General features: G+C 41.6%; 1 protein-coding gene across 2 annotated transcripts; it reads right to left on the bottom strand.

Moving 5' to 3' along the window:
• Nucleotides 1-7,932: 7,932 nt before the first annotated feature.
• On the bottom strand, nt 7,933-54,531 carry MORC3 (MORC family CW-type zinc finger 3). 2 transcript variants are annotated; one of them, XM_050929165.1, is made up of 17 exons: nt 54,407-54,531; nt 43,645-43,717; nt 40,827-40,959; nt 39,548-39,760; nt 39,092-39,238; nt 36,451-36,601; nt 35,074-35,205; nt 34,726-34,845; nt 32,658-32,755; nt 26,866-26,970; nt 26,604-26,726; nt 26,435-26,509; nt 25,533-25,575; nt 19,897-20,084; nt 16,002-16,833; nt 10,876-11,039; nt 7,933-8,376 (listed from the first exon to the last, which is right to left on the bottom strand). In XM_050929165.1, exons 1-17 carry the CDS (start codon nt 54,443-54,445, stop codon nt 8,223-8,225), a joined length of 2,790 nt encoding a protein of 929 aa, XP_050785122.1. In that variant the 5' UTR covers nt 54,446-54,531; the 3' UTR covers nt 7,933-8,222. The 2 variants fall into 2 exon arrangements, with proteins under 2 accessions (XP_050785122.1, XP_050785131.1); XM_050929174.1 differs by lacking the exons at nt 7,933-8,376; nt 10,876-11,039 and adding an exon at nt 11,057-11,737.
• Between the last annotated feature and the right edge of the window lie 5,472 nt (nt 54,532-60,003).

Raw genomic sequence — 60,003 nt, 5'->3', positions numbered from 1 at the left:
TAACAATATCAAATGATGATTTGTAAGCAAAGTCTAAATGAGCTCTCCCTGACAGCTAGTGATGAGCTGGGGCTGTGGGACCAGATTATATTTACATTCACACCTAATCTACCTAGGTATCCAGCAAACAGCTGTGTTGTCCAAGTGATAGATTTTGGCTGGGGTTGGGTTACAAACCACTTGAATGTGGGGGCGGGCGGAGGGATGAAATGTTGTTCTTATTCTATGAGTAAAGGGCAGTAGAACTGTACTTAGCCTGTAATGATTTGAAGGCATCAAGCGAGAGGGTGGGGATCTGTCCCTCGCCAGTGTTTAAAGACAGAGCTGATTAGGCTCCATAGATAGTCTTTTGTTCTGTTAAGTGACCACTGCAGCTGAAATCACTGACAATCAGGTCTAAGTGCTTAGTCCTGTTGTGGGGACAGTGTTCCTGTGGGACAGCGTTTTTGTGGAAGAGACAGCCCAGACTGCACTAGCAGCGAGGTTCCCCCAATGAGAGCTCAGCTGAAATAACTGAGAGCTGGTGGAACCTCAAGAGACCAACTCGCAGAGGTCACAAGGGCAGGTGGCAGCAGAAGGTGACTGTGCAGGGCCAATGGCAACACAGCAGTGGCGTGTACGGTGGCACAACGAACAGACGTGGCCAGAGCGAACATTGAGCAGCTGGAGGAACAAGCAAGGTGCCTTCTTGTCCCCCACCTGGGAGGTGTACTCACGTGAAAGCACCTCTGAACTCTGAGTTTCCACTGACCACAGACAACACCGGTGAGTGGAGTGCGGTGGAGGGGAAAGTGAGGGGCATGTTAAATAAACATTTGTTTGTTGGACTATATTTTAGTCACTTTGCTCCAGAATGCTAGATTTGTGACTGAGGGCTTGACTACACTTGGAACTTCAAAGTGCTGCCATGTGAGCACGCAGCGCTTTGAAGTGCAAGTGTGGTCGCAGCACCAGTGCTGGGAGAGAGCTCTCCCAGCACTGCATGTACTCCACCTCCCTGCGGGGATTAGCTTACAGCGCTGGGAGCCGCGCTCCCAGCGCTGCGGCACTGTTTACACTGGCGCTTTACAGCGCTGTATCTTACAGCGCTCAGGGGTGTGTGTTTTTTCACATCTCTGAGCGAGAAAGTTGCAGCTCTGTAAAGCGCCAGTGTAGCCAAGGCCTGGGAATGGAAACTTATATAAACATGTTTCCTAGTAGGCCAAGATTTTTAAAATGCATTATTTGCCAAGGTTATTATCTCACATTGTTGCTATCTTGAGAGGTCATTATGTTGGGGAGTTTCTGAACTAAACATTTTTATTATTATAATTAATTTTTACATAAGAATGGTCATACTAGGTCAGACCAATGGTCCACATAGCCCAGTACCCTGTCTTACAACAGTGGTCAAGGCCAGGTGCTTCAGAGGTAATGAACAGAACAGGTAATCATCAAGTGACCATCCCCTGTTGCCCATTCCCAGCTTCTGGCAAACATGCTAGGGACACTCAGAGCATGGTGTTGCATCCCTCCCCATCCTGGCTAATAGCCACTGATGGACCTACTCTCCAGGAATTTATCTAGTTCTTTTTAAAATCCTGTTATAGTTTTGGTCTTCACAGCATCCCCTGGCAAAGAGTTCCCTGGGCTGACTTTATATTGTGTGAAGAAGTACTTCCTTTTCTTTTTTTAAAACCTGCTGCCTATTAATTTCATTGGGTGACTGCTAGTTCTTCTGTTATGTGAAGGATTAAATAAAATTTCCTTATTCACTTTCTTTGCACCAGTCAAGATTTTGTAGACCTCTATCATATCCCCATTAGTCATCTCTTTTCTAAGCTGAAAATTCCCAGTCATTTTAATCTCTCCTCCTGTTTCATACCCCTGATTATTTTAGTTGCCTATCTCTGTACCTTTTCCAATTCCAATATATATTTTTTAGGATGGGTGACCAGATCTGCACATAGTATTCAAGGTGTACATGTACCATGGATTTATATAGAGGCAATATGATATTTTCTGTCTTATTATCTATTCCTTTCTTAATGATTCCCAACATTGCTTGCTTTTGTGACTGCTGTTGCACATTGAGTGGATGTTTTCAGAGAACTATCCACAATGACTCCAAGATCTCTTTCATGAGTGATAACAGCTAATTCAGATGCCATCATTTTGTATGTATAGTTGAGATTGCTTTCCAATGTGCATTACTTTGCATTTATCAACATTGAATTTCATTTGCCATTTTGTTGCCCAGTCACCCAGTTTTGTGAGATCCCTTTGTAGCTCTTTGCAGTCTGCCTGGGACTTAACTATCTTGAATAGTTCTGTATCTGCAAATTTTGCCACCTCACTGTTTACCCATTTTTCCAGATCATTTATGAATATGTTGAACAGTATTAGTCCCAGTACCAACCCCTCAGGGATACCACTATTTATCTCTCTCCATTCTGACAACTGATAATTTATTCCTACCCTTTGTTTCCCATCTTTTAACCAGTTACTGATCCATGAGAGGACTTTCCTCTTATCCCATGATGGCTTGCTTTTCAAAAGTCAATTTAAATTAAATATTTTTTTAGAACTCTAGACCTGTTATGTGTTTTGGTGTAACTTGCATTATTCTTATGTTAAATTTGCATAATCTTAACAAAACATTTACTTTATTCATATCTCTTTTATTTATCTCATTGGTCCTGACCCCCCTCCCCCTCCTAATTTCACTTCCTGGGGAAACCACTGATGGAGATTCAAGTGTATTTTCCTCTGTTCATTCAGTCCCCTCCCGTAGCAAAGTGAAACTTTCTCGAGTTCAGTCGTTCCACTAGAGTGGGTCAGATAAGAAGAGGCAGTTCCCCACGCCTGCTCCAGCTGTCTGCTCCATTCTTTGAGGCTCCTGTAAGCCATACCAGGTAAGTGGGCGCTGACAGAGCCATGCGGTTAGCACAGCCATAGGGATCCTACCCTCTATAGAACAGCAGGGGTCTTTTTTGTTAGGAAAATGTGCTGTAAGCAATTGTCTCTATGTAAGTATTAAGGGAGTGGGGGCATTAGAGAAATGGTAACAGAATTGAAACGGCTGCACTGCTCTTATAATTTAAATTAATTGTACCTAACCCAACATGGACTCCTCATCCATAGATCACAAAGCACTTTATAAAGCTGAGTATTGTCCCCATATTACAGGGCAGCAGAGGGGTTACAGCACTGGATCTCAACTTTGTTTTTGGAATTTACACCATTTCCTATAGTTGCCAAATTTTGTTAAGTTGCCCTAGTGACATTTTATGCAAATTATGTCAATCTAATTTGCATTCTTCCAAGTTTCCATAGGACCATAAGCTCCATCTGATGGCCAATGCATTCTGCCCAGAGCAGTAGCAGGATGTCAGGTGACATGAAATTGCTCAAAACTTGACAATTAGCCCCAGGGCTGCTAGACTATGAGTGAGTGGAGGAGGGTGCTTGGTGTGTGTAAAGGGTGGATGCTAGGCTGTCAAGGTGGATGACTGCTAAAACTGTGGGGAGAGGGGTGCTGGAGTGAGTCAAATTGCTAACAGGTGCTGGGGGGCAGCAGCTAGCTGTTTGGGAAGGAAACTGGGGGAGCTAGGGGTACAGTCCTGTGGTTGGGAGCTGGCTGAGGGAATGGCTTGAGCCATCCTGGCACCTGTTCCTCACCTCTTCCCCTGGGTCTGCTGTTGGTGCCATCTGTAGTTGTAAAACAGGGAATATGGTGCGAGGAGAGACAGAGGCTGGGTGTAGACTCCACAGCAACCTCCACTGTACTCAATTAACAGTTACAGCCTTTTCTGTAGCCCATCTGAATGCATGATGTGAGTTCAGTATTCACAACCCCAAAAGTTCAAAAATAAAATTATTCAAACCCTAAAACTATAAGATTTTTACGAAAGCCCATGATTATGTGCCAAAGATTAAATGGTGTTTTGGTCCATCTTCTGACTTCTGAATTCCTTTTGCCCACCCTCAAATATGTGTATCTTAATTACAAAATGGCCAACCCTTGCAAATTTAGCTCTCGCTATACTTAACCTCATACCAAACATATTATATGGGAACAATTTTTAATCCTTGCGGAGCTGGGCAGTTCAACTGAGTGACCTAGTGCTGAAATGCTCTGGAGCAGTGCTTCTCAAAGAGCGGTAGGAGTACCTGTAGGTGTATACAGCAGTCTTCCCAGGGTACATTAATTCATCTAGGTATTTGCCTAGTTTTATAACAGGCTACGTAAAAAGCACTAGCAGAGTTAGTACAAACTAAAATTTCATGTGTTTATTCTACTCTATATTCTATATACTGAAATGTAAGTACAATATTTATATTCTTTATATTATACATTAAAAATGAGAGAGTAAGACACTATCTCCAATAAGTGCCAATGTTACACCTTTCAGGAGGAGGATTGCTTTCTGGAAAGATAAGTTGTTAAACTTAGTTCTGGCCTTTTTGGAGATTACACAGCAAGCATCTACTCTTTGGTTACTCAGGGAAAATCTTCCATGGATTACTCTGAACCAAACATAAATAAAAATAGAGCAGTAAAGTATATATTAGTACAACATCCAATTTCACATCTAAATATATTTTGTAATATAAAATCATTCCAACAAATGCTTCAGGGCTCTTAAACTGAGTTTTTACATATAATGTATTTTTTTCACTCCATCTGGGTCATCTGCAAGGTTGGAACCCACTGCCTTCCAATGCACAGCACAGACCTCTTCCATGTCAAGTTATAACTGGTGGTGGTGCTGGTGTGCGCGCGCAGGGGTGGAGTGGGGGGTGAAGCATGATGATAATCTTTACATGGGCTAGCCTTTACAGGGAGGGATAGCACATTGCCAGTGGGTTACACAAGCTTTTGTGGACTGCTGGGCATTGGGAATCTTGGTTTCCATTGCTGGCTTTGGGAGCAGTGTGTGGTCTAGGGCAGGGGTAGGCAACCTATGACACGTGTGCCAAAGGCAGCACGTGAGCTGATTTTCAGTGGTACTCACACTGCCTGGGTCCTGGCCACCAGTCGGGGGGGGGGGGGGGTGTCTGCATTTTAATTTAATTTTAAATGAAGCTTCTTAAATAATTTAACATTATTTACTTTACATACAAGAGTTTAGTTATATATTATAGACTTATAGAAAGAGACCTAAAAACATTAAAATGTATTACTGGCATGCGAAACCTTAAGTTGTAAGTCAATAAATGAAGATTCAGCACACCACTTCTGAAAGGTTGCCGACCCCTAGTCTAGTGGTTACAGAATGGATAAACAAATGTACCTGTGACAGATTTGTCCAGGGTATTGCAGGACACTGCCCAACCTTCTTGAAGTAGGTTTGTTTCGTAGGCTATGGATTGTATGCAATTCCATGTGGGGAAGGAGATCACAGTCTTCCAGGAACTAAGCTGAGTGGAGGGGTAGGGTTAGGCAAATTCACTCCAGTTGTAACACTTCCAGAGAGCTAGCACTGACTGGAGTCTTGCATATACTTGTTCAAACTGAACTATCCTGGGACCAAAAAAGAAGGAATGTTGTTTAAAGAGTTAAAACTAATGGAGAGCTTTCCTTCTAATCCAGCAAGCAGAGAGCCCCAATCCTCAGGGAAGTGTTAAAGGACTGACAGACTAGAGCCCTTGTGGAAGATGGGGTGTGATCTCGAGTAAATTTAGTGTATGTGTACATTTTTATTAAGAATAAATGTGCTTGCTTAGAAAGAGCTGTGTGGTAATTTAAATTGTGGCACTGTTTATGGTCCCTGACAAGAAAAGTAAAACAGGTCTGCTTGGGCAGTCTGACTACTGGGGAATTCACAGTATAGGCAGGGAACTGTGCAGCCTGGAAATAACCTGATTAGGAGGGAGAGAGATCTGACAGCTGGGAGCTTAGAATGGGTGCCCTTGCTGGACCACAGCATGGGAGTAGATGCAGTTGCTCTGAACTGTGACAGTACCAACAGCCTTTGTTTAGGAAATCTGGCACTGAAACTGGGACTTCAGAACATGAACACACTAACCTCCAGCACTTGAGTTAAAGAATCAGGTCTCTTAGCATGGAAGTAAAGTCAAACATCTATATGTGGTCTAACCGCTGAAGAGAGTGACAGAACTACACTAATAGTGCAGATTACAGAAGCAAGCAATTTGACATTCTTCTGAAAGGCTGCATGGTAAAGTGGAGGCCAGATTCCTCTTAAGGATGAATGTTAAAATAAAGCCAGAGAGCGCTAGTGTGCATATTATTTAAAACAAAATTAATTTTTTATTGACCAGTTAAAAGTTTTGATCTGACAGAAAACCAGAATGTTTTTTTACAAAAAAAATACATCTATGTACTTTAACAAGTAAACTTACTTCCATTTACCCGCTGTTCCTCAAAATTTAAATGTACAGTATAAATTTTTAATTCAGTATAGACATTTTACCAGTCATCTATAATAAATTCAACTACAGAAGTATCTGGACAAAACACTGAGAAAATAAATAAACAAACTGACAGACAGTGAAAAATTGCACACCAATTTATCAAAAAATAATGTTCGCATACCTAAGCCATATTTCAGCTACCTGTTCAAAATTAAACATTAAATTTAGCCATTATAAGCACAATAGTATTTCTTTATCCCTACTAGCATAATACTAGATCAGGTATTCAAGATACTCTTATGCTAAACAGACTAGCATAGTACAACTAAGGGAATGCAACCTAATTTAAACAGGATAGTAAGGTTGCTTAAGCCAAAAAACGTAGGTTTTGTAGAAACATGTTTCACATTAATATGTTTAAAATTAAAGGGATGTTTTCATGACTGTTTTAAAGGTTTTAATTGAAACAATTTTTGTTTCTCACTAGTCAAATGAGGAGGACACCTCTCTTGGCTGGGGAAAAAAGATGGTTTAAAGGAGCATCACTATCCCCATATTTGTCCTCAGCACTTAAATTTAAACATTCACCTGTTTTGCAGATACTGCAGCACTGTGCTGGTACATGAGAACCAGGAAAAGAGACTAGAAACAAAAGGACTAGCCCATTTTTTGTCCATAAAAAAATGTGCAAAATTTAAACAGCATAAACGGTGAAAGCAAATTAGATTTAAGTTTTCAGCTTTAATAAACTCATTGGTCATTACCACCATAAATAAGGTAATTAATTTGCTTTTAAAAGTATCTAACTTAAATGCCCTTTTAATTACTTAATTCCTCTAAAACTGAGTAGCCCATTGTAATCATACAGCATGCTGCATTACAGGTATTTTCATGGGAAGCTAAATTAGGAGACAGTGATTACAGTGGTGTCATTTCAATAAAGCTAACAAAGGGGGGTTTCTATGCCAGAGTCAGTAATCAATATTGCAACAATTCAATGTTCTGAGGTTTTTTATTTTAGGACATCTTGTCCCTATTATGTATTTGCCAACATCACAAAACCACTATTCAATTTAACATGATTCGCAGTCTTTGCTCAAGGGCAGAGTATTAAAATGGTAGCAGTTCAGGTCAGTATTGAGATACATGAATAAGCTTACACAGCACATACCAAAACTATGCCTACTTGTGGTTAGTACCACAGCAGTATGCATCTGAGTGGTATGAGCATCTGCAATTCCCACTGGCTTTGGTGGGAACTGCAGGTATTAGCACTTGTCAGAATCAGACCCTTGTACAAAAAAAACCCAACAACCCATACTGCTACCAGGGACCATAGCCCAAACTATATTTGATCATAAGTAAAGGCAAATGCACAAAACTTGCCTGTTCCATTATTGTTTACAAGCAGAATACTGATATTTACAACAATGCTTTTGTGGTTTGTTTTCAGAGGGGGATCAGAGAGGGTAAGTTTAGTTTTGGGGGAACAAATACATTTAAGGATCACTGAGAATACAAAAGTTAAAAGCAAAATGAAAAGCTCGGTAAAAACTGCTTAAGATTCCAAAGTAATAGAAAATATTTGCAAGTTTAATTACATTTATTTTTAAAACAAAATTCTTAATAAGTTAGGTACATCCACGGCCTGTCAATGTTGACTGTTCCTTTAAGGAGAAAGTTAAAGGTACGTGAAAAGTACCCACAGTATTTGTGACACCTGAGTGCACACAGTATATATATTTTACACTGGATTTATATCTAAATTACTCCAACAAAAACAAAACCAGTCTTTACAATTTGGAAACCATACAATATAGTGGAAAATTCAGCAAGTATCTTAATGTCTTCAGTAAAGGATATTAAGTAGTGGTGATTTCATGCATTTGTTCCACAACTTGTCCTAAAATTTCATCAACTATATCAACATCATAATTAACTTGCTGCAAATCTAAATCAGGCATAATTATGGCCAGTAGCTGTCCAACGTTAACTCGTAGGGATCGCAGTTTCAGGCTGTAAGGAGATAATGTTGATCATATTAAGGAAGATTTTCTATAGAGAGTGCAGATAAATTCTGAAATTACACTCCCTAACATTTTATATTGAACTTTATAAACAATGTGACTGCCTTACTGAGAAGAGAAGGTTCTGCAAATCTGAGTTTTACAAAGAAAAATATCGGCTAACATAAGACATGATGAAATTTAATTTAAAGTAATCTATGAAGTAACTCAAGGCAAGGATCTAGCTGGACCAGTTTTTCCAAGGAGATTACATGCTCATTCCGTTTTAAACAAACACTAAGGGCAGAACTTGGTTCCATCCTCCTCGCCACAAAATAGGGGCTCTTTTGAAGCAAAATGAAAGGGATTGTGTTTGTTTGGGTAGCACAAACTCAAATACTGACCCAGATACCTTACTTCAGTCTCCATTTTGCTTTCTCTAAACAATTCCAAAGTATTAAAAATTGGAAGTACATGCAGAAACATGATAGGGCGTGGCATATCTGGCCCAAGTGTGAGGCACACACTGAAAGCCACCTCTAGAGACAGACAAAAGGAGGAGGGGAAGTAACGAGCTGGAAAGAGAAATTAATTTGTCCAAGAACTACCTTAAAAATAAAGCTACAATAGGTATGTAAAGCTATGTTTTAGCTATATTTCTCTGTTACACTCTACAGGTTTTTTCTGCTTCAGCCTCTTTCCTTTCCTTCTCCTGTTTATTTTGTGTGTTCCTTCTCTTATTCTTGCTTTCCTGTGTTCATTTTCTCACCCCATGCCTCTTTGCTGCTCCAAGTTACTTCCAACTCAACCATCCTTTTTATCTTTCTTCCTTCTGCCTGCATTTCCTTCCAGGTTAGGCTGGGACTTATCAGCAAAATGGATGCTGATTTGTGGGTGGCTACTAGTGCAACAAATTCAAATAATCCGCAAATTCTTCCAGGGAGTACAAGACATTAAAGTTGGAGGCCAACAGCAAAGAAAATGCTGGCAGACAGAGGAACGATCACAACTCATGCAGCTATAGCTCAAACTTAACACTAGAGATCTGGCTAGCAGTGACAACTCTGAACAGACTTGTATGGATTGGTAACTCAATCTATTACTACAATTTGCAATAACATTTGAGGAAGGGTGTCAGTAATCCATAAAGAACATTTAAGGCCTAGTCTACACTACAGAGTTAGGTCAACATAAGGAAGCTTACGCTGACCTAATTTTGTTACACATCTATACTACAGTAACTCATCCACTACGCTGACCTAATAACTTCACCTCTGTATGCAAAAGAGTGCACTTCGGTTGATGTAGTTAAGTTGCTTACATCACATGTTGCTTCTTTTGACAGCCTGAACCCTGTTGACCTTGCATGGAGCCAGCCAGCGCCATCAGCCCCAGCTTCGCTGCCCCCACATGGAGCCAGCCGCTCCAGCCCCAAGTAGGGGCAGCAGGACTGAGGCTGATGGCACTGGCCCCATGCAGGAGTGGTGGGGCTGATGGCGCTGGCCGCCAGCTGGTGCCAGCACCACAGCCGCTCCCTCACGGGGCAGAACAAGCCAGCTCATGCCAACAGCCCCAGCACTGCCCCTCCTGCACAGGGCCAACCACTAGCTGACTACCATTAGCGTCAGACTGGCCAGCCTCCCCAGCCCTCCCGTCGCCTCCAAATGGGGCATGCTGGTGGCATCAGTCTTGCCCCATCACCTCTGTATAGGGCAGGCAGCCTACCATAATCCCCTTCACGTGAGGCCAGCCAGTGCCATCAGCGCCAGCCCCACTGACTGGCTGGCTGCCATCAGCACCAGCCCCGTCGCCCCTGCCTGGGGCAGGTCAGTGCCCTCAGGACCCACCGCCATCAGCACCAGCCCCACCGAAACATATAGCCCTAGGGCAGAGGGTTCCCACAGTCAGCCCTGCACCAACTGTCAACGTTGCAGTGGTGGGGCTCTGCCTGTCAGCCCCTGCAATGCCCCCACTTAAGTCAATGCAGGCACTCCTGGTGAGGACGCAAACCATTGGCACAAGGAGGGTGGTGTTGACATGAACAGCTGATTTAATTAGTGCGCTGGCTGTAGGTCAACATAAATTACGTTGACTTAATTTTGTAGTCTAGATCTGTGCTAATATACATTTGGAGTAAAAATGCCTCAGAAAATGGACAATGTCTTCTGTGTGTTGTATAGCGGTAAGTAAGCAAGCTGTTAACACCAATAAAAAGCCATTGTTCTACCTGAATAAAGAGAAACCTTATTTTATTTTTTTAGGATTTTAAGACAAACTACACATTTAGATTCTTTTAACATTTGCAATCTGGACCATATTATACAAACTAATCTGAAATTTTTTTTGGAAGATAAATTGTGAACATTAGCGGGGAAAGAAAGGGGCAGTGAAGATTCAGAAAGTCACAAAACATTACAGAATGAATCATGAACTTTGACAGGGTTTTAAGGTACAAGCCTGACAGGCTATTCCAGGCAAATTTCTGGTCTAAAAGAAAAAAAAGCGATACCTTTCTTCATCAGAATAACTGACAGGATCTTCAATGTTACTGGCTGTAGAATCATTTGCACATGCTACCACTTGAGGAATTGTAGCTTTTAACTGTGCAACTTCTCTTTTAAGCTCTTCGCACTGAAAACCAATTTGAGTTTTTTCCATTTCCAGCAGTTCAATCTGAGACAGGTAAATCAAAGTAAGTTAATTTTATATGTCTGAAGTCAAGGTAGAGTAATTTAAAAATAAGGTGATTTAAATCATTGGCTTAACTAATGATCAAATCACTTGATTTTTAAAAGTTTACTGATGCTTTAAAAAACTAATCTGAAAATGTGTTTTACGGCAATGAATTAAAATTAAGTTATGCTTTCTAAAAACATCACTACTGGTTGGGTATCAGCTGTATTTTACAAAATTGCTGCAGGAAAACAAAATATTGAAAATTAAAACCATGATCCTGCAAACACTTAAGCAGGTATGCAATTCTGCTCACATTAATATCATCAGATTTTCTTCAATGTAACTGCTCATCTGCTTGAAACCAACATGAGTGTACACAAGTTTTTGTCGTATCAGAGGTTAAAATTGTAGTTATTAAAAAGTCTTAGTGCCATAAAATCTTTCCATTCAAAACAAATTGCTTCAATATTAACAATCAGAAGTTAAGACTTTCAATACATTAGTGAACATACTTTTCATGCGCCAAAATTTTCAAAAACAGAAGCCTAAAGTTAGGCACTTAAAGCTAATTTAGACACCTAACAGTTGGATTTTCAAAAGCACTTAACTTATTTAGGAGCATAAGTTCCATTGATTTCACACTGCAAACCCTGATGGTTGAGTATAGACTGGTCAAAGCAATTCAGCTTTCTTGACTTGTGGAAGTTCAATATATCAAAAAGTAGAGTTGAGTACAAACAGCATGGGCAATTTACTTATCAATTCTGTATCTGTGTGTTTTCAGATTAAGGCTATTAATGAGGCTCTTGACTTCAGCATAGATGAGCATTTTAAATCTGAAACTTGGAAGGGCGCAATCTATAAAATCTGAAATTCTATGAACAATTAGAAAGCTAAAGAAACATTACACATTAGCACATTACACATTAGCAATTTAATACTATAAGATAGGGAAATAACTACCAACATTTAAAGAATTGATCTTTTAAAAACTAATTTATCCATCCTGTGTGAATTCCAAAAAAACCCTGTTAGCTAATTTTAGAAACTGTCATTTTCTTGGTGAGCAAAAAATGGCAGAGTATAGATACTCTCCTCTAAAAAATATTTTGAAAAAGATGGAGACAAATTACCAAAACTGATCAATTTCCATAACACGTGCATACAGCAATTTTGTTTAGACTAGTTTTTTTTTAATATTAATGGTTTCTCTCCAAAATGAAAATTTTATTTCTCACAACGATGCCAGATTGGGTGTCAGATGCTTTGGATGGCAGCTGATCTAGGAGAAGGTCAACTCCAAATTAAATCCACAGCAGGGTCAGCCATGAGTGGGCTACTTAGCTCCTGGGTTCCTGGTGTGTTCTTTGAATGCAAGTATTTAAAACATGTAACCGACACTCTTTTCCAGGCAACAGCAACAAATTGACCAAGTCCTGAGAACAGCAACTTGGAATGTAGGTTCACATAGGGGTAGGTCAGGAGAGCTGGTGGAGGCAATGGCTAGAAAGAAAATCCACATGGTGTAGAGGCAGAAGTATAATTTTGAAAGATGGATTTAAAGCTTTTTTGGTTTGGAGAAAAAAAGGAAATGAATGGGGTAATGAGCTTAGATCACTGATGTCATGAGTGCAGAAAGAAGAGGGAAATGATTGATGATAGTACAGTTGATGATAGAGAACAGGGTTGTTTGATATCAAAGTTTGCTCCACAAATCAGGCAGACCTATGGAAGAGAGGAAGAACTTTAGAAATGAGCTGGAAAGTTGGTGGTTATGGTTGAAAGTGACACCTTGTTAGCAACCAGCAATCATGTTGGTGAAGGGAGCCCAACAGAAGAAGTGGTGGGTAAATTTGGCTTTGGTAAAATAATTGAGAAGGAGAGAACTGGGTTAAGTGGTGTTTAATGGGAGTTTAGTGGTGAATACTGTTTTGTTTTTTAAAAAAGAATCCCATATGAGGATATATTACAGTGGAAAAAGCAAAGCCCAGATAAACTATATTTTGGTAAGAGAACATATGAAAATGGTGAACGACAAAGGTCGTTCTGCCACATATTCACTCAGTATAACAAGTATTAATAGCTAAAATGTATAACCTGAGAACACAGGAAAGAATGAAACTGAGGAAGAAATTGCACTAGTAGTTAGGTAAGGGGGCAGAAAGGAAGTTTGCTAAACAGTAAAGGAAGGTTTTCATGCATTGCCAAAGACAGTGAAGTGAGTGGAGGGAGACTTAAGAAAGTTTAAGAACATAAGAACAGCCATACTGGGTCAGAGCAAAGGTCCATTTAGCCCAGTATCCTGCCCTCAGACAGTGGCCAAATTCAGGTGCCCCAGAGGGAATGAATAGAACAGGTAATCATCAAGTGATCCATCCCCTGTTGCCCATTCCCAGCTTCTGGCAAACAGAGGCTACAGACACCATCCCTGCCCATTTCATTAAAGGCAGTGAAGGTAATGTGGCAGAACGAGTGGTAAGATAGGGTACTTTTGGATAGCAAGTAATTAAAAACAAAGAATTAAAGAGTCTGAGAAAGCAGGTTGGGATGAGAATAACAAGCACACAACATACAAAAAAGGCAGTTGCTAAGGTGAGAATGGAAGCTGAAGAGGAATTATACAGAAAGCTGGAGGAAGATGTCAAGAAAGTATCAGAGGGGTAGCCGTGTTTTGTTGCTTTTTACAGATCCAGATTAAGAGTCCTGTGGTACCTTATAGACTAACAGATGTATTGGAGCATAAGCTTTCGTGGGTGAATACCCACTTCGTCAGACGGGTTGGCAAAAAAGATGAACAAATGAAACACAAGATAGAGCTTTCTGCATGAAGGATGGGAACTGTGTGATGACTAACCCTAAAGGTGTGGTAGAGATATGGAAAAAATATTTCCAAAGGCTGTTAAACAAGAAGAGAATTGCAACAGCAAGCACCCCCAGCAATTATGGAAAAGCCTCAAAGAGGTATTGATCTCTGTAGAGGAGGTAAAAGTTCTGAATAAGAAGAAGAAAAGTGAGGCAGCAAGTGAAGATGAGATAACCGTTGATATGATCAAGGCAGATACTCACTTCATACATAACTGTTTGCTGGGATCCTATTTAACTGGAGAATGGGATAAATTATGCCTCTCTGGGAGGGCACGGGTGATGCAAATAATCCAAATACTTACTGGGCATCGCTCCGTTAAATCAGACTCAAAGTCCTTGAAAAAGTTTTGGAGGTAAGGTTTTGGTGCAAGGTGGAGGAAAATATAGGAGAAGGGAAGGAATACTACAGACATATTTACAAGACAGAAGTTTGAAAGAATTATAAATGGAGGGTGTAACTGCTATATAGCATTTATTGATCTTGACAAAGCATATGACTTGATTCTGCATTGTTTACAGTATTGAAATCGATGGGACGGGGACTTCAGAAATGGATATGATAGAGAAACTTTGAGGGGCAAGAGCTAAGGTGGTAACAATACATGGAATTTCAGAGAGTTCTGAGGCAGCAGTGGGAGTCAGACAAAGCAGTGTGCTGAGTCCTCTTTTCTTCACCCTAATTATGGAGTTAAGTAATAGGAGTACCAAACCTATGGAAATAGAGAAAGGTAATCTATGTTGACCATCTGGCCCTTTTGGCTGACAGCAAAGAGGAACTGGTAAATATGATATCAGAGTAGGCATTTGTGTTTGAAGATCATCGTTTGAAGGTAAACACAAAAGACCAATTATGCAAGTAAGGAAGAGTGACAGAAGAGCTGCTGACTGAAGTTTCTGGAGAGAAGAAAGAATCTCTATGCTTGGGAAGTATATTTCATGCCACTGGACCAAGATCTGGAGAACTGAAAAGAACCCCACAGTGAGCATGGATGGCAGTGAAAAAGGCAGGAGTACTGTGGAACTTGCAATTAATTCACAAACTGAAAGGAAGAGTGTTCACTGCATTTGTCTGTCCCTGCCTGCTCTGATTTGGCAGTGGATAATATAAAATAATATAGTGAAGAGAATGGCAGGCAAGTGGAGAGTAAACAGAGTGCACATGGAATAAATTAGGGGGAAGATGAATTTGAGACTCTCAGTGATAGCAAAGAAAGGATGGGAGAAAGAGGACAGCAAGAAAGGACATGGAAGATAGAGGACACAATGGAAAGACTGTCAAGAGAAGTTTGAAGAGAAAAGGACTGGAACTCCAAAACCTAAGAACCTGTGCCATGGACTGCAAGGAGTAGTGAAGAATCATAGGCACCTCCGACCTCATGTAAATGGGAAAAGGAGTTGAAAAGTGAAGTTAAAAGATGGCAGACAGTCTCCAGTGGTATCTAACAGAAACAAATAATAAACTACCCAAAAGCAACGAGAACTCTATATTTGTATATCAGGGTGTCTCAAGCTTACTCTGGAGGGATCACTTCAAAAGAAAAGTTAAGAGTAAATCTATGCCAATTCAATGCTTGGTATCTTTTCTAGCCGTTTTTATTAGTTGTGTTACTTGAACACACAGTACATGATAAATGTATTTACTAGACTTGTTATGTTAATTTTTTTAATTGTACTATTTGAAAAAAATATTCGTACTTGAATTTTTGAAATAGAGGCTACAGTTTACTAAAAAAACAACAAAGGTATTCACATCTCTAGCAATTTACAACAAATCAAGATCTAGTATATACACAGGAGATGTCAGCTAATGAGATAATCCTAATTTATTTCCAATTAACTGGATTTGCATCTGAATAATTATGATGATTTGTATGTGCAATTGCCTCCACAAATTTTGACCCTGATCCTGCAGTGTATTCAATGTGGCTGTTCTCTTTGCTCATAAGGAGCCCCACTGATGCCATAGGGAGTTTTGTGGATGGAGCTCATTACAAGATCAAGGCCTTGGTGAATAATTTTATAGCTAGCTTTAAAAAAAAGGACAGGTCCTGTATATTCACTTTACCTTGCCATAAACCATATTAACATACCTACCTCACTTTTATATTGATCTCTCTCAGTATTGCATTTGTCCAGTTGTCTGAAGACATCATCAAGCTGCACAGCAATTTCATCCACGTCATTTTTATTTTCATTGTTAGAACATTTGCTGCATTCTGTTTTTAAGTTTAGCAAAGTACTACACTGTTCCTTTAGCTTTTCCATTTCTTTTAAGGCCTGCTCATATAAAATAGCCACTTCTTCTGGACTTTTCTCTTTAAAATTTTCTAGTTTGTCATCTGGGAATATAATAGTCTCAGTTGACTGATGACACATTTCCTTTTTCACATAGTTATCATTCATTTCTAGTATCTTCTGCTCTAGTATTTTCATCTGGTTGGTTAACATTTCACACTGTTTTCGGTAATTTTCTTTTTCTTGGTTTGCTACTTGCAGCTGATTTCTTAGTTCGTTTAATTTGATGCAAAAATCCACAGAAGACGTCTCAGAAGCATTGATGATTTCTTCTTGGCTTGTTTCCAAAGTTGATCTGGTTAACTGCATATCTATATTATCTTCTACTTCTTCCTTTTTAACAACTAAACTTGGGATCTCAGTTTGGGTTGATGCAGTCCACTGCTCATATTTATCTTCTGAACTAGCTGCACCACAAGGCTCCTCTTGCATGCTGCCTTGTTCCATGTTAATATGCTCAGTTTTTATTATTGTAACATCATAGTCTGCTGCAGGCTTTGGAGTACTGCTCTCCTCTAAGATGATGACGTCCTCATCATCGTCATCTTCAGTGTGATTGTCAAATGTGTGGTTATTTAATCGTGGTGTCTTTAAAGTAACAGGTGAACAACCAGAAATCTTCCGTTTAAGGCTGGGGAGAGAAGAAATGAAATAAATCAGCTAGTGCAAAGTACTATATTATTCAAAATAATTCCTATTTTCCCAACTGTATAATTCCAAGTTTGTGTGAACAGTGCTTATGAAAATAAAGTACACTTTTTGGAGTGACCTGGTGATTCTAGACAATCTGCACTTTTTAATTTCTAAATTTTGACGTCAACTTTAGGAGTTGTAAATCCTACCATTTTGGAGGGCTCCTGAAAATTGGACATTGACACTCCTGATCTGACACTATACACAGTGAATGAGGCCTGGTCTACACTACGCGTTTAAAATGAATTTAGCCCTGCACCTGTCCACATAACGAGGCTCTTTATATCAATATAAAGGGCTCTTTAAACCGGTTTCTGTACTCCTCCCCAACGAGAGGAGCAGCGCTGAAATTGGTATTGCCATGTCGGATTAGGATTAGTGTGGCTGCAAATTGACGGTATTGGCCTCTGGGCGGTATCCCACAGTGCACCACTGTGACCGCTCTGGAAAGCAATCTGAACTCGGATGCACTGGCCAGGTAGACAGGAAAAGTCCCGCGAACTTTTGAATTTCATTTCCTGTTTGCCCAGGAGCTCTGCTCAGCACGGGTGGCGATGCAGTCACAAATCCAAAAAGAGCTCCAGCATGGACCGTATGGGAAATACTGGATCTGATCGCTGTATGAGGAGACAAATCTGTTCTATCAGAGTTCTGTTACAGAAGACGAAATGACAAAGCATTTGAAAAAACCTCCAGGCTATGGTAGACAGAGGCCACAGCAGGGACTCAGCACAGTGCTGCGTGACAAGCGTAATGGAAAGCCAAAGAATCAAATGGATGCTCATGGAGGGAGGGAGTGGGTACTGAGGACTCTAGCTATCCCACAGTCCCTGCAGTCTCCGAAAAACATTTGCATTCTTGGCTGAGCTCCCTATGCCTGAAGGGTCAAAAACATTGTCCGGGATGGTTCAGGGTATATCTCGTCAATTTATCTCCCTCCCTCCATGGAAAAAAAGGGGAAAAAATCGTTTCTTGCCATTTTTCAATGTCACCGTATGTCTACTGCATGCTGCTGGTAGACGCGGTGCTGCAGCACTGAACAGCAGCATCCCCTCCCCTTCCTTTCCTGATGGCAGATGGTACAAAATGGTGGAAAACTGTCATCAGCCCATGAACGTTCCTGGCTGGCCTTGGTGAGGTCGGCCGGGGGCACCTGGATAAAAATGGGAATGACTCCCTGTCATTCCTGGCAGACGGTACAAACTGCTGGGTAACCGTCCTCATCATAGCAGCTGGAGCCTGAGCTCCATCAGCTCCCCCTCCCCCCCTTTCGTGTCTAAAGAAAAGATTCTATACTCCCTGGACTATCACAGCAGCGGGAGGCTGCCTCCCCCTCATTTTATCTCACTAAAAAGTCAGTGTTTCTTATTCCTGCATTCTTTATTACTTCATCACACAAACGGGGGGACACTGCCACAGTAGCCCAGGAGGGGTGTGGGAGGAGGGAAGCAACGGGTGTGGTTGTTGCAGGGGCACCCCCTAGAATGGCATGCAGCTCATCATTTCTGCAGGATCTCTGGGGCTCTGACCCGGAGTGGCTGTGCTCTCTGGCTCTCTAGTAGACTTGCCCCATATTCTAGGCAGGACTATTTTTAGACAAAACAAAGACGGGAATGACCTGGGGAGTCATTCCCATTTTTGGTCCATGCGCCCCCGGCTGACCTCAGCGAGGCCAGCCAGGAGCACCCATGACAGCAGCAGACGGTACAAAATTATTGATAACCGTCATCTCATCGCCAATTTACAATGGCAGATGGTGCAATAGGGATGGTAACCATCTCTGCTACCTTGCAAAGGCAAATGAATGCTGCTGTGTAACACTGCAATACCGCCTCTGTCAGCAGCATCCAGTACACATACGGTGACAGTGACAAAAGGCAAAGTAGGCTCCATGGTTGCCATGCTATGGCGTGTGCCAGGGCAATCCAGGGAAAAAGGGCGCAAAATGATTGTCTGCCGTTGCTTTCACGGAGGAAGGATTGAGTGACAGCATTTACCCAGAATCACCTGCGACACTGTTTTTGCACCATCATGCATTGGGATCTCAACCCAGAATTCCAATGGGTGGGGGAGACTGGTGAGAACTATGGGATAGCTACGGAATAGCTACCCACAGTGCAACGTTCCAGAAATCGATTCTAGCCTCGGTACATGAACGCACACCACCGAATTAATGTGCTTAGTGTGGCTGCGTGCACTCAACTTTATACCATCTGTTTTACAAAACCAGTTTCCGTAAAATTGGAATAATCCCATAGTGTTGACATACCCTGAGAGGATCTTTCTGCTTATCTATTATAGTGAGACTGTTGGTTGTGCTTGGTATAGTTAAGAACATTAGGAGAGATCAGGTTTCATGGCTGGACTGAATCAAAAGGATTCATCCAAGGCTATCTGGGACAATGGAAGCAACAACAACATCTTTAGTTAACTAATTCAGAATTACAAGTAATTAGCAGAAAGACAGGCCAAGTCAAGAGAAAGATGTTCTTGAATAGAACAGATGTCAGCAGAGAGAGGTTCTGACTAGAAAGAGTGTTATGCTAAGAAAAAACTACATATCACTAGTCAGTCAGGGTACATATCAAGCATTATTTTTATAGTAACTTAGCAATTGACTTGTTTTCACACTATATCATGAAACAGACTAATAAACTTGGACCAAGAAGTGACAATATAATAAAAGGTTACCAGCAACGGAAGCTTCTTTGGAAAAATATACTGGAAAGACAACTAACACAAAGCAGTCTTTCCTGACTAAGAGAAATAAGTAATCAATCAATCTTCCTCCTTGTTAGCAAAATGCTTCCTACATTTGCTTTCACTCTTCAGAAAGCATTTGATCTAATATCTGACAGCTATCATACTAGCTCAGATAACATCAGTCATTATGGCTGTCACAACCTGGCAATTGACATATTACCGACACCATAATTACTTTCATCTGCAAATTATTTATTCCTGAGATGAAGGAAAAGCTACTTTGCACTTATTCACTCACCTGTTTTCAGGATCCAAATGAGGTGAAGATACTAATCTATTGTTTGAAGTGTTTATAGATCTTGTAACAGAAGTGTTTAAGGCTTCTGTTAAGTGTGATCTTAGAGCACCCTCCTTTCTACTCATAGATGACAATGCATTTTTGATTGAAGAGACAGAAGGTGTTTTAAAATACAGTTCATTATTAGCCTGTAGAAAAAGCAGTATTTAATTAGACTAAGCACAGAAGTTATAGACACATTGAAGGTAGGAAAGGTACTTGAAATCTAAATTTGGAGGAACTATGTACCTTATTACATAAGTTCACAACATGTCCTTGGGTACTTGGGTCACCTTCACATACAGCTGAAAACCTGCCTTGCATTTACCAATATGAGAAGGGCAGGATGGTCATGAGCCTCTGGTTGAAAACCCCTGTTCCCATTAGAATAAACAACCCCAAGCTGACTGTTGTAGCCCAACCATCAAATCTTATTCAAAAGTGCCATTTATATTCTGTTTTCTTTTAATACATTATATTTATGGATGATGGAACTACTTTGAATGGCGCAGTGCCCATTCAAAAACACTATAAAACATCCAACCACTGAAATCCTATCCAAAAGTTCTGTTTAACTGTGATGTAAAAATACATGTCACTAAGGGAGTAAACACAAAAACCACATGGTGGAGTTTTGGAAATAAAGATTAAAAATTCCTAGACTGGAAACAGGTTCACATAGTTTATGGTTAAGACCTGTTAAGGAAACATTATAAATAAACTGAACATCTTTGTACGCGTCTGTGTTATTAAATTTTACCAATGTGAGTTACCATAAAGAACTGTGCTCACTAAAGAGAGGTAAAATTTGCTTAAACACCCTTAAAAGGACTTTCTAGACAAAAATGTGTAAGAGTGCTGGGAGGGCAACTACACTGAAAGAACTTAACAGGACTGGCACAGGAACTAGACTGCTTGAAATCACTATTTTGCTAATAGAGATGCTGTGGAAACAATCAAGCACTCTGATAGCAGATAGCAACAAAAGTACTATATCCATTAAATAAGCAAAACCAATAACTCATTAATAAAGCTTTATTAACTGTATATAACGTGATCTTGTAACTGTTTTAAGGGTATGGAATTAAGTCTGTGTGTGCTAATAACGTACGTGGGGGATATACAAGCTATACAAAGTAAAAGTGACCCTAAGTTATATGCAGCAAGAAAACTTGCCCTCTTACCACAAACAAGTTAAAATTTGTTGTATGAAATATTCCAGTTGGTGCAATGCAAACAAATTAACAAGGATCCAATTCCATGAACTTAAATGTAAAACCACTGAAACCCATCTGGTGTGGGAAAAAAAAGTTTTCCCTCTGTTGCAAGACAATGCAAGATTGGGAAAGCCCCAGGCTTGTACTGCTGTTCACTCCTGGGAGACAATTACGTGTGCAGCTGTACAGTCTTACAGACAGAGTTGCCAGTATCTGGATTTACTTTGGGGAATCAGTCTTCAAATTGCACAGTATGGCTGAAAAACTGATGCTCATAAAGTATAAACTGTCTATGCTAATAACTATTGTGTAGTGGCTAAAAAAACACTTCTGGCATAAATGCAGAAAATATTACTTTAATTGGTCTATGTTCTGTTTCACACCTAAACTGCCTGTAGTAATAAATATTTTGAACCAGTTTATAATATAATTAAAAGAAAAATTAAAATGACAAAAAATGCTTTAAAGGCAAATCAAGCTTATAATGTATTATACCCTAGTAGGCTATTCCATAATCTTGCACCCCCTGGTTTGTACTTTAAGCTAGTATTAAATAATAATTTAAATAATTATAACTGCTATAATCTTTAATATGAGTTGCTAAATAATAAACTTTTAAGAGATACACAAAACAAAACTACAATGCAAACAAAATAAATACCAATACAAAATAGAACAACAAAAGTAGTGGAATGTAGACAAGGCATTTATTGGGAGGCACAGTTAGGAGTCAATCCTTCAAACCCTACATAAGGGTTTTTCTATAAGGACTGATAGCTGTTAACTCAGAACAAGCACATCCACAAATAGATCAAGTCCTTCCACATACAACCATTCTCAGGAAGGACTGTCTCCCCTCTTGGACAGAAAGTCCTGTCCATTTGTTGGAACAGAAAGAAGGCCCTGCATCAGTTTAAACTCAAGTAGTACAGGTGGTGGTACTTTGAGAAGTGTGTTGCAACCTGAGTTAATTTACCTAATCACCCCCTCTTAGCTCCTGGATGGCTGTAGTTCCCCCTCCACCCCCACAGAATTACATACAATCCCTGGCCCACAATGATATATAAACTTAATACAGTAAGGCTAAATTTAATCCAATAATGTTTTTCCAGGGTACTGCAGGAAATTGCTATGTGTGTCACACTGGACATCACTTCTCCTATAGCATCACTCACTTTTGGGGCTGCACTGGCCCCCTTTCTTCTTCCTTCAATCATGAATAGCAGGCTAGAGATGCTTTCTACCACTGCAATTTTCTCCCAACATAAAAGCTTTTTGTTATTGGGGCACATGGTGTTTTTTCCCAAAGGCAGGCTGCACCTAGTTTTACAGCTAGTAAATACTCAAAATAAAAAAAATTGTAAGTTAGCTTAGTTGAGATGTAAAGGACAACAATTACAAGAAAAAATATAAGCCTCAAGACTGGACACCTCATTTTTAAACAGAGATACTCAGCTGTGTCTACACTACAAGCGCTACAGCAGCACAGCTGCAGCAATGCCGCTGTAGTGTAGACACATTTTACAGCAACAAGAGTTGCTCCATCACTGTGGTAAATCTACCACTTTGACAGATGGCAGTTAGGTCGATGAAAGAATAGTTCTGTAGACCTAGTGGTATCTACACTGAGGCTTAGGGTTCGCTTAACTGTATGTCTCAGGGATGTGAAAATTTCATTCCCCCTGAAGAGCATAGCTAGGCTGACCTAAATTTTAGGTCAAGACCAGGCCTATGTCTGACTAAAGTAAGAGTTTTTTATTGAATGCAAAAGGGAACCAGGATACTATAAAGTGGGCGCATAGTTGGATGGAAAACCATTCCCAGAGTAGTTATCAGTGGGACACAATGAAGCTGGAAGGGCGTACCAAGTGGGGTCCCGCTGGGATCAGTTCTGGGTTTGGTTCTGTTCAATATCTTCATCAGTGATTTAGATAATGGCAGAGAGAATACACTTAAAGTTTGTGAATGATACCAAGTTAGGAAGCATTGCAAGTGCCTTGGAGGATAGAATTAAAATTCAAAATGATCTGCACACACTGGAGAAATGTCCTGAAACAAACAGAATAAAATTGGACAAATGCAAAGTACTCCACGTAGGAAGGAACAATCAGCTACACACATACAAAATGGGAAATGCCTGAGTAGGAAGGAAGTACTGCAGAAAGGGATCTGGGGGTTATAGTGGATCACAAGCTAAATAACAGTCCAGTGTTGCAAAAAAACTCTCCATCATCATCCTGGGATGCATTAGCAGGAGTGTTGTAAGCAAGATACAAAAAGTAATTCTTCCACTCTACTCCATGCCGATAAGGCCTCAACTGGAGCATTTTGTCCAGTTCTGGGCACCACATTCAGGAAAGAGGTGGACAAATTGGAGAAAGCCAGGAGGAGAGAAGAAGATATAAACTGGCCATCAGCAAGTTCAGGCTTGAAATTAGGCGACGGTTTCTAATCATCAGGGAACTCAAGTTCTGGACTAGCTTTACTAGGGGAGCAGTTGGGCCAAAAAACTTAACTGGTTTCAAGATTGAGCTTGATAAGTTTATAGAGGGGATTGTATGATGAGACTCCCTACAATGTCATGTTGCCTATCTCTGACCACTAGCAGGAAATATCTCCAACAGCCAGTGATGGGACACTAGATGGGCAGTTTAGATTGGACATTAGGAAAAATTTCCTGTCAGAATAATTAAGCACTGAAATAAGCTGCCTATGGAAGTTATGGAATCTTTGTCATTGGAAATTTTTAAGAGCAGGTCAGACAAACACCTGCTAGGGATGGTCTGGATCAGTGGTTCTCAACCTATTTACCATTGTGGGCCACATATGTAGCTTGCTGTGTGTTATGTGGGCCATATCCATACTACATATATATTAGATACACACACACACCCTCACCCTGTATGGCCCTGAGGATGTAACATGGGCTGCAGCTGTGTGCTGATTGGGTCGCAAGGGGCCCACAGGCCACGGGTTGAGAACCACTGGTCTAGATAATGCTTAGTCCTACCTTGAGTGCAGAGGACTAGACTAGAAGACCTTTCAAGGTACATTTCAGTCTAACAATTCTATTATCTGCCTATTAAAGCATATTTTGTGATTTTACTTGCATACTTTTATCAACTTTTTTCACGAAAGCTATGCTTTTATATATTCTCTAGTAATTTCAATATTTAAATAGTTTTATTTACATTGGTTCAATTACTTTGGAGAGTACATTTTAATACTTTAATAATTAATCACTGAACTTTGAATTCTGCTCCCAAAATGTGACTATGAAAACAGTATCTTCTTACTGAATGTATTTGAAAATCTGGTACACGGGGAGCAAAGAGACACATGCATATCATGAAATATGCATACTAAGTGATCTTGCACACTAAATTTTGCCATTAAAGTAAAAAGATGATCTGGAATATATATAGAGAGAGGACCAGGTTTTCAGATGTTTACACTTTTTATTTGTTAGCACTACAGCATTAATATAGTTATGGCAGAAAGCCTGTATTTTTTTTTTTTCAATCTAATGAATCAACTGAAACATTAAGTTCAAAATAAAGGACAAATTCTGCAAATAGTTTTTGTAGGTAAAAACCCCACTGAAATTAAGGTTGTCTATGCAGAATGAAAGCAGAATTTGGCCAGCAGAACCTTTACTGCTAGCAATGATACAGATCTGAGGTTGAATCTGCAGGACTGACAATTTAAAAAAATTCTTACTTGTAAATTAAGCAAGTTGAACCCAGAAGATACATAACATAGGGCCTCTCAATGCTGTTTTAAATACCTTAATTTGATCAAATAGAAGATACATAACATAGAGCCTCTCAATGCTGTTTTAAATACCTTAATTTGATCAAATAGTCAAAAAGTATATGGCTTCTTAAACTAGTGTAATGGGATCAGATACCAGTATGTGTGCACTTGCGTATATAACAACATTAAATATGAGAAGTGTGTATATTTATTTACACAACTTCTAAATAAGAGCAGCAGGCTCATTGCCTTTAAAAATGTACTAGTAAAACAAAATGCATATTTAAAAATATTATAGTGTTGTGTAAATTATGTTTGAAGCCCCTTTCAGAATGTTTATATAAAAATATTTAAATGCATTACAAAGTAGTTTGAGTAATCTCCCTTATATCCTCTCAAACAAAATCAGACACTCAGATGGAAAAAAAAAATATCCTGACTTCCCGAAGTGTACATACAGAGTTTTGAATTTACAGCTTTTGCTAAATGCACTTTAGCGGTTACAGTCCAATATACTGAATATATATTCTTGAATGAATTACATCTGGGAAATCATCATTCAGGTGCATTTACAGCCAAAACTACCAAATTCAAGAGCAAATCAAGATTAAGAGAGACAGTTACCTGTTGGCTGTACTCCAGTCGCCTCCTTAGTTTTTCCCTGTCTCTTTATACATTAGGGGAAGAAAAAGTTTAAATCAAAATATAATTCACTGTAAAAATCAATTTCTAGCTTAAAACGAATACAATATTCTTCACCTTTCGAAGATGAAAAGAATGAACAACGGTTTTCACTAATATTCTGAATTACTGAATATAATTTAAGCATGAAGGCTATTAGGAGTTAAAATTAGCATAACTTCAATTACTTGTGAGATTTGACCACTGTAAATCATCCTTTTTAAACTAACCCTTTTCATCAGCACTCAAAATAATAGACTTCCTGAACTATCAGCTAAGGTCTTGTTCATGCTCAAATTACTGTGTTGGGGTAGTTGGTTATACCCAATTGTATGTGTAGGCTAGACAAGGGATCCTCAGTTTATGTAGCCTGCATCACACCTTAGAGTGTCATCTTCTCATTCACTGTGTGGACCACCTTTCCCCTCCCCATTAAAAATTATGCAACATCCCTGAGCCAATGCCAGCAATTGCTCTAATAATATTACCCTATGAGAGTATTTACATTGACAGCTAAATATGTATTAATTTAGCAACTGGAAAGGAGGAGGGAGAGAGCATCATGTGACCAGCAGTCAAAAACAAAAATGTCACCAGTGGTCCACAGAACAATTTGAGAATTTCTGCATCAGTCCATGCTAAAAGGAGGGATTATATATGATATTTATAACACTGCAGCACTGTTCCCTTACAATGGTTTGGTCTGCTCTTTTAGGGCACAAACCATGCTGTAACTTGGTAATATCCCCCAAACAGTGGGTAAATTAAAAACTTAAAGGTGTTTTACTTCTCATATATCTATTCTATAATAGGTACATCTTTTCACACAAGTCTTTGGTACTCACTTTTTCTTACACGTTTTCTCATATGTCGGATGTATTAAGTCATCATCTTCAGGTTCTTCTGGTACACTGCAATTCCTGATTAAGAGTATTGAGACAAATGGTGCTCTAGTCAACTGAGAAAAGTAAAACATGCAATAGCATCTAGATATTCCTCCAGATCCTACTTTACCTGAATTGTGGATCAGGATTCAACGAACAGTACCACTTCTCTGGCAAGCGATCTATCCCATCTGGAAGCTTCCTCCACTTCAGACATGAATCACATTGAACCCATGTCTGATCAGGTCGTTTTCTGTAAAGAAATATCAAAACATTCATATGAAAATGTTTTTCCCCCCCACTCCTGTGCAATATCATGTAGGAGTAGAGAAACTAACATGTATTCTAGTATTGAGGCCTTTACGTTATAGCTTGAGAGACATCTTACTTACTGTATATCCTCTACTGGCAAATCTAGAGGATATTCTTCATTTTTCTTTGCTTTCATTTCATTCCAGTAATCATTAAGTTTTTCTCCCAGTGCTGCTATTGTAAGTCTAGCAAAAAAACAGTGCCTCGTGAGAAACATTTTGTAAAATACTTATTAGCCAGAAAAACATTAACTTTTCTATACAATCTGTAAATGTGTGATTATAGCAGAAAATTGTTCAAATAAAAAAAACTGTAGTTTTAAACTAAAGCACTGGACTTGTCTGAAGTCCTGTGTGTCAATAACTTAGGGCTTGTCTACACTACCCGTCAGATCATATAGTACAGATGCGAAAAATCAACCACTGAGTGCTCTCCCATCGACTCCGATACTCCACCAGAATGAGGAGCGCAAGCGGAGTCGACGGGAGAGCGTCAGCTGTCTACTTACCACAGTGAAGACACCGCAGTAAGAAAATCAAAGTATGTCAACTTCAGCTACGCTATTCACATAGCTAAAGTTGCGCATCTTCGATTGACCCTGCGCGGTACTGTAGACAAGCCCTTAGTGATATATTTCTGGCTTTGCTTTGGGAAAACTGCTGGTTCAAATACTGGACAAGTCTTTGCACTAATAGTGAAAATAAAGGTCTCAAACTCAATTTACAAATGACTTTCAGAGAAGAAATAAAATGAGCACTGAGTGATACAATGGTCTATGGCAGAGGAGGGCAAACTATGGCCCGCAGGCCACATCTGGTCCGCAGGACTGTTCTCCCCAGCCCCTGAGCTCCTGGTCCAGGAGGCTAGCCCCCAGCCCCTCCCCTACAGTTCCCTCTCCCCCGCAGCCTCAGCTCACTACACCATGCTCTGGGTGGCAAGCTCCTGGGGCAGCACAGCCGCAGAGCCCAGCCTGACCCGGTGCTGTGGGGTGCGTGGCTGACTCCAGCCGGGAAGCGCGGCTGCCTGTCAGGTGCAGCCGCACCACCAGCCACCGGTGCTCCAGGCAGCGTGATAAGGGGGAAGGAAGCAGGGAGAGGGGTTGGATAAAGGGCAGGAGAGTTCGCGGAGTGGTCAGGGTTGGGGGTTTGGATAGGAGTGGGGGTGGTCAGGGAGGAGGAGTGGTTGGATGGGGCAGAGGTCCAGGGGGAGACCGTCAGGAATGAGAGGAGGGGTTGGATGGGGCAGCTGGGGGCAGTCGGGTGGGGTTCCAGGGGCAGTCAAGGAGAAAGGGTGGTTGGATGAGGCAGGGGTTCAGGGGCAGTCTAGGGACATAGAGCAGGGGTTCAGGGGAGCCATCAGGGAACTGGGGTGGTTGGATGGGGCAGGAGTCCCGGGGTGCCATCAGGGGCAAGAAGCGGAAGGGGGGGGTCAGATGGGGGCAAGGGCTGGGCCACACCTGCCTGCCTGGGGAGGCACAGCCTCCCCTAACGGGCCCTCCACACAATTTTTGAAACCCGATGTGGCCCTCGGGCCAAAAAGTTTGCCCACCCCTGGTCTATGGGACTGAGTCTCTGATTTAGGTATGAGGGAGTCTGGGCAAACACTCACAGCGGTGGTGAAAATTTAGTCCAAAGTACAATTACAGTCTGCAGAAATAGCAGCAGTTGAAGAAAACAGCTTTTGATTCAAAAGAATGGTGAGAGATAAGGCAATACAGCTATTAAAAAATAATTCAAATAGTCCATTTGATGGTCCTGTTAGTACTTGTTCATGAATATTAGCCCTTTTAGTCCTTTTCTTAATATATAAATGAATCAATATACAATAAACTATTCTTTAGAATCTTTATGATATTAACAAAGTATGTGGAATGTTAAGGCCCAGAATACTGGCCCTTGACCTATAAGTAACCCTATTCATGATTCTATGCATTAGGCTGTATCCAATAATCTGTGGTGCTTCTATGGTGCTATATGTCTATGTCTATAAAACTCCAAATATTCTTGGAAACCATTCCTTTAAAAAAAAAAGTTATATTATAATGCTTACATAAGCATATATAAAATTGATTGATGAGGGATGATTGTTACAGCAGATGTTTCCTATTGAGGAATCAACAGGGAAGAATGCTTATGGGGGAAGAAGAACTCACTGAGAGGTATCTTGAAGAATGTTGGTCCTCAGCTGTAAAAAATTATGCCTTCACACATAAATCAGGTAAACTAAGAATGTACAGATATTAAAGGAAATCCCATCGGAACATAAGAAATGACATCAGAACATGGTTCTGGGAGAGTGTTTTTGGCGAAGAGGGGTCATGGGCTGAAATCCCTATATAATAACAGAAGTTTTGGAACTTAGGTGAGGAATGAAACTGTGCATCACACCAGTTACAGTGAAGAGGAGACACACACGGCATTAGATCTTTACCTTACAGTTAGGGTAGTAATGTATCTATTCTTTCTGTATTCTATACAGTGCTGTACTAATCTCTGACTGAACATCTATGATTAATCAATTTCAGTTAAGCCTGTTATTTGACAATCTTGGATAGTCCTTAAGTCAGACATGCAAAAGTCCTCTGCAAGATCACAACAGTCTTAGAAGAGGAAGAGAAGTTTTGAGATCAGATTTAAAGATTTAAAGTCCGAAAAACAAGAACAAATGAACGTTCCAAAGAGAGGTCTAGAAAGAAAAATACAAAGGTAGACAGCCACAAAAAAGTGAATCATAACATGAATGAAGGAGGCAAACTGGAAGGGAGGAGTAAGTAGCACAGCAAAATGGATAAGAAGCTAGTGAACTGAAGAGGCAAAGACATGGAAATAAGCAAGCCAGAGCAAAAGTTATAGTACATGAATTAAGTAGGATGGTTTTGGACCAAACGAACAAAGGATTCTACAAGACCAAACATGACCTGTAAAATGAAAATACTTGTCTAAACGGGAAATACAGATGAGACCAGTAGGAACAATTATCTGTATACAAGGAATAGGCACTAAAGGAGGAATAGAGTTGACATCGTAACCAAAGTCAACAGAGGTTTTCCAGAACATATTCAGTTGCAGGGCTGAAGCCTAAGGGACGACAAGGAAAGCAGACTTGATAGGGTGATGGGAGCAGATGCACAAAATCTAGGTGTCTTTGAAAAGGTGTGTTGTGTGTGTGTGGAGGGGGTGGGGGGGTTGTAAGATAACACCACTAAACAGTCATAAAACTACTAGTGTATTAAATGTATTTCAATATTTTTCATTATTTACCAGTCACCTGTCAATTAAGTGAATTATTTCTGAAGTCTCCCAAGCTCTCTTCAAATGAGAGAAAAAAAAAATATCCACTGTTTAATAAATATAAGTAGCACAATTTTAGATAAAAGTTGAGAAAGTTACTGTTATTGTAAAGGGTTACCCAAATCTCTGTTCTCAATCTGGTCTCTCTGAATGCAACTCCCTCACGTGTTAGGTCTTTGGCCTTTACCTATCTTGTGGTGTGTTAGTCAATACAAAAATATTAGAGATTGCATACATGCCATTAACGAGTATTATCCATATTAACACAATTTGTTTACATATACAAAAAGTGTTTGTATATGTAATGCTCTCCCCACAATTCTGTTCACAAGATCACAACATTTTGCAAAGCTGAAGTCAGCTTTGTCATTAGAAAATAGGAAGCCTGTTAAGCTAAAATACAAAGAGTGATAGGTCCTAGCACAGATTGGGATGCACCTCTTCACCCAATTAGGTTTGGAAAGTACTAGTCAAATCAAAAATAAGAAAAGAATAGAACAAAGTTAAAGAACTGTTACAAACTGATGGACTGGATTTTAGTGATGTGTAAAAAGCTTTGTAGTTTGTAAAATGATACTACAAATATTACTCAGACTTTAAGGTCAGAAGAGACTATTATGATCTTCTAGTCTGATCTCCTGCACAACGCAGGCCACAGAATCTCACCCACCCACTCCTGTAACAAACTCCTGACCTATGTTTGAGCTATTGAAGTCCTCAGCTTGTGGTTTAAAGACCTCAAGGTGCAGAGAATCTCCAGCAAGTGACCCATGCCCCATGCTGCAGAGGAAGGCGAAAAACCCTCAGGGCTTCTGCCAATCTGCCCTGGAGGAAAATTCCTTCCCGACCCCAAATATGGCAATCAGCTAAAACCCTGAGCATGTGGGCAAGACTCACAAGCCAGACACCCGGGAAAGAATTCTCTGTAGTAACTCAGATCCCACCCTATCTAGTGTCCCATCACAGGCCTTAGTCATATTTACCACTAATAGTCAAAGATCCATAGCCAAAATTAGACTATCCCATCATACCATCCCTTCCATAAACTTATCAAGCTTAGTCCTGAAGCCAGATAATCGCTTGAAGTCTTTTGCCTCCACTGCTCCCCTTGGAAGGCTATTCCAGAATTTCACTCCTCTGATGGTTAGAAACCTTCATCTCATTTCAAGTCTAAATTTCCTGATTACTAGCTGATAAGCTATTTTAGAAGCATATATTCCATGCAAGAATTGCTTTCCAGAAAGAAGGCATGTATGTCTCCTTCTCGTATTGTACTGCTTTGTCTTTAGACAATAAATTTCAATACGTCTGGTTATTTGGTCTCTTGAAAATTTAAGAACAAACTATGAGCATAATCAAACAATTGTCTACTTTTTGTCAATAGGTGGGATTCTGCAATTCTCGAGACCAGGCCCTGGACTACAGTATCCTGTGGATCAATTGTACTTACTTAACAGGTTCAAGTGAGTTCAGGTACCTGTACTTCTTCCCTGATGATAAGCTAAACAGGCCTAACTTCTTCAGATATCCTCAGAAGGATCCGAGGTTTTAGTCTGGTTCCCCTAAACAGCTACCCTCCCTTTTGAAAGTTATTCTTTTTGAGTTTTTGATCCCAGTGATCAAAAGCCTTTTTCTGTCCTGGAATTGTCAAACACGTGTGCAGTTATGAGACAAGTCGCTTACCTTGAGCCATTTTTTCCCTTCTTGCTTGTTCTCCATTCACCCCTACATTCTATCAACTGTTTCTATATAACATCCCAATCAGATCAACATGCACTATTCATAAATTATTATAGAGCAGTTCTAAATCCCAGTTACCACAACCCTATGCTGCTGAGAAATCTGAGTTGCTTACTTTCTGGTTCATCTGCCAAATCTCAAAGATTTAACAGAATTTCCATTCTAATGACCTATCCATTTCCTTCGGTTACAGGCAACTGATATTGCTCAGCCTGGCAGAGAAACAGGAAAGCTGTATCTCAGAATTTTAAAAAGGATGAGTCAACTTTTATTTTTAAAATGGACAAATTATTAATTTACAGTTTTAACTATGGCATTAATTTTGAGACTCCTTAAATACACTCTCCAAAAAGTCAATTACTTAATTATCTTTGCATGTAAAAAACAAGGAAAAATAGAAACTCCTAAGTATCTTCAGATGTAGATGACAATGTATAAAACTTTTCTTGGCAATTATTTGTTGTTGTTATTTTTCACCTCACGCCTCCTCAAATACATATTCAACATTTAAAATACTCCACAGGTTAGCTTATGAATTCAGCTTTACAGCCAGTTAACTCTACCAATAGAAAGAAGCATTTAAAGAAAAAAGCATGAAAGTGTTTGAAAGATAAAGTAACTTTTAAAAACAGAATTATCTACCTTTGTTTTCAATTTGGTAACATTTACTGTCCAAAGTGGTGGTAGTATTTCATGACAATTTCAGATTACAAAGTACTTATACAATACTTAGGGAAAAACTGACATTTTATAGCTAAGAAAATAGCATGCTACGAAACGTATTTAATACACCCACTGTAAACCCATTTTATAATATGTCTAAAAAAAACATATATATTCACCTGTATTCATTGGTATAATCAAAATCTTGTTTATTATGAGTTGGTTTTAGGAAGTTACATTCTATAACCCCAACTACACCAACACCCATGTTGTTTGCCTGTAAAAGATTAATATAGAAATCAGAAAAAGATGCCAACTTTTATACTAAAACACTCCTATATACAAAAGGAAAAAACAGACTATTGGTAGTTTGGATTTTACAAATATATTCAATTTATCAACAAGGTTGTCAGAAAAGTTTACAAGCCACATGAGCAGAAGTTACAAAATTTAATTTAATTTTGACATGTAGTTCCTCTTGAAAAAAAGGGAATTGTCCTGTATTTTGTACCTATCATGGATGAAAACATACCCAATGTGGATAAAGGAAGGCTTTAAAATAGGTCCAAAGAGGGCAGGTGACAAAAGCTCCAAGGTCAGTATAAAAACCCCATATTAACAGAGGACTAGATGTTCTGGGGAAGGGAGGAAGACATGGAAATTTACAATAGGGTCACAGGAGCAACAAGAGGGATATCAGTCAGGGAATCTGTTCAACATGTTAGATGTCTATGCATAAATGCAAGGAGTATGGGGAATAAACAGGAAGAACTGGAAGTGTTGGCATATAATAAATAAGCTTATCACAAAGACTTGGTGGGATAAATCTCATGACTGGACTATTGGTATAGAGGGGTATCATTTGTTCACAGGAAGGTCAGGCAGGTGATGTAGCATAATGCATCAAGAATATAGACGCTTGTTCAGAGGTCAAGAAGGTGATGAGAGGCAGACAAGTTGAAAGTTTCTCGGTAAAGATAACCAAGGGAAAAATAAGGGTGAAATCATGGTATGGGTATATTATAGACCACCAAATCAGGAGGAAAAAGTGGATGAGGCACTTTAAAACAAAACAAATATCAAAAACACAAAATCTGGTACTTATGAGGAACATGAACAACCCAGACATCTGCTGGAAAAATAATACAGGCAAAACAACAAATGTCCAATAAGTTCTTAGAACGTATCAGGGACAACTTTTTGTTTCAGAAAGTGGAGAAAGTAATCATGGGGACAAACATTTTAGACTTGATTCTGACCAACAGGGAGAAATTGGCTGTGAATCTGAAGGCAGAAAGCAATTTGGGTGGAAGTGATCATGAAATGCTGATTTCATCATTCTAAAGAAAGAAAGGAGCAAAAGCAGCAGAATAAGGACATAAAAGGCAAGGGAAAATTCCAACTTCCAGGCTAGAACACTAAGTAGCTAATACATTAACTTGGCAAGTATTTGTTTCTATTTCTCACCTCACATCTCCCTCAAATCCATGTTCAAAATTTTAAATAAATACTCTACTGGTTAGCAAAAAAGCAGACTTTAACACACTCAGAGAACTCATAGGTAAAGTCCAATGGGAAGAAAAGCTAAGGGAAAAATGAGTTCAGGAGAGCTGGCAGTTCCGCAGGATGACAATATTAAAGGCATAACTGCAAACTATTCTGATACTATTCTATCTTTCCTTCGTAAGAGGCCAATAAGGCTCCATCAGGAGCTCTTTAACAACATGAAAATCAAAAAGGAATTCTACAAAAAATGGAAACATGGTTACATTAATACAGAGGAGCACTAAAGAACAGCGTAAGTATGTAGAAACAAAAATCAGAAAGGATAAAGCACAAAATGACACTTGGCATAGCACATAAAAGGGAATAATGGGATGTTCTTTAAATACCTTAGGATCAAGAGAAAGAAGAAAAAAATGCATCTTCTGCTTAGCAGAGAAAGAGAGCTAATAATTGATGACATCAAGAGAGCTAAGGTGCTTAATGCCTATTGTGCTGCAGTCTTCACTAAAAAGATTAATCACCACCAGATACTCAACACAATTAATACTGACAACCAGTGGGAAGGAATACAAGCCAAAATAGGAAGAGAACAGGTTAACCAATATTTAGATAAGTTAGATGTATTTCAAGTCAGAAGGGCCTGCTATTAAATTTCTCGATTAAACAAATTAGGTAAACTGTTTTGAATTAAACTAGCTTCTAATTCACAAATATTAATGTTTTTCAAGGTTAATGTCTTACCTTTAATTGACAGCCAACCCTTTCATAAGCTTTGATTAGTCTGTTTTTGTGATACATCATTATTCCATAATGGTCTTTGTTTCTGCAGTTAAATCCAAAGGTGATTCTTACAGTTTTAGCCTTGTTTTTGGATGTTAAGGATAATTTGATCACCCAAGAGTTTCTTCATACTGAAAGTTCATTCAAAAATGAGCCAATACTTTCAAACTAGAACAATTCCATCAGCCTCTAGGTTTGGTATAACATCTTACCATGGATATCTGCAACACAACATTTTGTCACAGACAGCCTACTTACATCAGGTCTTCCCATTCAGCATGCAATGACATACAAATCAGTAAAGGATACAGCCAAAAATTTTGGTCTATAAATATCACGTTCAATGTATGCAAGACTTTTGGAAATCAGCTGCGTTTTCACTTTTTGTCCTCTGATAATGATTTGCATTCTTGGCTTCAAATACAAAATACTGCTGTAAGCCTGCAAAGCACATGGTAATTTCTATTATGCAAGCCAAACCAAACCAACATGAATGGTTTATAATACATCTTCTCTCTATATAGAATAAATGCTGCTTAACAACAACCCTGATAATTACTTCCTGTTAAACATTTTGCCTGGAACTGAAATCATCCAACTGACTTGAACTGGATATTGACAACAGGATTGCCACTTACTGACTTTTTTGCCTGCAGTTCTACATGGAAAGACCCAGGCGCAGGCAGGTTTGCAGGGCTGCAGTTAGGGACAGAAGTGCTAGGATGTGTGAAGCCCAGACCCCAAGGTAGGCTGCAGACAGGGTTGCTGCTGCCGCCTAGATGCTGGGGGGCTGCATGATACCTCTCCCTGTCGTCTCTGGGCTGTGTCCTGCCCTTGCAATAGGGGCATGGCGTTGGCACTCCCAGCCACTTCCCCTGGCCACAGGCAGGTTTGCAAGTGGTGGCAAGGAGACGGACTGTTCCTTCACTGAGGAGACAAGCTGATATTGTGGCTTGCCTCATGGAAAAAGGAGAACCACCAGGGATGGTTGAAAAATAGTGAAAGGTCTTTGGGGGTGAACTTTGCTTTACAAGGCATTAAACAAGTCTAGATTCTATACTAAATAGTTAAATAAATCTAGGTTCTAAATGCATTATGATTTTATTTTATATGTAACCATTTGTTTCCAATATTTCTACTTGTTATCACTTGAATCTTTTTCCTTTGTTAAATAAACTTTTGCTTGTTTTCAATATAAACATATCTAAGTGCTGTCTGTTAAACAGAACAGTGATCTGAGGTGTAACTGGAAACTGCAGCGTACTGCAGCTGGGAGCACCAGAACTGTGAATACTGAGAGTTTCCAGAGGAACAGAGGCTGGGCACTAGGAAGACATTCATGGGCTTGGAGGTTGGACCACATCTATCACTAACCTGCAGAGACAGCAGAGCAAACATAGGCTGAGAAGGGAGTGCTTGTGTTGCCTATGACTTGCGGAGTCAGGGAGCTGACATACAGCCGGCACAGAACAAGGCTTCCTCACACTAAGGGCAGGTTGTAGTTAGGTGCCTCACAATCCTGGGCACCCCAGAGAAGCATCACAGACACATACTTCAAAAGCAAATGGATTGGCTTTAAAATATTTTATGGCCACTGCTGCTGTAGTATAATCATTCTCATTGAAAATAAATATTTGAAACTTACTTTCCAGCTTTGTCACTGTTTTAAGTAAACAGTATACCTACCCGTAGCGAATAGTCACTTTCGGGCACAATCTGGTCCTGTCTCTCTTGTTTTTTATACCCTCTTTTCCCTGTTGCTTCATCTAAATCTTCTGGAATTCTGATGTCATATTTATCCTTATCAAACTCGAGCTCTGTTTCTCCATCTTTATCTCTGAGAAAGGAAGTCCAAAATATAAATAAAATGAATTAAAAATAATTTAATATAAATTTAAAATTATAAATAAATAAACCCAACACAATTACTGAAGAAGGCAGGGTACCACAGAGGGGTGGAAGAGGAAAAATCTTAGCAGGCAAGTTTGTTTCAGCTGGAGATTCTAAAGTATGGTTTCCTCAAGAGTATGTTCCTTTTTAATCATAGTGCTCTAATATTTACAAGGTAACGCTGCAATGACATTCATTTATTCTAAATGAATCCTAACAATACTTCTACAGAAATACTTCCTAAAATACTCAAGGAGCTGACTGAGGAACTATCTGAATCATTAACTATTATCTTCGAAAACTCATGGAAGATGGAGGAGATTCCAGACTGGAAGAAGGCAAATACAGTGCCAATCTACAAAAAGGGGAATTGAGATAACCCAGGGAATTACAGACCCAGACCATAGTTATCAGTGGTTCACAGTCAAGCTGGAAGGGCATATCAAGTGAGGTCCTACAGGGATCCCTCCTGGGTCCAGTTCTGTTCAATATCTTCATAAATGATTTAGATAATGGCAGAGAGAGTACACTTAAAAGTTTTCAGACGATACCAAGCTGAGAAGGTTTGCAAGTGCTTTGGAGGATAGGATTAAAATTCAAAATGGAGAAATCATCTGAAACAAACAATAAAAAACAGTAAGGACAATGCAAAGTACTCCACTTAGGACGGATCAACTGCACACATACAAATTGGAAATGACTACCTAGAAAAGAGTACTGTGCAAAGGGATGTGGGGGTTACAGTGGATCACAAGCTAACTGAGAGTCCACAGTGTAACACTTGCAAAAAAGCAAACATCACTCTGGGATGTATTAGCAGGAGTATTGTGAGCACAACACAAGAAATAATTCTTCTGCTCTACTCTGTGCTGATTAGGCCTCAACTGGAGTATTTTGTGCAGTTCTGGGCACCTCATTTGAGAAAATATGTGGACAAATTGGAGAAAGCCCAGAGGAGAGAACAGGATATAAACTAGCCATCAACAAGTTTAGGCTTGAAATTAGGCAAAAAGGTTTCTAATCAGAGAACTGAAGTTCTGGTACAGCCTCCCAAGGCCAGTGATGGGGAGGGCTCTGAGTTACTACAGAGAATTCTTTCCCAGGTGAGTGGGGCAGGTTCTGCGGCCTGCAATGTACAGGAGGTCAGACTAGATGACCATGATAGTCCTTTCTGACCTTTAAGTCTCTGGGAGCAACAAAAATGATTGAAAGTCTAGAAAACATGACCTATTAGGGAAGATTGTAAAAAATGAGGTTTGTTTAGTCTGGAGAAGAGAAAAAGATGAGCAGGGAGTGGGGGGAATATGATAACAGTTTTCAATTCCAAAGAGACTGTTACAAAGAGGAGGGAGAAAAATTGTTCTCCTTAACCTCTGAGGATAGGAGAAGGAGCAATGGGCTTAAATTGCAGCAAGAGCGGTTTAGGCTGGACATTAGGAAAAACTTCCTGTCAGAGTAGTTAAGCCTTGGAACAAATCTCCTAGGAAGATTGGAGAATCTCTCTCGTTGGAGGTTTTTAAGGATAGGTTAGACAAACACCTGTCAGGAAGGGTCAGTTATTACTTAGTTCTGCCTTGAGTGCAGGAGACTGGACTCGATGATCTATTGAGGTCCCTTCCAGTCCTACATTTCTATAGGGCCCACTCCTGCAGAGGCACGTGGATGGAGAAGTTGACCTAACAAATTTGTTCTCTAATTTCTACTGACTTTCAGACTGTGACTAATTAAGCCTTTTATTTTGCTATGGTAAATTGTGTGGGAAAATTCTGGATTAGATACTGTAAGAGTCAACAAACTAGAATTAAACTTGAAAAGTTCCAGGCATTTTAAGTAGACTACTGCTAGGTCACAAGAAAGTTTAGTTAAGGAGCTGCCTGGTGTCTCACAAACAGCCATTCAAATATTAAAACAGATAGGATTTAGCAAGATATCACATTTTAGGGCTAGTTTACAACTGCAAGAGCTTTGCTAGTACAGCAATAACAAATCTCTCTAGCAGAGATCCAACTTATTCCAGCAAAAGTAATTCTTCTGCAGGCACAATTAAACTACCTCCTCAAAGGACATAAGCTATGCTGACAAAGGTCCTCTGCTTGTATTAACTGTCAAATACAGGATTTTTTGCTGGCATAACTAACAGACATAGCTATGCCAACAGAACGTTGTTGCATAGACCTGGCTTTAGACCCTTTGCCTCTGGCTATTTTACTTGCTCGGTCATGATAGTTCAGTGGCAGTGGATAAATGACCTTGTAACTCTCAAATGTATCCGTCCGATTCCACATGTTCCCACTAACTTACTCATGCTCATTAGCTTTATAGCTTTAGAGAGTAGTTCCACCAAGACTTCTAAAGTCTAGCTGCTTATCACCAAACTCATGCATAGTGAACACTTGTTTTAAGTTCACAAGTTACCAGACACTGGACTTCATCTTACCTTCTAAGGTTCCAAATGATGATTCTTGTTCCTTTTTTCCCCATGATAGCATCAAGCTCTGCCAATAATTTCTCCTCAGTAGAGAATAAAGAATGTGCCTGGATGGCCTTAAGGCTGGCTTTGTATTCTGGATTAATTATTTGCCGTAAGAACTAAGTTAAAGACTTAAACATTTCACAAATTAAAATAAATTTCTAGGTGAGCTTCTTTGGCACAGCCACAGTACTCAGGGCTCTCTCACTTAACAGGCCTCAGACACGTGTTATGCTGCTAGCTTACTGCTTTTATCCAACCCCATAGCCCTCCTCCTTCCTTATACATAAGGAGAACATCAGCACAACTGCAATTCCCATCTCTTGAGAGGGCAAGAAGCACACCTGAGAGGCTCTTCATATCCTACTTTTACACATGCAAGTTCTCTACTTTTTATGTTTGAAAATAGTCAAAAGGATATGTTGCATGTTAAATGATACTATAGGAACAATGACATGTTCTGCCTTTGTAGCTTCTAGGAAGGTCTGAGATAACAGGCCAACGCTCATGGTCTCTCCATTTTTGGTAAAAACAATCGCATCTTTTCCCAGGCGCATAGATCCTGATTTAAATCCATTTCCATACAGTCCCACTGGAACGCGGCCATTTATTGTAACTTTGTCACTGAAGCCAAAGCTGAAACACATTGTAAGAACATTTTGTAAAAAAGTGTAAACCCACAAAAGACTGATGTCAAAATAGGTTTAAACAGATTATGCTAATCCTTACTTCTGATATCAGTTGACTACAGCATAGCTAAAAACAATATTTGCTCAACAACCAGACAAAGGCTGAGGATCTGATTGAGGTTATAATGCTAAACTTCTCCCTAGTGTGATCTATTGCCATCTTTAAATATGTGTAAGGGGTATCATCTGTATGGAATTATACAAAAAGTCCTCCCAAAGCAGTCTAATAGTCAATTATATTTTAAAAGACTGAACTGGACCTTGGTGAACAGTTTTTCCACTTCTCTCAATTGCTTTTGCAATTATTTGTAAACAAAAAAGTCAACTTTGCATTAGTAAATGAGACAAAGGAGACATTTCATTAAAAGTGATGATCTGTAGATGTGCAGTGAATTTAGCATTAAGCCCTAACTCACAAGAAACAATACCTTAGAAAAAAATGTTAAAAGAAAATATATAACTGTTCATTACAGTTATTCCTCATTCCCTTAATTTTTCTACAATACCTTCAATTTTGAACAATGTGCAAAATCTGAATTCTATTACATTTCACCTACAACCCACTAAGTCAAAGAAGCAACTGTACAGTCATGTTGGCAGTTAATAGTACTGAGTTAACTACCTTTCAACTTTGGCTACCTGGGTTTATATTCACACAAACCTGAGTTGAGCATGTATGGCCTCCTCTTCTTCCCCTATCCTATTCCATTTAGGGACATTACAAAACCACATATTTCTGTATAGCTGCTGACTCAAAATAGAATCAGGAACAGACAAATGGAGATGTGTGATTCAGGAACAAAATATACTGCTGATCTTGATGAACACTTGACCAGCATCTGCCTATTGTTTGGATCTAGTTATTAATCTTAGTCTCGCTTTCACAAGCATTAAATTCATTTGCAGATTTGATATAAAAAAATATGCAGGAATGAGCAGAACATTAAAATCTGAAACTGAAAATTGGAATGATTGTGGGAGACCATAAAAATATCCACAAAACGGTTACCCACCTGAGCATTTTGTGCAATTTCTCTGAAGTCATGCCATTTCCATTATCAGTAAATGTCAAACATATGTTGCCCTTTATTACTGTTTTGTCTATCCAGATCTGTTTAGCATTCACATCTGGATCGTAAGCATTGTCTGAAAATCAGGGAAGTGTGAAATTAACAAGAGCACAAATTAAAATGCTATAGCATCCATACATTCAAAATACATCATTCTGCTGAAAGGCTTATATACCAAAACCGTCTGTGAAAATATTTTCCAGGTAAGTGGATTCAGCATGTCCCATCTCTACCTCATAAAATATTAAATTCCATACACTTCCTTCCCTGACGCTCCTTTTTAAATCAGTTAAAGCCATTTTTAAAAAAGTTAAAATATTGTACAAGGTCTACAAAATGAGTGGTTTATAGTTGTTGTTTTAGGATCAACCTTGAAAGTTAGTTCCCACTTAGTACACACCAATTTTTATAATCACTCATATGGATAGCCACCATATTATCTGGGCTGTTTGCTGATGACTTTTTACCACTAATCACTCAGAAAGATGTAGGGTTAAACTATGACTGCTTGTTGCCAAGTAGCTTTCAGACAGAAAGCTTTTCCAAAGACTAAAGTGGATCTGCCATTTAGGAACCACTTAAACTATTGCTGGCAGTGCTGATGAGCAGCTACTGGAATGGACCTACCACCTTGATTAAATGTAAACCCTACAGAATTTTAGTAATTTGCATTAAAGGCCCATTCTGAATTTGTGAGTGAACAAACGTGTAAAAGCAAAGGTGCATAACAAAGATGTCCTTTATAAATATATTTTGTCATTTTTAATTATGTACATTTCTTCATAGTGTATATATACAGTGGTACTTTGCAAAATTAATTTGTAGTAATACAATACCTCATTACAGCATCTGCCACAAACTCTAATTTGGGGTGAGGGGATACAATTTTTTCCTAGTGACTAGCACATAGTTTTGCAAAGCACCGAACAGTGAGATTTTGCTACTTTGTTTAAAAATTAGCATAAACCCTGAAACAAAAACCATAAACTGAAGACATACTTGATGATGAATGTCAATGCTAGAATAAAAAATGAATTTTAGTTTTATTTTCATCTCTTTGATGAAGTCATCAGATTATATATAAAATATGTAAAAGTTGATTAATAATCTTTTGTTTTGAGTCAATTTGGGGAGGCTAACACCCCTCCAACCCCCTAGCAGGAATATCAGATCACATTAAACTTGAATGAACTATAGTTTTAAATGTGTGCAATATGCCCAATGCATGTAGTCAAAAAGAATGAAATCATAAGAAGAGTTGTGTTAAACTTTCGGTGACCCTTCAAAATACTCGTGTTATATTATTTAAGGTCTGTGCTGAAGTAACAGAAATAAAACCTGGTTCATTGGGTACCAGGTACAGTAAGTAATTGTCTATATAAGTTTGTTAAATATATTATAAAAAACTGCTTCACCTGGCCTTAGCTAAGGTCCAATACTTGGCAATGACATCACTTGTTCATTAAAGAAAGTAAACATTGCTAATACCTGCCTGAACAAGTTGGAGCCAACCAATATGAGTATAAGCATCCCTGTAAGCCCTTTTGTAAATATTTTTAATCAAATGCTCATAAGTGGTGTTACTGTTTGGATATTTATTATTTAAGCTTTTAGACATATTTAGAGCAATTGCAGAAATACCATTGGACCTTCAGATTTAATAAAGGAATTTATGATTGAACTGCTGTCATGGTAGTATCCTATATTAATAATTTCAATACACACAGACCCCAAACTATTGCCTCTACAATACTGCCCCTGTTTATAGGTCAAGATATATCATATGTAAAATTCCACTCAAGACATCATCATAATCAAAAAAGGAAGAAAAAAATCTTGTTTTCCAGTACCTTGTATAAACAAAATGTTACTAATTTGCTGCCTATTAGGGAAAAAGCTAACCTATTTTTAAAAATCTAGATTGCAACGAATGATCTTCACACAAAACCAGATGCTAAACATTAAGGCTGGCCTCAGTTTCCTTCAAACCACCACTGAATGGCAATAGAAATGGGCAGTTTCTCCCACTCACCCTACTCCTAGGTTTCTCTTTAGTCCTTCTCAACTAGCTATGCTCCTAACTAAGCTGAACTGCAGTTCAGGAAAAGGGAGCACGTGGCTAACAAATAAGGTTATAAAATATTTTCTTGTTGGACAATCAAATATGAGATACAAACTATTCTGAGAAAATGTACCTTAAAAAAGATCTTCTAACACAAACTTCTAGCTTTTATAAAACTAGAAATTGTGAACAAAGATATAAAAGCGAAGTGCAGTTTGGCTTATTGGCAAGTATCTGTTATTACAAGTAGACAGGTCCAACATTTAAGTTTTGCTATTGAAAACTGAACAAAAGCCTAAGAAATGGTTTTATGGATTTTAAATGAGAAAAAAATGTCTTAAATTTGAACATTTCCCTAGCAATGTTCAAAACCTAAATTATACCACTGTGCTACTACAAGTGAACCTGACAGATCTACTTCTAAACAAAATAAACCACAAATAGCATACATCGCAAAAAAGTTTCTTTTTAAAATTATAATACACTGTATTAACACATGTAAGGAAGTTTCAAATATGACTAAATTGAAACTTTTGATTGCTCTCTATGTACCATAGAATCAAAATGTAAAACCTTATTTCCCCTCCACTTTCTATTAAATTCAGCTAAAATAATTATTGTAACTTTTAATGTCAAAGTCACTGCACAATTTAAACAAAAACAAAGGGGTCGAATATTCAATAAACAAAGCATTGATACCTATAAGTTCTGCAACTGCACTGAACGGCCAAGTGTGACTGGTAGAATTTGTGTGCAAGAACTTTGGACAAAGCTGAAACAAAAAACAAAAAAAGGTTAGTGTTAGCTCAGTTTGTTTCCTTCCACAATATAAAGTGAAAGACAATATGTATTAAATACTGTGACATTTACTTTAGCTATTTTATACAACAAATGTGTCAAGTTACCATACTTAAATATTGGATATATTCTTCAGATTTTTTTATCATCAATATTCTTCAAGAAAGTGACATGATCAGCAAGATTTAGCTCTTGTTGTTATGCTGTGTTCTGGACTAGAGTCCTCAAGGTCATCCTATGAAGTTGGTTTCTCTTTTTTGGAGAATATTACATTACTCCTGAGGGAGGTGCAGAGCTACATAGGGTGGCTAAGTGAGGACAGGGGAGGGGTACAGAGACACATAGGGACAGGGGAGTGGCTAGGTGAGGTCAAAGACACATGAGGACGGGGAGAGGGGGACAGGGGAGTGGCTGGGTGAGGGCACAGAGACATGGTGATGGGGCAGCGCACAGGGACAGGGGAGTGGCTGGTTCAGGGCTGAGACATGGTGATGGGAGAAGGACACAGGGACACACAGACGGGAGGGCTGAGTGAGGGCAGAGTCACATGGGGGAGGGAGTGCAGAGCTACACAGGGCCAGGGGAGTGGTTGGGTGAGGGCACAGACACACATGGGGGAGGAGGAGGGGTACAGGGACACAGAGGGCCAGTGGGATGGCTGGGTGAGAGTACAGAGACACATGGGGATGGGGGCATATGTGCCTGACTGAATGGGAGAGGCTAGAGATCAGCCAGGGTCTGCACGGGGGAAGCTCCCTGACAATCTCTCCTCACCCCTCACCCCCACACAAAAAAACCCAAAACCCTGTTCCATACTTTTCCCACCCATACCCAACAGCCCTCCAAGTTCACTCCCAGGCTCCTTCCCAGCAATTTATTTCCTTCTCCTTCAGCTCCTCCATTACCCCTAACTCCCCAAGCCTTTGCACTGCTTCTGAGGGGTGCAGGAAATACGGTTCTGTATTGTAGTTTAAATGAATTATTACTCCGAGTTCTGTATTAATATGCCTAGTAAGGAATCTATTTGTCAAAAAACATTTCCTGACTCTTGTCTGTATTGCTACAGACATACTTGCTGACAGATATTTTGAAATAAATGACCAAAAATAATTGAAACTGGTGTGATTATATTCTGCATATTTTATTTGTCAAAATAACAATTTTGCAGAATTTTAAAATATTGTGTGCAGAATTTAATTTTTTGGCCCAAATTCCACCATGTGTATTACATGTAACAAACTGCAATTACATGCCCACTGACAGTAGAGGTCATCAGAGGAACCAAACCTCAGCTCTCCAGCACAAGCCTCAATCACCTGAGCTAAAAGAATAATCTTTAGCTTTAGGTATGTAACAAGAACTTATTCTTAATGGGGGAAACCACCAAGAGGAGCAATACACTGGCTTAGGCTTTGTCTATACTACAAATGCTTTGCCAGTATAGCTATAACAGGGGAGTGCCATAGTGCAGACATAGCATATACTGACAGATGGAGTTTTTCCACCAGAACTGTAACATCACCTTTCCGAACAACATTAGCTATGCCGACAGAAGCACCCTTCTGCCAGCATAGTTGCATCTAAACTGGAGTTTTTGGTGGCCTGACTGTGTTGACAGGGGGTACCGTTTTTTCACATACCTGAAAGACGCCTCTCCCAACTAAACTTTGCAGTATAGACCTGCTCTTAGTGTGTACAATCATGTCCCTGTAGTAACTGGGTCTGTTTAGTGAAGGCTTATTTACCCCTAACCAAATAGCTCCTTTAGGTCAAGCAGTGGTGACTCATGGTTTGGATAGTCAAGCTCCTAGATTCTATCCCTACCAATGACCAGAACAGCTATACCAGGAAACCCTTTCTAGTGTACACAAGGCCTAAGTAACCATGAGCTAGTCACCCTGTCCGTTATCCCCACAGATACTATGCTGTTGACTTTCTGCCAAGCAGAGCAGAAATCAGGACCTTGTAGGTCAGTTTTCTGTTTGAAGTGGAGTCAGGTATTTTCTTCAGGTAACTTGTTTATACAAAACGCACATCAATCCTATTTCCTTGAATGGGGGTAGTAAATGGCAGATAAGCAACTCTTCCTTGCAGAAACCTCAAGTAAAGCATTTCTGCCTGTTTCCAGGACACACTCACCAATATAACTGCTTAATTTCTGAGACACTTTCTCTCCCTAAACACCCCTGCATTTCTATGAGGGCAAGTCTACACTACAAACTTGCAGTGGCACAGCTGCACCAATGCAGCTATTCCAAAGTAGCACTTCTGGCACAGACATTCTAAGCCAATGGGAGCAAGCTCTCCCATTGACTTAACTCCATTGCCATGAGGGGCAGTACCTATATTGGTGAGAGAGCTCGCCTGCTGACACAGCGCTGTCTACACCAGTGCTTAGGTTAGTATACCTATGTCACTCAGTGGTGTGGATTATTCACACCCCCGAGTGACAGTTATACCGAAGTAATTCTGTAATGTAGCCCAGGGCAGAGAAAGTCCTAGGTCATGGCTACACTAGAGTTGCAGCGCTGGTGAGGGGGTTACAGTGCTGCAACTTAGGATGTGGCCACACTTGCAAAGCACAGCCAGCGCTGCAACTCCCTGATTGCAGCGCTGGCTGTACACCCGGTCGAGCCTCGGGTGTAGCGATTCCAGCGCTGGTGATCCAGCGCTGGTCAGCAAGTGTGGACCCCACCAGCGCTTTTATTGACCTCCGGGGTATAAGGAGGTATCCCAGAATTCCTGTCCACAACAAACCGGAAGGAAGGGGGAGCTCAGAGTTCAGCCAAACTGCTTATTTAAAAAACAAATACAACTCCTGTTTGCTGAGTGAGCGGAGGCAGGCAGGGGAATTACTTTGGAATGTTCACAGCTGTTTGCTTGAAGAGAGAAACAGCACGCTCACACGGCAGAGGAGGAGGGGGAAGTCCATGTTGAGCAGATGCTTATCTGGTCTGACGGCTATTTAGGAGTGCATAATTTGCATTTAGTGAATGAGAGAGGGGTGGGGGAAGGAGTCAGAACTTTTAAAATGATTGAAGGTAAGCACTGTATGTCTTCCAGTCCTTAGAACTTGCAAGGCAGGGAGCTGAGAACAGTGTCAGCTCCAAAAATCCAATCTCTCTGTCTCCCCCACGCTCCCTGTCACATTCCACCCCACCCCCCTCTTTTGAAAAGCACGTTGCAGCCACTTGAATGCTGGGATAGCTGCCCACAATGCACCACTCCCAACAGCGCTGCAAATGTGGCCACACTGCAGCACTGGCCCTACACAGCTGTACAAACACAGCTGTAACTACCAGCGCTGCAGAACTGTAAGGGCTTGTCTACATCAGAAAGTTGCAGCGCTGGTGAGGGAGTTACAGCGCTGCAACTTTGAAGGTGTACACATCTGCAGGGCACCACCAGCGCTGCAACTCCCTGTTTGCAGCGCTGGCCGTACTCCCGTTTTGTCTCGGGTGTAGAGGATCCAGCGCTGGTGATCCAGCGCTGGTAATCCAATGTAGACACTTACCAGCGCTTTTCTTGACCTCCGTGGAAGGAGGAAGCCTCTGGTAATCAAGCTGGTCTCCTTTCCCGGTTTGCTCTCTCGTTCCCGGAGCCCCGAGCAAGCAGGTCTCCTTCCCTGCGGTTTGCTGGGTGGCTCCGGGAACGCGAGAGCAAACCGCGGCGAAGCGGGTCTCCTTTCCCGGTTTGCTCTCTCGTTCCCGGAGCCCCGAGCAAGCAGGTCTCCTTCCCTGCGGTTTGCTGGGTGGCTCCGGGAACGCGAGAGCAAACCGCGGCGAAGCGGGTCTCCTTTCCCGGTTTGCTCTCTCGTTCCCGGAGCCCCGAGCAAGCAGGTCTCCTTCCCTGCGGTTTGCTGGGTGGCTCCGGGAACGAGAGAGCAAACCGCGGCGAAGCGGGTCTCCTTTCCCGGTTTGCTCTCGCGTTCCCCGAACCGCCGAGCAAGCAGGTCTCCTTCCCTGCGGTTTGCAGGGGGGTTCGCGGAACGCGAGAGCAAACCGCGGCGAAGCTCGTCTCCTTTCCCGGTTTGCTCTCGCGTTCCCGGAACCCCCCTTGAAGCCGCCCAACAGCGCTGCAGTGTGGCCACATCTAACACCACTTGCAGCGCTGGTTGCTGTAAGTGTGGCCACTCTGCAGCGCTGGCCCTATACAGCTGTACTAATACAGCTGTAACAACCAGCGCTGCAAAACTTTAGATGTAGACATGGCCTAAGTGTAGCCATGGCCTTAGTCCCACACTGCTCAGGGAGACCGTAAGGCCCGAAAGCTGAGCCATCAATACTTTTACACAGCAACTCTGCAACACAAAGGCAGCTTAGAAAGGTCTAATCACCTGCACAAAGAACTGATTTAGCTCACACAATATCCTTAATGACTTTCAGGGAGTGAAGTATCAGAGGAGTAGCCCTGTTAGTCTGGATCCGTAAAAAGTGACAGAGTCCTGTGGCACCTTATAGCGCACGTCCAGACTAACCCGCGGCATCGGCGGGTTAAAATCGATTGCTCGGGGATCGATATATCGCGTCTAGTCTGGACGCGATGTATCGATCCCCGAGCGCGCTTACATCGATTCCGGAACTCCATCAACCCGAACGGAGTTCCGGAATCGACACGGAGAGCCGCGGACATCGATCCCGCGCCATCCAGACGGGTGAGTACCTTGATTTTAGAAATTCGACTTCAGCTATGTTATTCCCGTAGCTGAAGTTGCGTATCTAAAATCGATTTTAATATCTAGTCTGGACGTGGCCATAGACTAACAGAAGTATTGGAGTGGGTATTCACCCACGTATTGGAGCATAAGCTCTATAGCCACTCCAATATGTCTAGTATCAGAGGGGTAGCCGTGTTAGTCTGGATCTGTAAAAGCAGCAAAGAATCCTGTGGCACCTTATAGACTAACAGACGTTTTGGAGCATGAGCTTTCGTGGGTGAATGCATCTGACGAAGTGGGTATTCACCCACGAAAGCTCATGCTCCAAAACGTCTGTTAGTCTATAAGGTGCCACAGGATTCTTTGCTGCTTTTCCAATATGTCTGTTAGTCTAAAAGGTGCCACAGGACTCTTTGTCGCTTCCTTCAGGGAGTGGTTATTGCATGAAATCTTTAACTTCCTATGGAGAGCTTAATCCTGGGTACTTTTAGATTTTTGTATATGTATATGTACACACACACCTCTAACGGGCAAGCCACTAGTGCTATAATACTAAAAGGTTGTCCAATGAAAGATATTACCTCACCCAACTTTGTCTCTAATAACATTGCTCATCCCACATGAATGTTGTAAAGCTTGTTTGAAAAGCAATTTTTACATACATGGAAGAGTTAAATGGAACCCAATGCACATAACAGGAACACATCCTCATGAGGCATATGCTCCAACCCTTTTCTATTGATTAAATTAAAACTCAGGCACTGTCCAGCAGAACTCAAAGGTTTAACATGTCTTTGGCCTTGTCTTCACTGCAAAGTTAACTTGAGTTATACTTGAGCATCACACATAAAACCCCTTAATTAGAATGCAGTGGTGCTTTTAACTCAAAATGGCAGGCCCAAGAGATATAGGTTACCACAGAAGTGAACACAGCTCATCAACCGTTCAACTACTGAAGTCTGGACGCAGGCGAGCTTCACTGGGTGCCACCATTAGTCCAATGCCTTCCAACAATTTTCCCTGTGTTCCCAGAAAGGACAGATAAGTTCTCTCACAATGCACTAAGGGTATGGCTACACTTGCAACTTCAAAGCGCTGCCTGGGAGCACTCCCACAACAGCGCTTTGAAGTGCGAGTGTGATCACAGCGCCAGCGCTGGGTGCAGGTACCTCCCAGCGCTGGGGAAAGCGCTCCCAGCGCTGGGGCACTGTTTACACTGGCGCTTTACAACGCTGCAACTTGCTGCGCTCAGGGGGGTGTTTTTTCACACCCCTGAGCGAGAAAGTTGCTGCGCTGTAAAGCACCAGTGTAGCCAAGGCCTAAGAAATAATTCATAAAGCAGCTTAAATTTCTACATTGCTAAGAATCACAGAATTACCCCCAGAAGTTGTAGCACTAATCAATGAGTGAGTATAGTAACTCCTCACTTAATGTCATCTCAGTTAATGTTGTTTTGTCACTGATCTATTATAGAACATACTCACTAAAAATTGTGCACTGTTTGCATATAACGTTGTTTGGCCGCCGCCTGTTAGTGGGTAGGGGCTTGGAACAAGGGTGAGCCGGCAGCCTCCCATTAGGTTCCCTCCAACCCACCCCATGGATCAGCAACTCCCTGCTCCTTCCTTGTGCCTCCTGCCTGCAGGGCTGCATCCTCACTCTCCCTCCCCCTCCCCTTAACCTCCTGAACACCGTGAAACAGCTGACTGCTGTGGGCAGGAGGCACAAGGAAGGAAGGGGGAGGCTGCACTAACTGAAACCTCTCCAGCGCATCATCAAGGATCTACAACCTACCCTGAAAGATAATCCCTCACTCTCACAGACATTGGGAGACAGGCCAGTCCTCGCTTAGACAGCCCCCCAACCCAAAGCAAACACTCACCAGCAACTACACACCACACAACAAAAACACTAATCCAGGAACCTATCCTTGAAACAAAGCCCCTTGCCAACTCTGTCCACATATCTATTCAAGGGACACCATCATAGGACCTAATCATAGCCACACCATCAGGTTCACCTGCACATCTACCAATGTGATATATGCCATCATGTGCCAGCAATGCCCCTCTGCCATGTACACTGGCCAAACCAGACAATCTCTACGCAAAAGAATAAATGGACACAAATCAGACTTCAAGAATTATAACATTCAAAAACCAGTTGGAGAACACGTCAACCTCCCTGGACACTCAATTACACACCTAAAAGTCGCAATTCGTCAACAAAAAAAACTTCAAAAACAGACTCCAAGGAGAAATTGCAGAACTGGAATTAATTTGCAAAATGGACACCATCGAATTAGACCTGAATAAAGACTGGGAGTGGATGAGTTATTACACAAACTAAAACCTATTTCCCCACGCTAATTTTTCCCTCTACTGTTACTCACACCTTCTTGTCAATTGTTTGCAATGGTCCACTCTGATTACCACTACAAAAGTGTTTTTTCCTCCTGCTGATAATAGCCCACTTTAGTTGATTTGTCTCAGAGATGGTAAGGCAACCCTCATCTTTTCATGTTCTCTGTGTGTGTGTATATATATATCTGATGAAGTGGGTTTTAGTCAACAAAAGCTTAAGCTCAAATAAATTTGTTAGTTTCTAAAGTGCCATGAGTACTCCTCGTTCTTTTTACTCTTATAAGTTACATTTTCCCCTCTGTTCCAACTTTATAAGCTTAATTCTGCTCATCTTTATTTTCCACTTGTTTATGACAGATGGAATCTGGAATTTTCAATTGTATTATCTCACACACCTTACAAACTTTTTCTAGCTTTGTACATAACAGTCCAGATGAAAATAAATTGCGGAGCCATCTGCACTAACAGTACGTACCTAGCACAAAATGCATATTTAGCAAACTTCAACAGAACATACATCTTGCTTTTGACAGATTCTGCATATACAAAGAACAGAGATTACAACAATTTAAAGACTAGTGAATTTCCACAATAAAACTGAGCATGAATATGAAAGATTCTGGGAGATTTTAACTAGTTCAATGCACTGACAATGTGAACATTTGAGACTATAAATGTTTATCTTCTTTCACCTATTCAGTTCCATACTTCTAAATAAATAGGTTTCTGAATCTTCATCTTCCTAACTATAATTTTACTTCATAGATACAGTAGTAACGTTAGCAAAACTTCCATTCTAAAAAAATTCAGAGCCACTATAGATTTTATTAAGTTACTTCTGCAAACAACACAGCTGATTTTTGAAAATAAGATTTGTTTGTTTTGATTATCTTATACATTGTATTTGAATGGTATTTAATTGTGCATGAAGTTTTAGAATCACTTTTCTTTTGGAAGGACCCAAATATTAGAAAACAAAAATAATACTAGGGATGCCAACTGTTTAATCACCAAAAAAAAAACAAAAAACCCCCCCAAAACCAAAAACTCTTGCCCTGCCCTGTTCCCCAAGGAACTGCCCTACACACTCCATCCCCCCTCCCTCCATCACTTGCTCTCCCTCACCGGGCTGGGGTAGAGGGCTGGAGACCAGGGGGGATGCATGCTCTGGGTTGCGGTTGAGGGGCTCAGAATGTGGGAGGGTCTCTGGGCTGAGCCTGGGGTAGGGGTGCAGAACAGGGTGCGAGGTGCAAGTTCTGGGAGGGAGTTTGGTCTCAGGGATGGGGCAAAAAGTTTGGATGCAGGAAGGGCCTCCAGGTGGAGAGGGTGAGGGATCCCATCGGGAGGCACTTACATCGGGCACTTACCTCGGGAAGCGCCACAGCGGGGCTAAGACAGGCTCCCTGCCTGCTCTGGCGCCACACCATTCCTGGAAGCAGCAAGCACATCTCTACGGCGCTTGGGTGAGGGGAAGCGGGCTCCATGCTCTGCCTACATCCACAAGAACCACTCCTGCAGCTCCCATTGGCCACAGCTGCCAGATAATGGGAGCTGCAGAGTCAGCACTTGCACAGCACACGGAGCCCCTCCCATACCCAGGGGCCACAGGGACATGCTGGCCGCTTCCAAGTGCATTATGGCACTAGGGCAGATAGGGAGTCTGCCTTAGCCCCGTTGCAGCTCCCAACTTTTACTGGCCTAAAATCTCCCAGTTTGGTTTGAGTAGCCTCTGGGATACAGAACCTGATGCCAGGAGACTCCTAACAAAACCGGGAGAGTTGGCAACCCTAAATATTACTAGCCATTTTTAAACATCCAGAACTTCGAAGTGATTTGGTCAACTGGTTTTAGCCCTTGGTTATAGCCACAGCCATGGACAATGCTAGTGCCACTATCATGGTTAGCTGTGCCTTTGACACCCTACTCATCTCTCTGTGAGTCTGCTTCTCAGGTTTCATTCCTTCTCCCCTGGACAATACTGCTATTCTCCCACTCACAGAATGGGTCCTAGGCTACAGTAGCCTGCATATCAACTGTGTTCACCCAACAGATCTGACTAGTTTGGTGCCTACTGTCCTTCCTCTGGGAATCTGTGACCAATGGATTGCAGTGGCCCAAAACGAGGTTTCTTAAAACAAAGTATTCTTTAGTCCCAACAGTGGGAACACAAAGAATAGCATAAGAGGAAAAAGTTTTTTTTTAAAACAGAAGCTCTACATGCCTCTCTTATCTAAACCCAAGTTCTGTTGGTGAGACAGACAATCTTTAAAGCTACACACAGCTCTTTTTCAGATCTGGGAAAGGTATTGAGCCCTAGTCTACACTAGGGACTTATGTGGTTATAACTATGTCACTCAGCAGTACAGTACACACCAAACTTCCTGTGTACACAGCACTATGAGAACAGGAGGGCTTCTGCCTCCAGGTACCTGTACCTGAAGTGCAGACACGCCTTCAGAGTGTCACAACTAAATACAAGACAGCTCAACATAAATTGTTAGCACGTATTCTAAGGGACCATTCAAGGTGAAGTGGCCCATTAACACCCATATGTCATATGACAAAAAGTAGGGTTTGTGGTTACAGATTACTGTAATAAGCCATGAAGCCAGTGCCTTTATTACAACCATGATTTTTAGTGTTTAACAAAATTATGAATTTAAGCTCTCACTCATCTTTTGGAAGTGTTGTGCAGGTTTCCTTTGAGGATAACAATTGGTAAGTCAGATATAGAGAGATTACTTTATGAAAAGTGTTCACCACAACTGATATGGCATTTGTCTCTTTTCTTTGTCCAAAAGAAGTTGGTCTAATAGAAGATCTATTACCTTGTCCACCTCGTGTCTCTAATACCATAGGACCCACACAGCTACAACAATTCTGCATAGTATCTATGCCTTTCCATCACATGAGAAGGACACAGGAAAGCCTAGCTGTTTAATAACTCTGCAAGTGTCTGTGGGTGCCAACAGGTTTCCCCTGAGGAGGTCCCTGACAATTGCCTACCCCACTGAATGATCATGTTCTTTTAAGTCTAGCCAGTGTTTTTGTTCTCCGCCGCCTCCCAATCTCGGGCTTCCTGCCCAAACCTGTCCTGTGACCTCCATAGGCAGGGCCAGAGCATCAAATCGAAAGGCGTTTGCAGTGTCTCCCAAGTCCCCCTCCCCGAAACACTTGAGGGACGCCTCAGCTCAACTCATTACCTCGCCCTCCTGTTTCCAAACAGCCCCGATGACACCGCCCACAATAGCCATGCGACGACCATCCCCGCGGCCAGATGGGCACAGAGCGCCGAGCCCCTCCCGCACAGCCACCCCCCCACTAGCAGAGGGTGGAAACGCCCCTCCAGGGCCCTTCCCCGCCCACTCGGACTCCCCAGGGCGGCGCGGACCGAGCCCCCGGCCCGTCTCTCGGGACCCGCCAGGAGGCTCCGCGGTGTTTTGGTTTTCGGAAGCGCAGGTTTCCCTGCTGGGGCCAGACCTCCGCCCGCCCCCCCGCCAGGCTCGGCCGCACACGGCTCGGTCGGGGGGTGCGGGCGGCTGGAGCAGCAGCAGCGGCCCCCAGGGAACGCACCCGAGGCACCAGGGGGAAGGCGGGAGAAACCAACGCAGTCCCCCGCAAGGGCGCCCGACCGCCCGCTCACCGCGCTGAGGCGAATCCCGCTCTGCGTCTGCGCCGCCATCTTAGCTCCGGTGCAAAACTAGCGCAGCAGCGGAACCATCCCGCTCCCGTCCCAACCCGCGCCCCTCTCCGCCTCGAGCACTTCCGGGGCGGGGCCGACCACTTCCGGCCCGAGTTGGGGGCGGGGCTGGGCGCTGAGGGAGAGCCGCGAGGCGTCAGCCCCGCCCCCGCCTGGGGGAGTGGGGCGAGGCGCGGAGACTTCGGCTGTTCGTGCCCACAGCTCGTGCGCAGCTGCGGGGCGGGAAGGCTGCAGGAGTCGGGTTCAGCCTGTCCCGCACACGCCCCTGCCTGCATCTCCTTGGGTACATCCCCCGGTGCAGTCTCTGCTCCTCCATACACACAGCCTGGGTCCAGCCATGTTCCTGCCCATATAGTCCTGCATACGCCCTATACACACACACCCCCACCCGTCCTGTGGCCACACACTCCCCTGTACACATCCACCCTATATCCCCTGCATGCCCACGCTGTGTGCACACCGACCCCTGCATGCCAACACCCTGTGCACACCCATCTCCACACACAACCTGCATGCACTACCCTCATATCCCCTGCATGTGCACATCCAACCCCACATACCCTGTAGACACACCCTGTACACTCTCACCCCACATTCCCTGCACGCACACCCTCATACACATCCCCCCCACATCCCTTGCATACACACACCTTTGTACACATCCCCTGCGCACACACCCTCGTACACATCCACCCCCACGTTCTTTGCACACACACATACCCTGTGCACACACCCACCGACATCTCCTGCACACACACATCCTGTGCAGACCCAGCGCCACCTGCCTTGCATGCACACACCCTGTACACATCCATCCACACATTCCCTGCACACACACACACTCTGTGCACAGACTCAGGCACATTGTTTGAATGTTGCCACATTCAAGGTTTTCCTGTGGAATTGGGCTTTTTAATGCATGCCAGTTATATTTTTTGAGCAGTCACAGGTTGCAGTATTTTGAGCAAGTTTGCTTATAGTCTGCTACATTTGGGGCTAATTAAATTTAATTAGATGAAATATATATATATATACTTGTGGCACGTTAGAGACTAACAAATTTATTTGCGCAGTTGGAGGCTGAAGGTGACGGCTAGTGCCGTCCTGTTACTTTCTTTGTTGGGCCTGTCCTGGAGTAGGTGCTATGGGTACCTGCATGGTCCCACAGTATGCCAACATTTTTATGGCTGACTTAGAACAAGGCTTCCTCAGCTCTCGTCCCCTAACACTCCTAATCTACTTATGCTACATTGATGACATCTTCATCATCTGGACCCATGGAAAAGAAGCCCTTGAGGAATTCCACCATGATTTCAACAATTTCCATCCCACCATCAACCTCAGCCTGGACCAGTCCACACAAGAGATCCACTTCCTGGATACTACAGTACTAATAAGCAATGATCACATAAACATCACCTTAAACCGGAAACCTACTGACAGCTATACTTACCTACATGCCTCTAGCTTTCATCCAGACCACATCACATGATCCATTGTCTACAAACACATTTGCCCCAATCCCTCAGACAGAGACAAACACCTACAAGATCTCTATCAAACGTTCTTAAAACTACAATACGTAGCTGCTGAAGAGAAGAAACAGATTGACAGAGCCAGAAGAATACCCAGAAGTCACCTATTCCAGGACAGGCCCAACAGAGAAAGTAACAGAATGCCACTAGCCATCACCTTCAGTCCCCAACTAAAACCTCTCTGGTGCATCCTCAAGGATCTACAACAGGGATTCTCAAACTAGGGGTTGGGGCCCCTCAAGGGATCGCAAGGTTATTACATGAGCGGGGGGGGGTCGGGAGCCGTCAACCTCTACCCCAAACCCCGCTTTGCCTCCAGCATTTATAATGGTGTAAAATATATAAAAAAGTGTTTTTAATTTATAAGAGGGGGTGGCACTCAGAGGCTTGCTATGTGAAAGGGGTCATCAGTAAAAAAGTTTGAGAGCCAATGATCTACAACCTATCCTGAAGGACAATCCCTCACTCTTGCAGATCTTGGGAGACAGACCAGTCCTTGCTTGCAGATAGCCCCCCAACCTGAAGCAAATACCAGCAACTACACACCACACAACAAAATCACTAACCCAGGAACCTATCCTTGCAACAAAGCCAGTTGCCAACTTTGTCCACATATCTATTCAAAGGACACCATGATAGGACCTAATCACATCAGCCACAACATCAGAGGCTCGTTCACCTACACATCTACCAATGTGATATATGCCATCATGTGCCAGCAATGCCCCTCTCTCATGTACCTTGGCCAAACCGGACAGCCTCTACACAAAAAAATAAATGGACATAAATCAGACGTCAAGAATTATAACTTTCAAAAACCAGTTGGAGAACACTTCAATCTACCTGGTCACTCAATTACAGACCTAAAAGTTGCAATTCTCCAACAAAAAAGTTGCAAAAACAGACTCCAAGGAGAAACTGCAGAACTGGAAGTAATTTGCGAATTGGACACCACTAAATTAGGCTTGAATAAAGACTGGGAGTGGATGGGTCATTACGCAAAGTAAAAACAATTTCCCCATGCTAATTTTTCCCCTACTGTTACTCACATCTTCTTGTCAACTGTTTGAAATAGGCCATTCTGATTATCACTACCAAAGTTTTTTTTTCTCCTTCTGATAATAGCGCACCTTAATTGATTAGTCTCATTAGAATTGGTATGGCAACACCATTTTTTCATGTTCTCTGTGTATATATATCTTCCTACTGTATTTTCCACTGCATGCATCTGATGAAGTGGGTTTTAGCCCATGAAAGCTTATGCCCACATAAATTTGTTAGTCTCTAAGGTACCACAAGTACTCCTTGTTCTTTTTGCTGATACAGATTAACACGGCTACCACTCTGAAACCTATATAAATATACTGTGTCAGGAGTGAGCTGGATATGCAGGGCCTTTGTCATGGCCTCTTCCTGCCGGGGGGTTTCATGTCCACATCCCAGGACCAAACTGCCTGGCTCTGGGTCCCTGACTGGTGAGTGCTGAGGAGAGCAGGTGGGGACTGGGTTCTGCAGGCACATGTGGGAGTGACCAGGCACCTCACTGTTCTGATCCCCTCTCTGCTCTTGGTGGCCTTTGCTACAAGCAGAGGACATTTGGGCTCCTCTAAGGGCTCATTTTAGCTCAATATCTCAGAGTGCTTTGAAGACGCCACATTTGCCATCACTCATATAAATGTGAATCCCATTTTACAAATGGGATTATTAAAGCTGTGAGAAATTAACGATTCTGTAAGCTTAGACTTTTAAAATAAAATCATGTTTTTGGCAGAGACTATTGTTCTGAATTTTTAATTTTTTTCCCACAGGTCTTTTAAAAGAGTATTTCTGCTTTGTTTAATGTCCATGATGGTCTCTTCAGCAAGATAGAAACTGATTATACAGGTACTGTATACACTGATACTACCTATACACAAAGTACGGTCTAATGCACAAAACAAACTGAAAAAGAAAAAGAGAAACTTTTTTTGGTAACTTCTTTCAGTTAAAAATATCTTAGGTGTTATAAACAACTGTACAATGCTGTCTGTAAGTAGACTTGCCAGGGTTACACTGTGAATCACTGAATTGAAACTAAGAGAGCAAGTCAGGAATTGAAACAGAGAGAGATGAGTCACGGTTCTTTGTTATAATTGGTAGATGTACTGCTTTGTAGTGTATACTTAGAGCATCAGCAAAACATATCTCCTGCTGTGTGTACTGTTTAAAATTATGAACCTTATCCCTGGTTTACTGGGTATGCACTTTCCTTTCCTAATGGAGAATGGAAAGAAAAGCAATTGACAAGTTTGTCTGAATATTTTGCCTGGTGGCTGTCATATAAAACTGTGATTTGGGTGAGGGAAACTATAGAGAGCCTGTTAAACACATTTGTCACCAAAGGGAGAGAGTCTTACAATTTCCTAACACATTTATCACAAAGGATGGAGTTGTCCTTGTGACGTTATTGACAGGAATTGTGACCATATAGATCACTGTTGCACCTGGTCTTGTACAGAGGAGGCCAAGTGGGGTGTCTCTGGAAAGGTTGTAGTTTGCTGGTTATAATTATACTGTCTGTAAGTGTGTATCATTTTTGCATTTGAAGTTATGAATATTGGCTATGTACTTGTTTGATTTTAAGTAGCCTCAGTGAAGTATTTGGTCAGCTTCTTGAGAAAAGACTATTCTCAGGGTATGTCTACATCTACAATTTTGCAGCGCTGGTTGTTACAGCTGTATTAGTACAGCTGTATAGGGCCAGCGCTGCAGAGTGGCCACACTTACAGCAACCAGCGCTGCAAGTGGTGTTAGATGTGGCCACACTGCAGCGCTGTTGGGCGGCTTCAAGGGAGGTTCGGGGAACGCGAGAGCAAACCGGGAAAGGAGACCAGCTTCCCCGCGGTTTGCTCTCGCGTTTCCCGAACCCCCCTGCAAACCGCAGGGAAGGAGACCTGCTTGCTCGGGGGTTCGGGGAACGCGAGAGCAAACCGGAGGGAAGGAGAACTGCTTGCTCGGGGTTTGCTCTCGCGTTCCCCGAACCCCCCTGCAAACCGCAGGGAAGGAGACCTGCTTGCACAGGGGTTCGGGGAACGCGAGAGCAAACCGGAGGGAAGGAGAACTGCTTGCTCGGGGTTTGCTCTCGCGTTCCCCGAACCCCCCTGCAAACCGCAGGGAAGGAGACCTGCTTGCTCGGGGGTTCGGGGAACGCGAGAGCAAACCGGGGAAGGAGACCAGCTTCGCCGCGGTTTGCTCTCGCGTTCCCCGAACCCCCCTGCAAACCGCAGGGAAGGAGAACTGCTTGCACGGGGGTTCGGGGAACGCGAGAGCAAACCGCAGGGAAGGAGACCTGCTTGCTCGGGGGTTCGGGGAATGCGAGAGCAAACCGCAGGGAAGGAGACCTGCTTGCTCGGGGGTTCGGGGAACGCGAGAGCAAACCGCAGGGAAGGAGACCTGCTTGCACTGGGGGTTCGGGGAACGCGAGAGCAAACCGGGGAAGGAGACCAGCTTCCCCGCGGTTTGCTCTCGCGTTCCCCGGACCCCCCTGCAAACCGCAGGGAAAGAGACCTGCTTGAAGGAGAGGCTTCCTCAGGTATGCTGGGATACCTGCTTATTCCACGGAGGTCAAGAAAAGCGCTGGTAAGTGTCTACACTTGATTACCAGCGCTGGATCACCAGCGCTGGATCCTCTACACCCGAGACAAAACGGGAGTACGGCCAGCGCTGCAAACAGGGAGTTGCAGCGCTGGTGATGCCCTGCAGATGTGTACACCTCCTAAGTTGCAGCGCTGTAACCCCCTCACCAGCGCTGCAACTTTGTGATGTAGACAAGCCCTCAGTTAGTGCCCAGTCAAGAAACACTTAAGCTGACAATGGACTTTGAGAGATGCCAATCTACATCTGAGCTTAACATCAGCCTGTAAAGAACTGAGTCATGCATGGACATGTGACTTGCCCATGTGACTGCAAAACTCCATCTTGTAGCTGTGATTCTGCATAGGAAAACACAAGGTGTTTCCACCCACA

This window comes from Gopherus flavomarginatus, chromosome 1 (genome assembly GCF_025201925.1).
Source record: "Gopherus flavomarginatus isolate rGopFla2 chromosome 1, rGopFla2.mat.asm, whole genome shotgun sequence".
Lineage (NCBI taxonomy): Eukaryota > Metazoa > Chordata > Testudines > Testudinidae > Gopherus > Gopherus flavomarginatus.
Note: the sequence above shows the minus strand (reverse complement) of the source record. Positions and strands in the feature narration are given on the sequence as shown.

Excerpts from the sequence above, each read along its gene's own strand:
- MORC3 (XM_050929165.1), bottom strand. The coding sequence starts at position 54,445 with ATGGCGGCGCAGACGCAGAGCGGGATTCGCCTCAGCGCG. Across the intron at positions 16,834-19,896 it reads CATTTGGATCCTGAAAACAG|CCTTAAACGGAAGATTTCTG; the intron begins GTGAGTGAATAA and ends TTCTCTCCCCAG. Across the intron at positions 11,040-16,001 it reads GAGATCAATATAAAAGTGAG|ATTGAACTGCTGGAAATGGA; the intron begins GTAGGTATGTTA and ends TACCTGTCTCAG.